The sequence below is a fragment of the Rhinoderma darwinii genome, chromosome 2 (assembly GCF_050947455.1).
Source record: "Rhinoderma darwinii isolate aRhiDar2 chromosome 2, aRhiDar2.hap1, whole genome shotgun sequence".
NCBI lineage: Eukaryota > Metazoa > Chordata > Amphibia > Anura > Rhinodermatidae > Rhinoderma > Rhinoderma darwinii.
The window spans coordinates 443,881,707-443,953,795 of NC_134688.1; positions in this window are offsets into that span (position 1 = coordinate 443,881,707).

Sequence of the window (72,089 nt, forward strand, 5' to 3'; positions counted from 1 at the left end):
AATAACCGTTCCAAACAGTGCCTAATTCTAAGTACCATACAGTGGCACATGTGTATCAAATAATAACTGTGCTATATCAGAGCTGCCACCACAACCATACACTGTTAAAAAAAAATAAAAAAAAATATATATATATATATACACACAGTGAAGGAAATAAGTATTTGATCCCTTGCTGATTTTGTAAGTTTGCCCACTGTCAAAGACGTGACCAGTCTAGAATTTTTAGGCTAGGTTAATTTTACCAGTGAGAGATAGATTATATAAAACAAAAAAAGAAAATCACATTGTCAAAATTATATATATTTATTTGCATTGTGCACAGAGAAATAAGTATTTGATCCCCTACCAACCATTAAGAGTTCAGCCTCCTCCAGACCAGTTACACGCTCCAAATCAACTTGGTGCCTGCATTAAAGACAGCTGTCTTACATGGTCACCTGTATAAAAGACTCCTGTCCACAGACTCAATTAATCAGTCTGACTCTAACCTCTACAACATGGGCAAGACCAAAGAGCTTTCTAAGGATGTCAGGGACAAGATCATAGACCTGCACAAGGCTGGAATGGGCTACAAAACCATAAGTAAGACGCTGGGTGAGAAGGAGACAACTGTTGGTGCAATAGTAAGAAAATGGAAGACATACAAAATGACTGTCAATCGACATCGATCTGGGGCTCCATGCAAAATCTCACCTCGTGGGGTATCCTTGATCCTGAGGAAGGTGAGAGCTCAGCCGAAAACTACACGGGGGGAACTTGTTAATGATCTCAAGGTAGCTGGGACCACAGTCACCAAGAAAACCATTGGTAACACATTACGCCGTAATGGATTAAAATCCTGCAGTGCCCGCAAGGTCCCCCTGCTCAAGAAGGCACATGTACAGGCCCATCTGAAGTTTGCAAATGAACATCTGGATGATTCTGAGAGTGATTGGGAGAAGGTGCTGTGGTCAGATGAGACTAAAATTGAGCTCTTTGGCATTAACTCAACTCGCCGTGTTTTGAGGAAGAGAAATGCTGCCTATGACCCAAAGAACACCGTCTCCATTGTCAAGCATGGAGGTGGAAACATTATGTTTTGGGGGTGTTTCTCTGCTAAGGGCACAGGACTACTTCACCGCATCAATGGGAGAATGGATGGAGCCATGTACCGTCAAATCCTGAGTGACAACCTCCTTCCCTCCACCAGGACATTAAAAAGTGCTCGTGGCTGGGTCTTCCAGCACGACAATGACCCGAAAAATACAGCCAGGGCAACAAAGGAGTGGCTCAAAAAGAAGCACATTAAGGTCATGGAGTGGCCTAGCCAGTCTCCAGACCTTAATCCCATTGAAAACTTATGGAGGGAGCTGAAGATCCGAGTTGCCAAGCGACAGCCTTGAAATCTTAATGATTTACAGATGATCTGCAAAGAGGAGTGGGCCAAAATTCCATCTAACATGTGTGCAAACCTCATCATCAACTACAAAAAAGGTCTGACTGCTGTGCTTGCCAACAAGGGTTTTGCTACCAAGTATTAATTCTTGTTTGCCAAAGGGATCAAATACTTATTTCTCTGTGCACAATGCAAGTAAATATATATAATTTTGACAATGTGATTTTCTGTTTTTTTTTTTTTTTATATAATCTGTCTCTCACTGGTAAAATTATCCTAGCCTAAAAATTCTGGACTGTTCATGTCTTTGACAGTGGGCAAACTTACAAAATCAGCAAGGGATCAAATACTTATTTCCTTCACTGTATATATATATACTGTACACTGTATAAGCAGCAGGGCCACACAATGCCTTAGTAAATACCACCATACAGTGCTCAAATAATACTACCATACAATCACCAAATAACAGCTCCATGTGTAATTTAACAGGTCTATGCAATTAATATTAAGATTTCTAGTGGTCACAAATGCCTCTGAGATACCCAAGAGGCGCTCCCTTCAGCAAGTTCTGGTGATGCGACCTATTCGACTACACAGATAGCACACCCATAAGGCTGGCCATGCTCACACCAGTGCTTGGTTGAGAGCATCACTGCTCAGTGATTTCATTGTAAAATCTTCTAATAAAATTGTGGGCTGGGGGACAGGGTGCAGTGCTCTTGGGTGGAGGAGATTGTCATAGCAGGTAGTGGGTGCTCTTATTGGAGCGAAGAAAAAACAAAAACTGATGGTTAAAAGAAGAAGGGTGCAGAGTGGGAAAACAGCTGAAAAATACATGGTAGGGGAAACATTTTGGGCAGAAATACTGTTATTACTGAAATACACATACAGTTGTATTTTTCTGATTATTCACCTGAAAAAGCACACATTAAAGTATTTTTCCCACGATTTAACTTTTATCAAATGTCAATCAAACAAGTCATCAAAGTCAAATTCGCGGTGATCCAGCGTAAATTTTATCTTCCATGATTTGTGGCTGAGCTGTTGTGAAAAACAAACGAAGAGGTTGGCAACACTGTCCTCACCTCATCAGCACAGAATACTAATCTAATTACTGGCGTACCATTGAATAGTTGAATAGCGCAACTTACTTTGGGCCTTTTTACATGGGGCAATTATCGGGCAACGATCAGACGATGAACGAGCAAACGCTTATTCATCGGCTGATCGTATAGTCTCGGCAGCCAAAATATTATCGTTGTCTGTAGAACATCTCCCTGTGTAAACAGGGAGATGTGCTGCCGACATTATAGAAATGTATGGGGACAAGTGATCGGAGTAACAAGCGCTCGTTCCCATACATATCTCCTTCTAAAAGGAGCAAACGAGCGCTGATCAACAAGTCTCGTTGATCAGCGCTCGGTGTTACGGCCAAAATTGGCCAGTGTAAAATGACCTTAATGCTAAGACAACTTTTGGGAGGGGGTCAGATTTGGTGTTACTATGTAAAGTGTGCCCGGGGCACCAAATGTGAATGTGACTGTACTTTTTTTTAATTTCATTTCTTAGCAGGTTCAAGATCAAGCATATCTCTGTAAATATGGTCACAGCAGCAGTTCTATGTAATTTTAGTACATTGCTGGCACCTTGTGGCTAAACGACAATATTATTTGATATTGTACTGTTATGTGTTATCTAAATAGGACCTGTTGTCACATGACCAGGATGTGCAGGTCCTTAAGTTAGTGTTATACTAAAGATGTTGTTGTTCATAGGCTAGGGTGGTGCTCCCTTGGCTGCAGGGAGATGTGAACCTGGACACCATTACTAAGTTGACAGATCCCTTTAACTTAACAGTTTGTTGAACATGAAGGTTCAGGTGGCCGGACCAACCAGAGTTTACAAAAATAAGTGCCTTTGATGCCAAATACTGTTGGGCTTATAACTCTGGTGGGGGGAATGTCCCTTTTAGTGTCTGGGTCGCATTTGTTAACGCAGTGAAGGCCAAGAGTGGACCAAGGACATTGTAACATGAATGGGGTCTAAGTGTCTGAGGCCACGGTAGTGTAAGGAGCACCACATGACTTAATATACAGACTGATGGAGGCTGAATGCTGCAATCCTGAGCGGGAGTCGCAAGGGGTAAGCTACAACTAATTGGGCAGGGCCAATGCAATTAAGAGAATGTCAGAGACCCGAGGAGATACCGTGCAGTATAAGCAAACCATCTTCTCCTTACTTAGGCAGTCTGTGCACTGACGATCTAATGCCAGAGACTGTAAGAGTGTCAAGCTTACATTGCCTCAGTACTGAGTAAAAATGCTGCGTTTAATCTTCGTGTCCGACTGCCAGTCTTTAGCACCATCAAAGTTCCTGCAGGTGGGGCGTTAAACCCCACATCCACGTTACAGCTACAACATTGCTGCCTCACTAGACTTGGGCTCATACTCCTTGTATATATCACATAAAGGTGCATTGCCTCACACCCACAGAGTAACTTCTTCCTTTGTATGAACAAGTTTCTGTTTGAAAAAATACATAAATAAATAAAATCCCTCATTGTTCACAGGATTGGACCATTGTATGTTTTCAGTTATAGTTACTCAAGCAGTTGCCTGATTATTAGTCCATATATAATGTAAAACTGCAATATTCTTCATTTTTTTAATGAATAATTTTCTTTTGTTACAATCAGGGATAAGGGAAAGTGTGGAGGAGTACCAATTAGCGAGTATCTATACAATTGCTACATTTTTGTATACTGTGTGGGCACATAGAAAAACAAGAACAGCAACAAAATTCCTTCTAAACGAAAAATAATATATATATATTTATTTAATGTGTCTTCTTTAGAGAATTTAACTTATGAATGGGTAGAACTGGATTCCCCTAGCCCTTGTTCTGCAATGTGAGGTGGCCAGTGGCTGCTGCATCCAAGCACAGAGTGAATACAGAGGTGGCCTTGCAAATGTGCGCAGCTCTCTTTATTGAATTCTAAAGGAATTTACGGTGGAGAGCAAAGAAAATGGTTCTCCTAATAGGTGGGGGACCCATAGGTAGGACACCCATGTACGGACGTAGCCATCTTTAAATTGACTCTGATAACTTGCTGCAGTGGGATATCACACAACAAAAGCCATTGAAAAGTCATTGAAAAAGTCAAGATAAGGGATTTAGCCACTGTTTATTTAATGCGTTAAAAGTCAAGGTAAAGACGGCTACATCGTTATTGAAATGTCTAAGGTGGGAAGATCCCTTAAATTATTGCTTCTGGGAAACCACTGCAACAACCTCCAAAGCCAAATACAGCTGTCAACAAAGTTCTCATCCAGCTTTCCTTGGAATCCGATTAGAGAAATTTGGCCAGTGATATGACAATGTAGCATTGCGGGAAGATTTCTCTTTACGGAAAGCTGGGAGGAAATTTGTGTGGGGGATCTGTGATGGTGATCATATTGGCTGCCAACCGAATTTCCCAGGCAACGATATAACTAAAGGATAGCTGAATAGAATTGCTCAATGATATATAAATAGAAACAACAACTCAATGACGTATAAATTGCTGCTGATTTTTTTTATGCTGAATTTGAGATTTTTCTAAACTTTTTTAGACATTTTATCTAATCTATGGGTTTAAGCTCTTCTGTAACTTCTGTTCCCATTTCAAGTTTACCTGTACAACTGCGTGTTTTTTGCTCCCTGTACATTACATAGGTTCCTTATAATAGTCTTCTTTGTTCATAGATTATAATTGGAATACAAGTGATTATGGTTCAAAGCCCAGTCCATGACTTTCTGCCAACAATTATCCAAAGCCCAAACAACACATGAAAGAAAACATACTGCATAAGTAAAATTAAAAAAAATTGTTTTCTCGATAGAATGGCAAGAGACCATTCCATTAGGGTCTGGCACAGCATTGTGTCTTCGAAACATTTCCTACTTTATTCTAATTGTTTCTCTATTGCCAGCGTTCTGATGATTGAGCAGTGGGAGAGAAACACATTAATCACTCATAAAACATTTAGATTAATCAGATACACTCATTAACTACAAAACCAATCACGAGGAAGATAATTTGTCTTTCTTCATGTGAAAAATACATTTATTTTTTTAAATGATGCAGGATACTTTATGATGTGTTAAGGATGATACCTATTGTGGAATATTATTTCATTATTGTATAGAACTTCAGACATATTTCCTTTGGGAGTCGTGATTTCTAACTAGTTTAAAAAAAAAAAAAGTAATAACGCCTCTTGTATTACATCGTTTATGTTCAGTTGGTTCAGCTTTTTATCCGAGTTCTAGAGCTCTACCTATCTTCAAAGTTTCACAAATCTGAATAGCATGGTGAATATATGATATTCAGATTTCCCATCATACTGCTGTGAATCATTCAGGAGACAAAGTCCGTCATGTAAACTGAAACATGTAGTCTGATGGGAATGCTTATTCACATCATCAGGCCCTTCATATTTACCCCCAAACAAAGCAGCTGAGCAATATATGATCTAGTGCACACAAAGTCTAAATGTGTAAAAACCCCAACATTTTCTTATTAAAATTAGTTGCATTAAATAAATAATTTATCTATCCCAAAGTGAAAACTTGATTTTGCTCCTGAATCCGTATCGGCTGTGTGTAGTCTGTCTCTTGTAAGCTCATCTTTTTGTGGTTCCGACTTCTCCTGGCTTCCGGTTTTGGAACAAGAAGTAGCTGTCTGATAGTACCATTTAGCTCTTATGATGGTGATTTCTTAGTCACCTGGTCACCCACAGGGTCCTCACTGTCTGTCTTTCCCTGGCAGTAAGGCTCTGTTACCATTGCATTTAAACCTTTCATCGGAGGTAAACGTCGGGAAGATTTTCCAACGTATATCTCCGACAGAAGGCTGTAACTTTATACCACTGTATAGGCATACAGCTGCCTGCAGTATGTTACCAATAAGCTCACATTGTAAAAAAACGTATAGTGTGCAGTATACTTTTTTTGCAGGATGCCTCTGAATAGGAAAGTGTAGTCGACTAAGCTAATCTACACAGTTGAAAAAATGGTATTCTGCCCTGATGAATGCCACAGTCTTCTCATGTGACAGAGAGGCCTTTGGGCCTACTCAGGCAATAGAGCCTAGAAGTGATTGCTACCTCTGCACCCCTATTTTATAACTAAAGATGAGAAAGTTTCTACTATATTTGTTTCTACTATGTATACTAAAACTCATGGGCATAGCTAAAGGGGGTTCATAGGTAGCAGTCATACTGGGGCCCTAGTGCCTGAGGGGGCCAAAAAGCCTCTCTGCCACATAAAAAGACACAAGTATTATAAATGGCACATGGCAGGTGGGGGGCCTGTTATAGATTTTGCAATGAGCGTAGGAGCTTCACAATACATCTCTGCTAATATAGAAAGGAAAACATGCCGGCACACTACTTTACACCCACAATACATCATGCTCTTATGTTTAGCTGTGCAAATCATACTTATAAACAGGATATTATGATTCCATTCAGCAGATGTGTAAAAAGTCACGGGAAAACAACCTTCACTGTCATATGTATTTGGTAAGTTCGAAATCTGTCAACTATAAGAGGTTTATAAATAAACACAAAGAAGAACATAAGGAAACTTTGCAGATCATATTTCAGTGAAATGTTGTTGATTTCAGGCTAATTGAGTAGAATGGTAAGCATATGTCACAGTGTAAGTGTAAGGCGGTGTAGTTAAGAGGTAAAGATAATTGATAGCATATTAATGCATCCTGTACTGTGTTTTCTTAGCGGTTGGGTTGGAGAGTCCTACCTTCACCCTATGAGGTTTACATGCGGCATCTGACAGCTTTATCTCTCTATTCGCAAAAGAGATTGACAATCCAATTAAATTACATCTGCTAGAGGTGAGTGAAGGGGTGCCCGTCATCCAGTCTGTGTTCTCATCACGTCGCTCCCTACAGTGCTTCACTGGCACTATTTCTCAATAACATGTAAGTAGACTCGGAAATGTTTACAATAGAAAAACATCGGACTGGATGATTATTTATTTTCATTACTATATGTGTTATGAAGTACATTTGTCACTAAACGTAAATATTCTGATGTGTGAAATATACTATAGCCGAAAGGGGCGCTATATTTTATTTCGCAATGTAGATGTAGCAGGCGGAATTTGTTATTTAACTCTTTGGAGCTGCCTTTGTTATAGGCAAACTGAAGCATAAATTAAGGGGTTAAAACCCTTTGTGTCCAGAGTTTGTGCTATGGATTTCAGGTTGTGTGTCTTCAAACTGTGATGGCAATCATGTGATATATTGTTCCCTCAACCCATTCATAATAACATTGAATTCACATCAGTGAAAGCAGGCAACGGAAAGCAGCGCTTCTCACATCACAGGACCCAGTTTTATTCGTAAAATAGCTGCACTATTAAGGGGGTGGGTGGCTTGCAGTGTTGTGAAGGCACTGTGGCTGGAAATGTTTTGGGAGCACTGTGGCTGGCACTGTTGTTGTGCCTTTTTTATGTGGGCACCGATTGTGTGTGTGTGTGTGTGTGTGTGTGTGTGTGTGTGTGTGCTTTCTTCCCTAAGGTCCTTAATGAAGGAAACAAGTCTAGCCTCAGTTCCGTGGCTGCTATAAAACTGCCTATAGACAGTAGGAGAGTTCAGTTGTTACAGTGCAGAAGGTCTTACCATGTGACCAAATTATCAAGTATTTGCATGGACATCTGTTTTTTACTGGTTTACTTTTCAAAGAATACCTGTCAGTAATGCTATTCCAATATTTTTTTGCTTTGTAGACATACAGAGGTGTCCACCCTTATCTTGGTTAAGGACTTACCTTATTTTTTTAAGGATTCCAATTTCTCATGAAACCATTTCAATACAATATCGCGACATGCTAGCAAAATCCTTGACAGGCCACAATCCATACCACAACGACTGGGTGGCTACACATAGACACATATATCATAGACATCTCGTGACAGAGTATCACGAGATCATAGTTTTTAAAAAGTTGGACATCTCAGGCTAAACATTTCAGGATATGTTGAGATAAGTGGAAAGGTAAGGAAGGACATATCTGTACCTTCCAAGAAAAGGGAAAGAGGGACAGCAATTTGTGGCAATCTTAATGTTGCCAGGTAAGGCCCATTTTAAAAATATGTTTCTATGAATATACTGCCATTGTGCTACACAGTTCCTATACTAATATTATTCATGCAATGCCCAAAAAATTCCATAAAGTACCAATTTACTGCATACAGTGCCCAGTTATTGCCAAACACTGCACATCAACACAGTACATATTACATTACTTAGAGCCGTGTACTTTGCTCATTACAGGCCAAAATGAGTAAACTACTAGTAGTGTCCCATTCAGATTATTAGTTTCTGATTCTTAAAAGTTCTCCCATCAGTTGGGGCCATTGGGATTCAGTTACAAAGGGCAGCTGTCACCTGGGACATTAGGATAACACCCAAAATTTGAGTGGCATTCTTTCTGGTTCCAGTACCCTTAGAAAACTTTTTATAATGCATTACATACAATACACAAAGCAAACCGAGCCACATTCTCCTGTTGAGCATCCATTATGTGCAGTCCTTTTAGGCAGAGCCAGGACAGGGTACAAACTTAAATAGGTAAAAAGTAGTAGTGGTAACATCTCAAAAATCCTCTGTTGTTAGATATTTAGACTCCCACAAGAGTTTTTGAAACCATTTGAATTATTCATGTAGTATGACTTAATTAAGTGTATTATATCCGTTTAATTCCTCTAGAGCAGGATGCATAATCTGCGATACCCAGCTATTTCTGGATCTCCCATATTTTGGGACTCCATTATTTTTAGAGAGGAAGAGATGAGCTGGAGAGGTGACTACTGCCACGATCTAGGGGTATGTGGACTCACTAGGCAGCTGCCCAAGTCAGTCTATGCAAAAGTCTATACGAGTTCGTAGCACAAGGGTACCTGAAATAGTCCAGATGGTGGCAGGGGCTCTGGCACGGATGGTATTAGGTGCAGCAGGTTGCGCCAGACATGGCGGATGACAGCAGGTGCAGTAGGTTGCGCACACGTGGCGAATGACAACGGGTGTACTAGGACACGACAACAATCACTAAACAGTCTCGGGAACAATAAGGATATGTTCACACGGCAGCGTCCGTAACGGCCGAAATTACGTGGCTGTTTCCAGGAGAAAACAGCCCCGTCATTTCAGCCGTAATGGCATGTGCAGGCGCTTGAACGCCGAGTCCATTACGGACGTAACTGTAGCTGGTTTTCCATGGAGTCCATGGAAAACGGCTCCATTTACGTCTGAAGAAGTGACATGACACTTCTTTGGCGCGGGCGTCTAATTACGCGCCGTCTTTTGACAGCGACGCGTAAATATACGCCTCGTGTGAACAGACAAACGTCAGCCCATTGCTTTCAATGGGCAGATGTTTGTCAACGCTTTCAAGCCGTAATTTCGGACGTAATTCGGGGGTTAAAACGCCCGAATTACGTCTGTAAATAGGCCGTGTCAACATACCCTAACACAGCACGGGATACAGGTAGCAGGGCACGGAACACTGGGAACGGGACAACACTAAGGAACCATTTGCAAGACTAACATGGGAATTACAAACAACTCTCAGACAAGAATCAGAAGGGCAGGACCCTTTTTAAAGTTCAGGGTGATCAGGGAATAATTAATTATTTTTTTACATATGCGCACGCTGACCCTTTAAGGCCGTGAACCAACACGCGCGCGCCCTCTAGTGAGCACTACGGGACAGAGCGGACGCATGTGCCGGCGTCTCCGGGGAGGGAGACGCCGGCCGGAAGAGGAAGACCTGCGGGAGGCAGGTAAGTGGAGGTCGCGGTCCATGACCGCGGCCGTAACAACTACATATGAATGCAGATATCTCCATCAAAGTTTATGGGAGTTATGATGGTGCTTATGCATGCACATTTTAACTTTTCCTCTGGAGTCCCAAACTGGAGAGCGGAGTACACCAATTCTAACAATAAGTGAAAGTCCCAGAAGTGGAACACCCACATATCAGAAATTAATGGCCCTCGGACCATAAAAGTTTGTGTACCCCTGCTGTGGAAAAAAATAATTTGATGCATATACTAATATATATATATATATATATATATATATATATATATATATATATATATGTATATATATATATATATATATATATATATATATATATACATACAGTGAAGGAAATAAGTATTTGATCCCTTGCTGATTTTGTAAGTTTGCCCACTGTCGAAGACATGAACAGTCTAGAATTTTTAGGCTAGGTTAATTTTACCAGTGAGAGATAGATTATATATAGAAAAAAAAAAAGAAAATCACATTGTCAAAATTATATATATTTATTTGCATTGTGCACAGAGAAATAAGTATTTGATCCCTTTGGCAAACAAGACTTAATACTTGATGGCAAAACCCTTGTTGGCAAGCACAGCAGTCAGACGTTTTTTGTAGTTGATGATGAGGTTTGCACACATGTTAGATGGAATTTTGGCCCACTCCTCTTTGCAGATCATCTGTAAATCATTAAGATTTCGAGGCTGTCGCTTGGCAACTCGGATCTTCAGCTCCCTCCATAAGTTTTCGATGGGATTAAGGTCTGGAGACTGGCTAGGCCACTCCATGACCTTAATGTGCTTCTTTTTGAGCCACTCCTTTGTTGCCTTGGCTGTATGTTTCGGGTCATTGTCGTGCTGGAAGACCCAGCCACGAGCCATTTTTAATGTCCTGGTGGAGGGAAGGAGGTTGTCACTCAGGATTTGACGGTACATGGCTCCATCCATTCTCCCATTGATGCGGTGAAGTAGTCCTGTGCCCTTAGCAGAGAAACACCCCCAAAACATAATGTTTCCACCTCCATGCTTGACAGTGGGGACGGTGTTCTTTGGGTCATAGGCAGCATTTCTCTTCCTCCAAACACGGCGAGTTGAGTTAATGCCAAAGAGCTCCATTTTAGTCTCATCTGACCACAGCACCTTCTCCCAATCACTCTCAGAATCATCCAGATGTTCATTTGCAATGTTCAGACGGGCCTGTACATGTGCCTTTTTGAGCAGGGGGACCTTGCGGGCACTACAGGATTTGAATCCATTACGGCGTAATGTGTTACCAATGGTTTTCTTGGTGACTGTGGTTCCAGCTGCCTTGAGATCATTAACAAGTTCCCCCCGTGTAGTTTTCGGCTGAGCTCTCACCTTCCTCAGGATCAAAAATACCCCACGAGGTGAGATTTTGCATAGAGCCCCAGATCGATGTCGATTGACAGTCATTTTGTATGTCTTCCATTTTCTTACTATTGCACCAACAGTTGTCTCCTTCTCACACAGCGTCTTACTTATGGTTTTGTAGCCCATTTCAGCCTTGTGCAGGTCTATGATCTTGTCCCTGACATCCTTAGAAAGCTCTTTGGTCTTGCCCATGTTGTAGAGGTTAGAGTCAAACTGATTAATTGAGTCTGTGGACAGGAGTCTTTTATACAGGTGACCATTTAAGACAGCTGTCTTTAATGCAGGCACCAAGTTGATTTGGAGCGTGTAACTGGTCTGGAGGAGGCTGAACTCTTAATGGTTGGTAGGGGATCAAATACTTATTTCTCTGTGCACAATGCAAATAAATATATATAATTTTGACTATGTGATTTTCAGTTTGTTTTTTTTATATAATCTATCTCTCACTGGTAAGATTAACCTAGCCTAAAAATTCTAGACTGTTCATGTCTTTAACAGTGGGCAAACTTACAAAATCAGCAAGGGATCAAATACTTATTTCCTTCACTGTATATATATATATATATATATATATATATATATATATATATATATATATATATATATATCCACAAAATAAAGAGCACAGATGCAGCACTCAGAACACAGTGAGGAATTTAATCACCCAGCAGATGCAACGTTTCACTTCCTCAATGGAAGCATTTTCAAGGAAGTGAGCAAAGTGAAATGTTGCATCTGCTGGGTGATTAAATTCCTCACTGTGTTCTGAGTGCTGCTTCTGTGCTCTTTATTTTGTGGATGTATATATATATGAAATCCCACAGCACACTGAAGTAATCAAAAGAGTGCTTTATTCAGCCAACACAGCCGCAATGTTGCTGTCCTACTATGGGACCTTGCTTGAAAACCACTCTTTTGATTACTTCGGTGTGCTGTGGGATTTCTACAATATATACGGTACTTATAATCCGTGGATCAGGATTACCCACTTGCACCCATTTACATGGTGGATTTTGTATATTGAGTGCTGCTCATTTGCGTTTGTGTATATATACATATATATATATATATATATATATATATATATATATATATATATATATATATATAGATATAGATATACTGTAGATTTAGAACAATAGGCAACCATAAAAATCTGAGCGACTTTTGAAAAGGTTAAATTGTGTTGGTGAGAAGCTTGAAAATGCTCCCATTGAGGATGTGAAACGTTGCATCTGCTGGGTGATTAAATTCCTCACTTTGTTCTGAGTGCTGTTTCTGTGCTCTTTATTTTGTGGATATTCATCATATAGGGACAAGTCACACCTTATTTTTGAAACATAGCTCCGAACAACTTAGTTTTTTGTCACGGTGCTACTCCTGCCTTGGTTAATATATATATATATATATATATATATATATATATATATATATATATATATATATATATATATATACATACACTACTGTTCAAAAGTCACTTAGAAATTTCCTTATTTTTGCAAGAAAAGCACAGTTTTTTTCAATAAAGATAACATTAAATTAATCAGAAATACACTCTTTACATTGTTAATGTGTTAAATGACTATTCTAGCTGCAAACATCTGGTTTTTAATGCAATATCTACATAGGTGTATAGAGGCCCATTTCCAGCAACCATCACTCCAGTGTTCTAATGGTACATTGTGTTTGCTAACTGTGTTAGAAGGCTAATGGATGATTAGAAAACACTTGAAAACCCATGTGCAATTATGTTAGCACCGCTGTAAACAGTTTTGCTGTTTAGAGGAGCTATAAAACTGACCTTCCTTTGAGCTAGTTGAGAATCCGGAGCATTACATTTGTTTGTTCGATTAAACTCTCAAAATGGCTAGAAAAAGAGAGCTTTCATGTGAAACTCGACAGTCTATTCTTGTCCTTAGAAATAAAGGCTATTCCATGCGAGAAATTGCCAAGAAACTGAAGATTTCCTACAACGGTGTGTACTACTCCCTTCAGAGGACAGCACACACAGACTCTAACCAGAGTAGAAAGAGAAGTGGGAGGCCCCGCTGCACAACTGAGCAACAAGACAAGTACATTAGAGTCTCTGGTTTGAGAAATAGACGCCTCACAGGTCCTCAACTGGCAGCTTCAGTAAATAGTACCCGCAAAACACTAGTGTCAACGTCTACAGTGAAGAGGCGACTCCGGGATGCTGGCCTTCAGGGCAGAGTGGCAAAGAAAAAGCCATATCTGAGATATCTGAGCTAATAAAAGGAAAAGATTAATATGGGCAAAAGCACACACACATTGGACAGAGGAAGATTGGAAAAAAGTGTTATGGACAGACGAATCGAAGTTTGAGGTGTTTGGATCACACAGAAGAACATTTGTGAGACGCAGAACAACTGAAAAGATACTGGAAGAGTGCCTGACGCCATCTGTCAAGCATGGTGGAGGTAATGTGATGGTCTGGGGTTGCTTTGGTGCTGGTAAAGTGGGAGATTTGTACAAGGTAAAAGGGATTTTGACTAAAGAAGGCTATCACTCCATTTTGCAACGCCATGCCATACCCTGTGGACAGCGCTTGATTGGAGCCAATTTCATCCTACAACAGGACAATGACCCAAAGCACACCTCCAAATTATGCAAGAACTATTTAGGGAAGAAGCAGGCAGCTGGTATTCTATCTGTAATGGAGTGGCCAGCGCAATGACCAGATCTCAAGCCCATAGAACTATTGTGGGAGCAGCTTGACCGTATGGTACGCAAGAAGTGCCCATCAAGCCAATCCAACTTTTGGGAGGGACTTCTGGAAACATGGGGTGAAATTTCTCCCGATTACGTCAGCAAATTAACAGCTAGAATGCCAAAGGTCTGCAATGCTGTAATTGCTGCAAATGGAGCATTCTTTGACGAAAGCAAAGTTTGAAGGAGAAAATTATTATTTCAAATAAAAATCATTATTTCTATCCTTGTTAATGTCTTGACTATATTTTCTAGTCATTTTGCAACTCATTTGATAAATATAAGTGTGAGTTTTCATGGAAAACACAAAATTGTCTGGGTGACCCCAAACTTTTGAACGGTAGTGTATATATATACACACACACACACACATACATATGCACACATATAAATACTTAGATCTCTAAGTCTATAAACAGTATGACCATTTTATGAATGTCAGAAGACAAGCTGAAGTTTGCATTCCTAATTGCCATCTATGTACAATACGTATCCTTATTTTACAGCGTGTGTTGTAATTCAGCTAAACTCCGGCTTTACGGTCTTGTGCAGTCTGTTGAGTCCTCTGAGATTCCCTTCACAGATAAGCAGTTGGTTAAATCTTTTACCTTGGTTACTGGTCTAATTCTTCCCAGATCAATAAAGTCTAAAATGAATTACTGTTGAAAGGATATTGCACCTGTGAAGCAAGTTAATAGTGGAATCACGCTGTGCCTCCCCCAGTGGATGTGAAGTCTCAGGAATCCATGGCTTGCTCATACTGTAATGTCTATTGACTTGGGCTTTATAGATTGGAAAATGGAAAGAAGAGCCTTTCAAAAGGATAAAAAAAGAAATACATGTGTTATTTTTGCAAAGTCAAGTTTAGTTTTTTAGGGCCAGTTTGTAAAGAAACCTTAAAATAGCCAAAATTAAAATGCATGGTTGTGCTAGAGGATACACATAATGCACACCTGATGGAGTTTGTAATATACAATATAGTACAATTAAATTAATAAACCGGGCATTTGACCCATTGTAAGTAAGTGAGGATGTAGATGCCCCAACTGAAGGACTGTTCATCTACACGGGTATTGGCAGGATGGCATAATCAGGCCCTGTTGATGCAATGCTGGCCAAAATATATTAGACTGAAGGTTTAGGGATGGGTGTGTCATCTGACACCGGTTCAATACACTTATCCTGATCCAAATCCATTAGTTACATCGATATATCGGAGAGAAGTAAGAGACACAGAGACAATGCTTTGTATACCCGAAAATATGCTTCTCTGATTTATTGATAAAAATGCAATTACAATAATATCTTTCAAAAGGGGAGTAGGCTTGAGGTCAGCCAATTACTTACAACGTGACGTTGGGTCTATCTCAGCCAATTACATACAATCGTGAGTTGTTCATGTTGAGCCAATCACCAGCATGAAATGCTTTTTACATGTAACACTACATTTTCCCATAACTTGCAACATCACGGACTGATGGGCAATAATAATCCCCACAGTTGCCATATCACCAGTCTATTCCCCATACCAACAATGGTAAACAAACTGTATTCCCAGTTGATATGAGGCGGCAGACTCGAAAGAACCGGTAAATATTTAACTATATTCTCCATAACAAGGAGATCATAACATTAGCGTGAAATAAAAACATATAATTATTCAGACAATCCCAAAATGAATTTGTTTTTTTAAAGAAACAGATGAAGAGAGGAAGAGGAGTAGACTGCTGGCTACAATTCACCTATGTGGTGCCCAATACAAGCACTAACAGCTCCTGCATTGGCAGGACAAATAACCACACCAACAATAAGTGGACATGACAATGAATATACAATATCTCTATTGACCTGGGAACCAGAATAGGACAATTGTTGCGTCTTTGGAGAAGGGGGTTAACGGAAGGTTTTCCTATGTTCCTTTAATGTAATGGCATGATGCCATCTATATCTAAATGAAATACGTTTGATGTTACATCCCTTTCTCCATTCCTCAATATTAAACATGATAGATCTACCACCACTATCATCATTACTTATGTCATTGCCACAGCTATTTCTAGCAACCTTTCTTATCATGCACTACTACCCACATTCTCCTCCCCATCTCTTCTAAGCAATGGTTGCTGGAAACCTTCCTAAGCATCACTTGTTTCCAGCTGTCGCATAAGAATCTAAAAAACGTTGAGACTGAGAGTCAGTGGTCTATGAATATTTTGGCAGTGTTGCAGAATATAACCTTCTTTTTTTTATCTCTGCCTGATTGGCTGGTAGCTTTAGAGGTAGTAGCGACTTTCTGGAATTTGCAGACAAGTGACGATGTATCAGAGATAATACATTTGTATATACTGATATGTAAATTACTTGGAAGCAGGGGTGGACTGACCATTCGTAGATTAGGTCATTGCCCGAAGGGGTTATGGTTTTGGTCAGTTAGTACACTTAAAGTTTAAGTGCAGAGCCTGGAAATGCACATAAGTGATCCTCAAATGCATTTATTAATCCAAATCAAGAGTATTGATTCGTAAGAGTAGTGGTGACTTTTAATAACTGGGGGTCCAGGTCACTCTCAATCAGCCCCTACTTTGAAGGGATGAGATGGTGCTCGGCTCTTAACACTGACTGCAATTTCTTCCTTTGAGAACCCAGAACCAATGATCCAAACCACTATTCCCAGGTCCTGCCCCCGAGTAAGAAAGCAACATACACACTTTAGCCCCTAGCCTGATCACTGATGTTGTTGCTTTTATCCCCTGCCTTAGGCCCCATGCACACGACCGTAAAAAAACGCTGTAATTGCAGACTGCAATACGGTCCGCAATTACGGACCTGCCCGGTTCTATTGGCCGCAGACACCTTTTCGTATCGCTACAGATAGGTGTCCGTGCCATAGAACCATGCCGGGAATTATGGAGCATGTCCTACTTTTTGGATTTTACTGGCCGTGCTCCCATACTTTGTATGGGAGCACGGCACGAAAATGCGGCTCACGGCCGTCGGCGGCCGGCCATGCCCGCAATCGCGGGCCATGATTATGGGCACGACCATGTACATGAGGCCTTAACAATGATCTCAGCGGCAATCTTATTTATTACAGCAGTGCACTTGAAGTGTCACAGATGGAAAAACTCTGTGCAAAAACAAGGCAGTTTTCAGAGGTATAGGCAGAAGGCTGAAGACAGACAAGGCTTCTGCCATCTGGGGGGATATACACAATTCACTGTGGGTAAATCTAAAAATGTTCTACTTTCACCAAAGTTCCCAAGCAGCAACAAACCTGGAAAAACCTTTCACTCATTTCAAGTAAATCCTGCCATATAAAATGCTGGATGATAAATTCAGTATTGTAAATGTAAATGGCCATAGCTATTGAATATATATGTGCATTGCTTTGTAGGGAACAAAATCTTTCAACCATGAGAAATCTCATGCCACCAGTTCACAGTAGAGATAGCCCTCAGCTGAGAGATTTCTTATTAAAATATGTTCAAATTGTGCACTAGATTATATTAGATGGCTTTCTAATGTTATGATAGGTCCTACTATTGATACTATTGTTTGGAGAAATATGACTAACTCAGTGCCTCTCTTGGTAATAAATTCCATTCTCACTGCTCTCACATTTAGAAAATCCCTCTCCATGCTGACGGTAAGGGGCTTAAATTTATAGATGATGGCTATGATTTAGCCTGTCAGGGGTCTCTTAGTGCTGCAAGCAATCAGCTAAGCCAGAAAATTGCAATATCCATGAAAATTCCTCAAGAAGGAAAGAGGGGTCATAACTCTACGGCAAATGGTGCCTTTCCTTCTTGTCATAGAATATCAAATATATACTGTAGCTGGTGTTCCCAGACCAATAGCAATAGAAATGTATGCTGCTAGAGAAAATATTGTTTTTCAAGTTCCATGGAATTCCTTCTGATGTATATCTTGTGAAATCCTAGGGAGAAGTGAAATTATTGGTAATCGTAAGACTAGGAGTCTGCACGACAAGCTCACAGGGAACATGTGGGCTGTCATGTGGACATTACAAATAGTATGTTTCAGGGAACTGCTTAAATATCAATCCTTTAATATTTTCCTGACATTTACTTATAACAGTAGCATCATAATACAGCAGGGCAGTCTAGGAATACAAATTTGCCCTTCAGCAAATTTCTGACGTCTGTGACTGAGTATATGCAATATCATGTAATCTACTTATGATGGATTCCTAGGACAATAGTGGCTAAGCAGGTTCCTATAAAGACACCCCTGCTGCTAAATTGAAGAATTCCAATAATAAGACTATATCATGGAATTAGTGCTTCTGAAACCTATGAATAAGTGTACTACTAAAACCTATGGACCTAAAGCTTAATGCTTGATGATAATAAGATGACTGCTGAGAAATTATCTCTACAGAAGAGCAAGTGTCATCAATCTATCGTGTGGCTCAATGGCCAGAGTGAAAACTGCAAGACTTTAGGATTATTTTTCAATATAAATAATGAAAATTAATTTAAAAAAAATCACCAAAAATTGTTAAAAAATATCTTTAACATAAATTTAAATAATTGATTATACTCTGATAGCACTTTTTATTATACAAGAAATAAAATTAATTTTCTAAAACTTGACAATCCCTTTAAAGGTCTTCAGTGAATATAAACAGGCCTTATCTTCACTTATTTTGTAATGATTCTGAGGACAGCCTTATTGCCTAAGTTTTGCTCTAAGCTTTTAGTACTCTAGTTGATGATCAATAAGGGGTTGTAGTTGTAAACAATGAGAATTCAATGATTCTAACTGTATTACACTTTTTTTTTTAAAGACACACTACAGCAATTTTTTTGCCTACTGTATATACCGTAGTGCAGCATAGGCTGCTATTAAAGAGTAAGAGAGGCTCCTGTGTATTCCTTGTGTATACCTGATTTAGTTGATGCGCCATTTATGGGCTGTCTGCCATATTTGTTCCCCTAATGCAGACTACATTTCCCAAAATGCTGATGGCTTTGCAGAGGCAGTGGGGGTGGAGTCTCATCACACTGCACTTGCTCTGAGTCCTATGTAAGTGCAGCAAATAATAGATCAGTGACATAGAACTTCTGTCCTCACACTGCAGAGTCTCACTGTAACCCTATGTAGCTCCAGCCTGTCTCCTCTGCACTCTTCTCCATGTACGATCTTGAAAGCAGGAGACAGTGAGGAGCAGCATCTCATAGACATACACTGGACTCTCTGCACACAGCACTCACAGATAGTATAGACAGGCAGTGTGAGTCTTGGGAGTTTTAAAACACTGCAGTTAATCGTTTTATGGATACACCTATCATATCACTGCATTCCTGGTGCATTAGGTAGGGCAGAAAATATACGCATGGGGAACATACAGAAGAGCAAGGAGGGTGGAGCTGGGTTGGGAGGGGATGGGTCCCACGGCTGCCAGGAGGGCTTTGATAGGTGATAATGTTCTTCTATAGTTCACAGGGGAGAGGGACCTCCTGTCTACACACGAGAACATGCTCTATTCTGGTGGTCAGACTGAGATCACAAGACACAGCTGCCTATAATGAAAGAGTTCAAAATGTATAGATGGAACTGAGCCGGGGGGAAGTAAATAACACTGCTAGAATATTACCGGTGAGTGAGCATTATATGTGTAGAAAAAAGCTAATTTGCTGGAGGGCTTCTTTAAGGACTTATTCAGACGAGCATATCCATTTGCATCTGCAAAAAAACAGATCGTCTTAATGCATTTCAGTTCCGTGTGGCATCAGTGGGGTTTCTGTGTTGTGTCAGTGTACTTTCTGTGTGGCATCAGTTTTTCTGATCAGTGATTCTCCTCTGTAAGCACTTACTGTTTTTTGTTCCTCAGCATTTCTTAAAGGGAATGTGTCGGTAGAATTTTTTTTTTTTTTCGGTTAAACAGTTATTATATAAATGATTAGACATTGTTTTAATTTTTTTAATTTTTTCACAAGTCAGGAAATATTATAAATTAGATTCTAATTTATAACATTTCCATGTGCTGGTCACTAGAGGGAGCAATTCCCAAAATTGCAGCATTGGCATGTGGTAAAGCAACCTCATTGCTTTATGCTGCAAATTTGGAGTAGACACACTCGCTCTAGTGTGCTCACACAATCCCCCCGCCTTTATCCTGGCTAGTGCCAGGAGAAAGGAGGGGGTTGAATGTTCAAACCTCCTACACTGTGTGCCGCCATTTTCTGAGCGAATGCACAGTGTAGGAGGATTAGATACAGTGGTAATCAGAAAATATAACACTAACATACACACACATCACATACACAAACATAACTTACCTGCTCCTACCGCCGCTGCCGCCTCCGCTCCTAGTCCTTGCGTCTGCGCTGCCTTCAACATATGGCCAGAAGCCGCGACCGGAAGTTGTCATCTTACTGTCCAGCCGCGGCTTCCGGTCCACATGAAAATGGCATCGGATGTCGCTCTACCAAAAAACCTTCCTTTTGGTCTGTGTGGGAGCAGCGCATGCGCCGTTCCCACACAGACGGCGTACGCTATAGTGAATGGAACGGCTCCCGTTCGCATTCTCTATGGGGATGTATGTGCCGTATTCCATCTCTGTTTGTGTCGTTAATCGGGCAGCCCCATGGCAGCCCCATAGAGAAGTAATAGAAAGAAAAAAGTAAAAAGTACAACACAAAAACACAAAATAAATAAAATTTATTTTAATGACATACTAAAAGCAATATTATATAAAAAAAATAATTTCCGTGACACCTTCCCTTTAAAGGGTAACTAAATGTTCAACAAACTTCTGACATGTCATAGTGACATGTCAGAAGTTTTGATTTGCTAATACGAAGCGACAGAGAAGCGCTCGTTGTGAGCGCTGAGCCGCTTCGTTTCTGTTCGGCTTTTTCTGGAAATTGATGTAGTGGTGTACGGGCTCAATAGAAAGTCAATGAGCCCGTACTCCGATACATCGGCTTTCCGGAAAAAGCCGAACAGAAACAAAGCGGCTGAGCTCTCACACGAGTTCTTCTGCCGCTTCGTTTTAGCGATTTGTGGGGGTCTCAGAGCTCGAACCCCCACCATTTAAAAATTCTGACATGTCACTATGACATGTCCGAAGTTTGTCGAATGTTTAGTTACCCTTTAAAGCTAAATTGTTTAAATGCGGTTTTAACTGGGGATAAATGATTGCAATATAAAGGCATCACCTTTCGTATATAAAGACTGGTCTCAGTTTGCTCCAAATAATAAACCTGGGCATCCACTACCTCCATATCACACAGCTAGGTATTTACAATACTTGTTCATTGTAAAAAAGGCAATTGCCCTTGTGCACCCTCTTACCAGTCCTCTCTGATTCTGTGATATTTTCTTGTTACAAGGACAACTGGAGCCATAAAACATAGTGTTAGAATAAAATATTTAATCTAACCCTGACACTTCTCTGCTTCTCCTGTGGAATGTCATATTTCTTTCATCGAAAGAGTAAAAATCCCATCCCGTGGCTCACAGTCAATTATCAAAGACCGCCAAAAATAATCTCCAGTTGTAAAACAGAGCCTGGTCCATCTCACTTGTATTTAATAATTTTCAGATCCCCCTTTGGTCTTGTGTGTGTTTATTCCTGACTAATCTATGAAGCTACAATGGTTTTATTTAGAATGTATACATGGATGTAGCCATTTTTATCTTGACTCTGATAATTGCTGCAGCATGATATCACATAACAAAAGCCATTGAAAAGTCATTTAAAAAGTCAAGTTCAAGTTTCTTGCCACTGTGTATGTAATGCGTTAAGTGTCAAGATAAAGATGGCTACATCTGTATATATGGCCCTATGCTCTGTTCACGCTGCGTTTTTATTGTAGGTAGGATGTATGCGTTTGTAAACCTCCCGTCATATACCTCCAACAAAAGGCTCTGACAGATGCCACTGTACAAGCATACTGTGGCATACGACGCCCATAAAAAAAATGTATATCGCGCGGTATACTTTTTTAGCGGAATGTCTTTGTATTGAATGGCGTAGTCGACTACATTATATAATACAGTTTTTTTTTATTTTAAACTATGCGAAAGGGTCATTCTTTTGGCATATGTTGGGTCAATGGGGCCCTATAGATACGTTCGGGGTAAGCGCTGGAAGCTCAGTAGTGTGAACTCAGCAATACACCCAAAATAATGCAAAAAGTAAAAACTTTATTGATTACAAACAAGTTAAAAACATCTAAAAAACACACAAAGAGGGCCTGTAATTTAATAAAGGATGTGCTACAGCAAAAAGGAAATCTCCATTAAGAGGTAACAATAAGCCTAGATCGCTCTACACTTTGTGAATACAATTTGATCTATGTTGCCCTAGACGGGACTGTAAGTTCTAGGCCAGAATATAATAGTGTAATGCTAGAGTCACATATAACTATATGTCCAATAAACATATATATGAAGTGGACCAATACTGTACTTTGTGATATAACACAAGAAACCTATAGGAACAACAATGTGACAATTAAAAAATCAGGAAAAAGGGAAAAGAATACCTAAAATAAAAGAGCAAGAAGGAAGAAATGTGTATACAGCACAAATCACCCAAAAATGTAATAATACATAGAAGTATATATGACCCAGAAAGGCTGTAGCATGAGTTCTGCTCCACGCGTATCGCTGCTTCTCATTGCAACTTCACTGCTGATGCCTATAGCTGCCCCTTATACAGTATAATGCCACATAGCTGTCCCCACACAGTATAATGCCCCCATAGCTGCCCCTATACAGTATAATGCCCCCATAGCTGCCCCCATACCCAGTATATTGCCCCCGTAGCGGTACCCACACCGTATAATGCCCTCATAGTGCCTAATAGAAAAAAATTCCCACCCATCGGAGTTCGACCGACGAGTGCCCAGCCTGCCTCCTGCTAGCTACGCCTCTTGATGGAAAGTGCAGAATTTGCAAGGATTACATTAATTAGCATTATTAGCCTTTGCAGTGAGTGTGACTACACTTGATGCATAAGTGACATTACGAATTTACAATACAGGAAAGGCATAATAACTATTACGTTATGGACTATTTGTTTTGGAAATATTTTAATTAACATTATGAAAATTTTACAGGAGTTTCATGCATTTCTTCTTTGTACTTCGATGTGCTCGGTATACAATAATACTTAACATTCACTGACAGGTAATGAGTATCAAAACATTAACAAGAACTATTAATCATGCATTATAGTAATAAAGGAAAAAATATGCCCAAGTTAATTGACTTTCCTGACAATAGGAAAATGCACAGTAATATTGACTTGTTGAATGAAGTACAAAAATGAACTTTCCTTGTAAACGAAACCTTCATAATCAAGATTAGGTACAAGAATATTGACATGATAAAAGAAAGGGTATCATTAATTTTTAAAGGTACATACAGGTTTTATTATGTACCTGCGTTTTTACATGCAGCATTTTTCACATTCCAACTTATGTGATTCAAAAATATAAAATATGTTATTTAAAGATTCCTCTTTGCAACCCCTGATTTATTCATTAAAAAAAAAAATCAAAATGAAAAAAAAAAACGCAACACACATTGACGCATGTGTTTTTTGGATCAGGTAAAATGAAAAAAACCTATGAAGGTCTACGGTAGAAATATGGCACTAACGCCTAAAAAAAAAAGCCAAACTAACCCTTTTGCTGCAATTGCCCAAAAACGCCACAGACCCAGAAAATGCAAGACAAAAGTGAAAAAAACTCCACAAAACAAACGCACTGTTTATAGTGCGTTCATCCTCTGTCTATTGACTTCCAGCTAACATCTGGCCGGAACGTTTTTTGCTGAAAAGAACGCGGCACAAAAAATTGGGTAATTTTCCTAAAAGTAGCACACAGTAACGTGAAACCAGTAGATTTGTAGGCACCACTCCCGTAATGATACGTTCAGAAAGTCACTCTGTTGGAGCAGCTCCCATACTATCAGACTTGCGCGTCCATGCACTACAGTATAAGGAGAACAACAGGTCATGCTACATTTCCCCTGCAGCGGCTTTCCCAGCGGTAACAGCAACAGAGGTTAAAGAGGCCAGACCGGCATAGATTAGCTGATCGCTGTGCTAGTTTCTTTATAAAAAAAAAAACCTGTTGTCTTTAATCCCTTTAATGTTGGAGTGAATTTTTGCCTTCTGGATTGAACATATTTGTTTTTGTTTTTTTTTTGCTTCATTTTAGTGCTCATGATGTTTCATTGTATATACATTACTTATACAATTTTTTTGGGTAACTAATTATACATGAGTTAGGCTCTATTCATATCTGTATCAGGACTTTCCGTTGCTCTGCTCTGTCATAGGAGCAGAAAAACTAAAAACCGGAGCCGCCGGGTCCGTCACATGACTTAAACCAATGGAACCCGATGGAACCCATTTGCTTTAATGGGTTCTGTCGAGTTTCCGTCAGAGTGTCTAGAAAAAATTATGGAATCTGCGACAGAGGCGTCTAAGGGGCCATTCACATATGTCCGGCGTCCGCTTCAGTGTACCTCCGGCGTGTTGAAGAAAATTCGGAAGTAAACTGATGCTAGAACGGATCACATACCTTTCTATGGGATCTGTTCTGGCACATGGGACATCAGTTTTGGCGCCGTACAGCGCCGGACCTCCCTGAGAGCCGGATCTAAAAACGTTACCTGCAGCGTTTTTGGTTCCGGCTTCCAGGGAGGTCCGGTGCCGTATCCTATCTATATTAATTGTGGCCGGATGAACGCTGGGTGCTGCCGCATCCACATTCCGGCAGTACCTGGCGGGAAGGTGGATGTGAGCTAGGAGCAGAATCCCCGGTCATAGCATTGCCGGGGATTCCGCTCCAGGCAGAGACCCTAACTACTACCCTCCCACCCAGGGCTGGCCTTAGGGGTGTGCGACATGTGCCATTGTACAGGGTGCATCACCCCAGCAGGTGGAAGGGGGTGCTGTGCTGGCTTCCTTCCCCTGCTTTTTTCACAAGCGCACGTGCCTGGCGACTCAGCAGCCGCCTTTCTGCCCGGCCGCTTCTTCACTCAGTGACGTCGCTACCACTGTAGCAGCCACAGCGGCTGCTAGTGGTTACACCGGGTTTGAGGGCACCCCCTGTTGCCTGTCGGGATGGGGGTCGGGACCCCCCATGGCCAGCGGCGCCGCTAGCAGCCGCTGCGGCTGCTACAGCGGTAGTGACGCCACTATAGCAGAGCAGAGAGGTATCTCCCTGCTCTGCTATCTACTAGCACCACTATAGCTCCCTGAAGGAGTGGAAACCCCGTGTTGCCGGGGATTCCGCTCCTGGACAGAGCACTTGATGTCTCTGTCCATATATGGACAGTGACAACAGGGGCAACTCCCGAAGCGGAATCTCTGTACACAACATTGCCGACTCTGTGACCGAGGATTCCACTCCAAGATAAGCCAGTGACGTCACTGCCCATAAATGGACACAGATGACAGGGGCTTCTAGTGGAGTGGAATCCCCGGACACAGCGTTTGCAATGCTGTGTACAGGGATTCCGCTTCGGTAGTTGTCCGTGATGTCACTGTTCATATATGAACAGAGACATCAAGCGCTCCGTCCAGGAGCGGATTCCACAGCCGAAGGGTGCTTTAGCTCCTTCAGGGAGCTACAGTGGCGCTATCTACAGGAAGGTGTGCTGCCACTGGCGTAGCTATAGGGGTCGCAGCGGTCGCAATTGCGACCGGGCCCCGAAGCCAGGGGGGCCCACGGCCCCCCGCACCACATCAATAAAAAGTTACTATAGTAACTCGGGCCGCGGGCCCCTGTTACTATAGTAACAGACTTTACTTACCTTCCTGGTTCCGGATCGCAGCGGAGGTCCTAACGTCAAGCGCTGTGCGCAGCGCATGACGTCACAGCGCTATGCGCCGCGCACAGCATCGAGGCGACAGAACTACCGCCGCGGCTGAAGAGGAAGGTAAGATTAGCCCTGACTGGCGGGGTCGACTCCCGGGACCCGCCAATTAGCTGTTTTGAAGGGGCCGCAGCACTCGTACGAGAGCTTCTCACCTTCATTCCGGTCACACTGTGAATCGGTGTCGGCGATTCACAGTGTGAGCGAGTAGTGAAATGAAGGGGAAGCAGCTCTCGTACGAGTGCTGCGGCCCCTTCAAAACAGCTGATTTCCGGGTCCCGGGAGACACATCAGCTATTGATGGCCTATCCTGTGGATAGGCCATCAATGTTTAGGGACTGCACAACCCCTAAGCCTACGATGTAGCAGGCTTAGGGGGCCCATGAGACAGGATCACAGATTGTGTTTTTTTTTTTTATTTCAATAAAATATGTTTTCTATGTCTCTGTTTTTTTTTAAACTATATTACTACCGCCTTAGTAATGGTCGCCAGCTGATTGTCAGCATCCATTGCTAAGGCGGGGCTTAGTGTTAGCCGATGCAGAGGCGAACACTAACCCCCTTTATTACCCCGGTACCCACCGCCACCAGGGGTGCTGGGAAGAGCCGGGTTCCATCCAGTACCTGACCATCTGTAGTTATGGTCGGCCACTGGGGCGGCCGCAGGCTGGTAGTATCAGGAGGGGAAAGGCCTGATACAGTGGCCCTTCCCACCCTGGTAATGCTAGCCTGCTGCTGCTTTATTGTATCTGGCTGGTTATGAAAAATGGGGGGGACCCCACGTCATTTAAAAAAATAATAAAAAAATAATAATTGGAAAGAACGATGTCGGGTCCCCCCCCCAATTTTCATAACCAGCCAGATACAACACAGCAGCAGCAGGCAGCATTACCAGGGTGGTAGGTGCCACTGATTTTGGCCTTCCCCAGCCTAATACTACCAGCCTGCGGCCGCCCTGGTGCCTCACCGTCACTGCAGATGGTCGGGTACTGGTTCATATCCTGCTCTTCCCAGTACCCCAGGTGGCGGTGGGTACCGGGGTAATAATGGGGGTTAGTGTTGGCCTTTGCACCTGCTAACATTAAGCCCCGCCTTAGTAATGGAGGTTGTCAATCAGCCAGCGGCCATTACTAAGGCGGTGATAAAAAAGTTTAAAAAGATACAAGCACATAGAAAAAAATATTTTATTGAAATAAAAAAACAAACGTCATGAACCTTTTTATTGAGATTAAAAAAAACGCCGTCATTGAAGTCCTCGTATCCGAAGTCCAACAACCGAACCTATAAAAAAACACAAACACACAAAAAAAATCAGTAACAGAAAGAAGCAAAATTATTATTCTTACCTTTCCTGGGTCCAGCGCTGGAGCCGCAGTGTCAGCGAGCTGAGCCCTGTATCTAATCCTATCACGTGTGATACTGTCTGCTGAGCCCTGTATCTAATCCTATCAGGTGTGATACTGTCTGCTGGGCCCTATATCTAATCCTATCATGTGTGATACTGTCTGCTGGGCCACTGTATCTAATCCTATCATGTGTGATACTGTCTGCTGAGCCACTGTATCTAATCCTATCATGTGTGATACTGTCTGCTGGGCCCTATCTCTAATCCTATCATGTGTGATACTGTCTGCTGAGCCGCTGTATCTAATCCTATCATGTGTGATACTGCCTTCCGAGCCACTGTATCTAATCCGATCATGTGTGATACTGTCTGCTGGGCCCTATATCTAATCCGATCATGTGTGATACTGTCTGCTGTGCCCTATATCTAATCCAATCATGTGTAATACTGTCTGCTGAGCCACTGTATCTAATCCTATCATGTGTGATACTGTCTGCTGGGCCCTATATCTAATCCAATCATGTGTGATACTGTCTGCTGGGCCCTGTCTCTAATCCTATCATGTGTGATACTGTCTGCTGGGCCCTATATCTAATCCAATCATGTGTGATACTGTCTGCTCAGCCACTGTATCTAATCCTATCATGTGTGATACTGTCTGCTGAGCCACTGTATCTAATCCTATCATGTGTGATACTGCCTTCTGAGCCACTGTATCTAATCCTATCATGTGTGGTACTGTCTGCTGAGTCACTGTATCTAATCCTATCATGTGTGATACTGTTTGCTGAGTCATTGTATCTAATCCTATCCATAGTTGATAGGGTCGTAGTGATATAGACACATGTATTGGGGCTATTTCCTCTGACATTTTAAGCCCTGAGGTTATGTTCACACGGCAGCGTCCGTTACGGCTGAAACTACGGTGCTGTTTTCAGGAGAAAACAGCACCGTAATTTCAGCCGTAAAGGCATGTGCAGGCGTCTTTCGCTGCGTCCTTTACGGACGTAATTGGAGCTGTTTTTCCATGGAGTCCATGGAAAACGGCTCCATTTATGTCTGAAGAAGTGACAGGCATTTCTTTGACGCGGACGTCTTTTTTACGCGCCGCCTTTTGACAGCGGCGCGTAAAAAAAATGACCGTCGGCACAGAACATCGTAAGACCCATTCAAATGAATGGGCAGATGTTTGCCAACGCTTTTGAGCCGCATTTTCGGACGTAATCCAATGCTAAAACGCCTAAATTACGTCCGTAAATAGGGTGTGTGAACCCAGCGTGCTAGTGCTGCATTGTTGGGTCACTTAAGAGACCCAGCGATACAGCTGAAAGCTGCGGACCGTCGGCCATGAGGAGTTTGCGGGGGGGGGGGAGGCCCAATAAGAACCTTTGCATCGGGGCCCATGAGCCTTTAGCTACGCCCCTGCGTGCTGCCTACAAGGGGGTTGTGTGGCGCTACCTACAAGGGAGCTGTGTGGCGCTATCTACAGGGGGGCTGTGTGACATCTACAGGGGGTACTGTGGCATTATATACAGAGGGAACTGCGGCATTATCTACAGGGGCATGTATGGCACTATATACTGGGGGGTGTGTGGCACTATATATGGGTGGTGTGGCACTATCTACAGAGGGCACTGCAGCATTATCCACAGGGGGTGTATGGCACTATATACAGGGGGGGGTGTGGCACTATCTACAGAGGGCACTGCGGTATTATCTACAGGGGGTGTGTGGCACTATATACTGGGGGTGGCACTATCTACAGAGGGAAATGTGGCATTATCTATAGGGGGTGTGTGGTACTATATACAGAGGGAACTGCAGCATTATCTACAGAGGGCACTGTTTCATTATTTACACATGAAATTCATCTGTTTTTAAAAATTTGCCAAAAACGGAAAACACGGAACGGGTACAAAACGGATGCAAAACGGCCGTCAAGAACGGACCTAGATGGCAAACGAACCCTGTTGTGTGAATCCCTGCATGGTATGGGTAGGAGATACAGAGTGGTATTGGGTAGCTGTAAAGGCGCCAAAAATTATCTACTCGCTGAAGTTATGGCTAGTGTTTGGCGTCTTTTCAGGCTCCCATGGCTGCTTCGAAGATTTGATCTGAGGTCAGTGGACAGCAGCTACCTTCTGGGCTCTCTCTCTTGGAGCCGGCCTTGGCGCTGCACTGAATATGGCACATGTGACATTACAATGTGTGTGACAGACTTCAGTGTAGCGCCAGGGCCGGAGCAGAGAAGGAGAGCCCTGACATGGTACACAATTATCTAATCTATCATGTATCCAATCTGTCACAAACTATCCACCACTCTTATAAAATTGGCACATTTTCAGAGCCTAGACCACCTTTTTGGTGGACCATTGTGGTAAAAACTGATGTTAAAAACGGATGGTAAAAACTGATGACAACTAACGACAACTGATGACAACTGATGGTTTTGTAGTAAAAATCTTAAAAAAGCCTGATGGCAACTGATACATTTTTGCATCAGTTTTTGCAATCACTTAAGAGACAAAAAAAACTGATGCTGATACAACTGATATATGTGAGTGCACCCTAACAGAGCCTTTCGATGCAGATGTGAACAGAGCCCTGCTTTGCTTACCCCATTAAATCACATGGAAAATGTAAAAAAAAATTTTTCCCATATTTTGATCGTACATTGCTCAAAAACACATGAACACATCTGTGACACAAATAATTTTCATTACATGTATTTCATAATTGTGGTAAATAACAAACTCATATTCCCCTTGGCACACTATGACGTACATGTACATCATGGCATTGCATGGGTACGGCTTCTGTGATTGACCACCGGTCCCATGTTAGGGCCTGACATATTAGCATCGGTTACAGGGAAATACAGCCTCCTGACATGCACTGCAGAATTATGGGGTGTCTGCTCGGCTCCTCACTCCGGCAGCTGCATGATTGCAGAAACGTCTATGCAGAGTTTTATGTGGACCAGCCTAACATCTAAACGCGATGGGCAAAATGTAAAAATTGTGTACTCCACAAATTTTATATGCAGGGGTTCCATGTACCACGATCGTGGAAATGGCACTGAATTTAGAACCAGAAATCTACATGATAAAAAGTGGAAACTTACTTTAAAGTTACTGAAATAAAGCTGGAGCTGCACTACGGAGAGAGTCTGATGACGACATGCCCTCTTTTGGATTCTGTCAGGTGCAACATTGTCATGGGGTCCTTGTGTGTATTCAATCCATGACAACATCTTGAAAAGTGTGTATATATATTTATTTATATCAGAAGACATTGTATGCACACAGTGGTGGAAATTTATTAAGACTGGCGTACGACCAGTCTTAAACTATAGAGAACTGAAGTAAGGGCTCATTCAGACAAGCATATAAATTGCCCGTGTGATGGCCGTTAAAACAACAGCCGTCACACAGACACGTATTTCAATGGGGCCGTTCACATGACCGTTGGTTCAATGGAGTGTGTAAAGGGTCAGTGAAAAAATAGGACATGTCCTATTTTCTTGTGTTTCACGCATCCCTCCATAAGCTCAAGTCTATGTGGTATCCGTGATAATGCGTCCCACACGGGTGAATCTCGGACGTGAAAAACTGCATTTTTTCACGTCTGAGGTAGCCCACGCTCGTCTGAATGTAGCCTAAGATGAACGTAAATTATTAAGAAGCTTATGTCTCCTAATAAATCAGGTGCAACTCCGGCCATCCGTGCACCAGAAAAGGAAATCTGTGCCAGATACGAGCTGGCATCGATTTCTGCTACAATTTACGCCAGTCGTTTGATTAAATTATAATGAATTTGTTGAGCTGTGGGTGGCCCCACTCCTTATGCTAAGCCCTACTCACTTTAAAAAAAATAAATTAAAAAGTAGTGGAGGTGGTGTAAAACAGCAAAAAGTTGCAAATTATTGCGCAAATATGGCGTGCCCCATCATTTCCGACAATACTGGGGTACAGCTGTTAATAAATTCTCTCCGGTGTCTTCTGACATAAATGTATGCACATTTCCAGATGTGGGTTTTCGAATGTATCCACACAATATCCCTATAGCCCAGTCCTAGAAAACATGTACATCCTTTTGCATGAAAGGGTTAATGCTATATATTTTTTTACAATTTATTGGGAAAATTAAGCAAGTATAGTTTAGTCTTTCCCCTACTTCGTTACTTTCTGGCTAATGTCCTATTTGGCACAGATATGTTACATCTTCTTTTATGGCAGACAATAGAATTGAGAAAATACTGCCAGTCAATAGTGCTAATGATAACATTTAGTAAGATGGCACAAAGCTTCCTGCAACTATAACTAGATTTGGCCTGACACCATTAACTCCATAAACAATTAGGGCCATTGTTAAATACAGTATTGAATGTAGGGGAAAGTTCATGGATTTATAAAGGAATAAAAATATATATCCATTCAACACGGGTGTAAATAAGGCAGATCAATATATACAGAAAACTCAGATTAAAGGAGGAACTCTGCCTTTATCAAAAACGCAGACACAGGGGCATAGCTATACGGGTATAAAGGTAGCAGTCGCAAGCCCTGGTGACTAAGGGGTTAAGAGGGCTCAAATGCCCCCCTGCCACTTAACGGGTAACTAAGCGTTTAACAATGTCCTGACATGTTATAGTGACATGTCAGAAGTTTTGATTGGTGGGGTCCGAGCACTTTGACCCCCACCAATCACTAAAACGAAGCAGCTGAAGAACTCGTGTGAGCGCTGAGCCGCTCTGTTTCTGTTCAGCTTTTTCCGGAAAGCCGATGTAGCGGTGTAAGGGCTCATAGACTTTTTGTTGAGTCCATACACCGCTACATAGATTTCCAGAAAAAGTTGAACAGAAACGAAGTGGCTCAGCGCTCACATGAGCACTTCTGCAGCTTCATTTTAGCAATTGTTGGCAGTCTCAGTGCTCGGACCCCCACCAATCAAAACTTCTGACATGCCAATATAACATGTCAGAAGTTTGTTGCATGCTTAGTTACCATTTAAAGGGAAAGTATCACCTACATACATTTTTTCATAATTAAAATGATCTAGTGAAACATAATGTTTTTTCTGATAAGTTTTTATTCTCTGATTGTAAATGTTTTTATTCTATTTTCTGTACATTATTATGGGGGCAGCCATCTTAACTGAGCCGCTGTTAAAAGCATTTAGAGATATTCTTTACAGAAGCCAAATGGACCATATAGACCTGTGAACAGGAGGGGACCCATTGACATATATGGGTGAGTTTTCTAGACATGCTCTGTGACTTGTGCAGAGGTCGCTGTGCAGGGAGGGGAGCTGTGTCCATCAACTATTATCAATTGTGGGTCCTTCCTATCTTTCATTGCAAGCTTGCCTATTATTATGAGATGACTTGTCAGAAGTGATCACTACAGAACAGGAAGTGTCAGTCTATTGTGAGGCTCAGTGCCCAGAGTAAAAAATGCAAGATTTTAGGATATTTTTTTAATATAGATAATGACAAAGATCATCAAAATCATCAAAAATTCTTAAAAAAATATGTTTAACATAAAAACTTGATTTAATTTTTTTTTTTTGATAACACATTCCTTTTAGGAACACACTATTATTTTAAGTAACACATTACAGTTGGGGAGCCCTGTTACAGATTTTGCATTAGAGCCAAGGCACAAGACAGTATATAGTGTATAAATGAATATATGTTTACCAGTATGTTGTATAGACCGTTTAATAATTTTATTCAAGATTTAGGCCTCATGCACACCGTAGCCATATGCACGGCCAAGATTTTCGGGTCGGCCAGCAGCGGACTGTCAGCCGCGAGCAGCCCGCAAATCGCCGGCCATGCACATGGCCGCGGCCATTATTTTCAATGAGCCCGGACAGCAGAACACGGCCGTAATAAGGCATGCCCATTCTTTCTCTGGTTCGGGCTCCTGGGCCATGCACAGATTGTGAAAACCACGGTCGTGTGCATGGCCCCATAGGAATTAATGGGGCCGCAACTCTCCCGTGGATTTTCGGGGGAATTGCGGCCACAAAAGCACGTTCGTGTGAATGGGGCCTTAGATAGATATCTGGTAAACATCATATTCTCAGAACAGGATTTCTCAAAATGACCCAAGATGACAACATTATTGTGGGTCATCCTTGTCAGGGGTGTAGCTGTAGCAGTCGCACTCGGGTTCTGGTACCTGAGGGGACTCACAGGCCCTTCTGCTACATGAGATGGCATCAGTATTATAAATGGCACATGGTAGGTGGGTGCTCTGTCACATTTATTGCATTGGGGCCCAGGAACTTCAAGTCACCCCTTTGATCCTCTGATCATTCCACCATCTTTTATAAATTATTCAAACTCGACTACGATCCTATAGATTTCTGAGAAATACGTCTTTGCAGAGCTCACAAGCTGCTATGTTGGGGCCATTTATGGTATATTACCAGCAAAATTTGCATATCTGGGTTCATTACTCCGAGCCTGGAGCTCGATGATATTTTCATGTCATTAGACCGCATCCGTCAAGACATTTATATCTTTCCTTTAGAAAACAACACAACACTCTCAAGGGTAAGTAAAAACACATGAACAATAGCCCTATAGTCATCATATAGACATTACAATCAGATTACCTTTTAATACTCATTATTTAAAGAACGACTACTTAAAATTAGAGTTGTAAATATGCAGAATAATTTACATATATCTAATTTACACTGGGTTTAGGAATAAGGCTTAATACACTTCTATTTGAAATCTAGAAGCACTTAATGTACAAATGAATCCTTTTAGTATTTTGGCTCCTGTGATAAATATGGAACATTTATTAATTCATCTCTGTATTCTCCTACACAAGGCATTTCAATTGCTCAATTCCGATTGATATATGGTAGCATTACCATATCATTTAGATTAGCGCTGGAGCTACACCACTCAGCAATTGCTTTTATTAATTGTATAACCAAATAAGGCATCAAATTTATCAAAGGCAGCAGTTAATGTATACAAAAAAGTGCAGGGGACTGAAGATCACAGAGGAAAATGAACTGTACAAGAATGTTTAGCATTTAGAAGCACCGTAAATGTACTGCAAATACCACACATGCATAATGCATCAATTACGGAGGATTGCAGTTACGGAATCCCATTATCCTAAATATAAAATATATTGGTAAATTCCAGCTTTTATAAGAACAAAATGCAGAACAGTAATACAAAGAACATAACCTTGAAGCTCATTTATCATAAGTGTCGTTTGTAGGACACCATCGTCTTTGTTGTGAAATTCCGGAAGCTGTAATGCGTTTTAACATGTCACTCTGTATTTTTATTTTTTTTGCACTTATATCAAAACTTTGGAAGAGGGCCCTTTTGTGCAATGATGACATTCAGCAGTGAGGGTGTTAAAAAAAATAATGGAAAAGTTATGATTATTATCGTCTCTTGCCCTCTTTCTTGTCCTTTCGATGCTTTACATTCTGTAATATATTGCTTTCTTCCCATCTTGTTCTTCTCGCCTCAGAGACCCCTGTGACAGTAATGTAGGGCCCTTGCTAGGAACATAAGGTGCTACCCATGTGGTTACGCCCATGACTGCTGGGTAAACGTGGTTTCTACTTGGTTTCTCACGAGTTTGATTGAAAATTAAAGCACTTTTATTCCTTTAACAATCTCTTCCAAGATGTCAAAAACCTGTTTCCTAATTATATTTCTTTCTTTCCTTTCTGTTTACCAAGGGTGACATCAAGAATTGGCATCCATTACTGTGCTTATCGGGATTGTCACTAATCTTTTCCAGAATCATGAAATGCCAATTATTTATTTTATAGCACCATTATCTTCCTGGGCCCTGTGCATATGAAATACAGAGGGGTTTAACGAGGACCTGTTACCTCCCCTGACATGTCTATTTTTGTAAATACTCGTATTCCCCATGAAATAACAATTTTGGAAAAAATTGTCTTCGAAATCTGCATTGTGTTGTTCCTCAATTATTCCTCCTAGAAATGTAAAAATAAATTGATAACTGGGTGTTACCAGTCTTCTTTATCAAAGGGGCATATCCCTACACAGGCTCACTCTGTCAGAACTGATTGGACATTGTTAGTGGTGTAGGGACAGACCCCAACTGGTATTACCAGCTGCTTCGGTCTTCCTGTAGCAATGACGTGCCCGTATGCTTACATGATCACTGCAGCCAATCACTGGCCTCAATGGGTATATGGCACAGTTATTGGCTGCAGTGATCCTGTGGGTATGCGGGTACATTGTCACAGCAGCCATGTGAATAAACAGTGGCAGGAAGGACTGGCGTAGCGCCGGGGGATCTGTCGAGTAAGTAATGGCTCTTTTTTTGTTTTATTGCACACCCCCATGGCCATAAGCCATACAGTAAATGCCTGATCAGTGGCGGTCCTACCTATCTTTTAGTGACTATAATGGTGAGTGACTGCAAATTTCTACCTATCTCTTTGTCAAGAATGGGAGACCAGAAACCCCATGTACAGTACTGGGGATTTGAGGGATTTTAAGTGGTCAGACCTACACAAAACATTTAGGATATATTAATTTAATGTGCCATTAATGTATTTTTATTAAAGTCGTAATTGACAGGTAACAGATTTAAAAACAACAAAACAACATAACAAGATACGTGTGAGACTTAATTCTACATTTTGGACTGTGCACCACTAAACAGATATACTGAATATTGCGTTCAGGGAGCATTATAAAAAAAATATATCCTCCGCACAGAAGCCAGGCCTGTACAGTTTTACCTGAATGAACAGACAAATGAAGAATAATATTCGCCTGCCTCTCCGGTTTGTTCCCTATGATTTCCTTTGTCATTTTTATTGGCTGCCACAGGATGACTGTATATAATGAATGCTAAATTCACTTTACTCCTTAGGGCATCCTAAAAATCAAATTATATTCTCTCCCTAACACCTATCAATGTCGAAGCTGCTATTGTAAATCTAATATTCTGCAGCAAACATTGAAGTTTGGACAATAGGTGTACACTAACATGACAACAATAAGGGGGACTCAGTTTTTTTTGGCCATGTGTCAGAGTTGCCGTATGTCACGAATATGTTAGAAATGTGTATTATATTACAGAATTGCATCATGAGCTATTTCCTAACATTATGTTATTATTGGTATTGTTTTCTCCCACAGCATGAATGATTCTAATAATTAACCAATAAGAAGGGCTGCAGGCAAGGGTGTACGTAAAACAGAGGCCACCTATGTGACTGCTATGGCCCCTGCAGAGAAAAGTCCAGGTTGGCTTTATCCTCATACCCTACAGGCCCTACAACATAAGCAAACAAGGATGTGGGGAATCCACCCATGGATAATGGAAAGAAGATGGGTGTACATACAAGCATATTGTCCTCCTCTTAAGGTGGTTGAGTGTGTGGTCAACCAATACTAGATGGGCGTTAATTTTACTATTTGCTATACCGCTTTTCCTCTATGTACACCCCTGGCTGTAAGGTAACCAAATTCTCGTCATGCTGCCAGGGATGTGGGGTGAGCAGAATACATGCATCATTTACGGCAACCTTTACTGAATGTATTGCATGCATCTGCTGAGAGACATCACCGTAGACCAAAGCACTCAGTGGGGTATTTAAGATCCTTTTTTTAAACTAAATATTGAATAGAATGAATGTGGATTAAAGGGAGTTTCCTAACAATATAGGCTATGGCATAAAACTTTCTTATACCTAGAAAAGAGGGGCCACAGCCCTTTGGCTTTTTCCCTGAGATTGTTGGTCTGAGTTGCAGTTTCTGCACATCGTCAGGTAGGTAGTGGCACTGTACAGAGAAAAAAAAAACAGAAAGTGTCTTAATAGCGTCAGGGCCTTTCGTCCTATAGATATAACTTAATAATTTGGGTTATCTGAGTTTTGTGTCATCTACATTCCTTGAAAAATGCATGCCTCATTACAAACATGTTATTGCTTTGAGATGTAATACCAAGGTATGGTACACTGGGAATGGATTCTGTGCCGGGCAGAAATCTACGCTTTATCATTTGCCTGAAGCATTAGTTGAGGGAAGATGTCATCTGTATGTGTCATGTGCTAATAGCACACTGCAGGCAATTCTCATATCCATTGTTTTGGTGAAATCATTTTTCCATGTCTGCATACACCTAACATCTTAGGAAGTTGATGTAGTGTATCTGTAAACAATTACACTTCTACTGCCAGGTGATCGATGGAGAGTAATGTCATGTATGCAGTGTATTACAACATTATTGTAGAAATACCAAAAAAATGCACCCGTGTTACACGAGCTTCTTGTGTGTGAACACCTGGTGCTTTTATCTCCATTTTGTTGGCTAGTTTTAATACACTTACCTTTAAGGCAGATACATTTTTTAGTTAATCTTGTTGAAAGGAAGAGGTAAAGTGTCTATATATGCGCCGTTCATAAAATTTACTATAGTAAAATATCCAGCATTATACATTATGTAGCTGCCAGATAGCAGTGAACATACTAAATGAGTATTGAAAGTATACGGCATTCTGTACAAGTTTAAGTAGTTATAGCCAGTTCCATACCTATCCTAGGGTCAGGGCATAGCAGTCCCATGAGCGCCAGCCAGAGGGGGTAATTTGATTTCTCTGTAGCTGCTTTTCCCTATTAGGGTAGGAACACACACAACGTATTCAGTACGGATACACTTCGTTAAGCTGCGCAGCGTGTCCGCCCTGAACACCAGAGGGAATGCTGTCTGAAAAATGGTACCACATTGTGATGCGTTTTTCCAGCGGAATTTCCACTGCGAAGCGGCGCCAGAAAAAAACAAAAAAAATGTCATACTTACCCCCTACCTCTTCTCGGTGCTTAGTCCGGCCTCCTGGGATGACGTTGCAGGCCATGTGGCGTTGCAGCCTGTGATTGGCTGCAGCGGTCACATGGCCAGCAACGTTATCCAGGGAGGCCGGATTGCGGAAGAAGCAGGGAACTCTGGATATGTATAACTTAATTTTTTTCTTACTTGCGATTTTTGCGGCGCATCGCTGTGATTCTGCCGCTAATATCGCAGCACACACTGCTTTGTTGCAGGTTTAAGCACCACATTGAATTCAATGGATAAGCCCACAACAGAAGAGTTGCGTATCCGCAGAATTAATTGACATGCTGTGGTTGAAGTAACCGCACCGCAGGTCAATTTATGTACGTTGTTTTTTCGGTGGATATTTTCCGCAATGTGGGGAAGAGATTTGTTGAAATCTCACCCACACTGCTGCTACTGTAAAATGCTAATGTTTACGCTTAGGGTAGGAACACACACAGTGTAAACACTGCAGATTTTCCGCAACAGATTAATTGTGGAAAATCCAGAGTGTTTTACAGTAGCAGCAGTGTGTGAGATTTCAACAAATCTCTTCCCCACACTGCGGTAAATCTACACCAAAAAACGCACATAAATTGACCTGCGGTGTGGTTACTTCAACCGCAGCATGTCAAATAATTCTGCAGATATACAACTCTTCTGTTTTGGGTTTACCCATTGAATTGAATGGGGTGCTTAAACCCGCAACAAAGCAGTGTGTTGCGATATTTGCGGCGGTATCCAGCGATGCACCGCAAAAATCGCAAGTAAGAAAAAAAAAAAGTTATACTTACCCAGAGTTCCCTGCTTCTTCTCCAGTCCGGCTTCCCCGTATGATAGTTATTTTACTAAACCCATCGATTTAATACATTACACTAATCAGTAGACTATTAGGCAGGAATTTCATACATCACATATAGATTAAAGAGGACCTGTCAGTCTCCTGATATGTCTGCTTTAGTAAATATTTGCATTCCTTAAAAAATAACAAATCTGAAGTACATTTTCTTAGAATTCTGCATTCTGTCATTCCTCTGTTGTTCCTCCTGGAAATGTAAAGTAAATTACAACTGGGAATTACCATTCTCCTTGTCAATAGGGTGTGTTTACACAGTGTGACACTGTCAGCACTAATTAGACTTTCTCTATGTAGGAACATCCCCCCAAATGGTAAAACCAGTTGTCAATTCATTCATACATTTCCGGAATGCTCCCTAATTATTTTATGGAGAATGCAAATACTTAAGCAATTAGGCTTTTCGGCTTGGATTGGCCAGTGCAAGGCAGCCCATTGTGCCCTGGTGTAGGCCAAAGTCTCTTCTAGCTCTATTATTCAGACTTTCGTGACCATGCTATCCTGCATCATTTTGCGGGTCTTGCTGGCCTGCATTATGGCCCTCTGTCAGGGAATCTGCATGGTGGTATTAATTTGTGAGTGTGTTCGAGAACTATTTTGGCAGTACATGGAGGCATTATTTTAAGACTGTACTCCATCATTTCCAGAAACCTTACCATGTATAATTTTCATTCCACACAAGACCTTCCTCTTTGCTCTCCCCTTGTCTGCTCCTCATGTCATTGTCTTTAAGATTTCTCCCGTGCATCCCTCATACTTTAAAACTCACTACCCCAACACATCAGATAATTTCCCACCATCCATATATGGACAGTGACGTCAGGGGTTACTCTTGAAGCAGAATCCCCGGCCAGAGCATTGCCAGCACTCTGGCCCGGGATTTTACTGTTAGAGGGAGCCCCTGACGTCACTGTCCATGTATGGACAGAGACGTCAGGGGCTCCCTCTAGGTGCGGAATCCCCGGCCACAGGAATTCCGCTCCTACAGGGAGCTGCAGTGGTGCTATCTACAGGGGAAAGGAGGTGCCATCTACAAGGGGGCTGTGTGGCACTATCTACAAGGGGGCTGTGTGGCACTATTTACAGAGGGCATCCATCAACATCTGCGATTGCTGTCCAAATATACTGTCCAAATAACCTCAGATTCGATGACTACAACGATGACGGCGTTTTTATTTCTAATAAATTGGTTAACGAGGGTTGTGTGGGGAGTTTTATTTCAATAAAATATTTTTTCTGTATGTCTGTTTTTTATAACTTTATTACTACTGCCTTAGTAATGGTGGCTGTCTGGTAGACAGCCTCCATTAGTAAGGCGGGGCTTAGTGTTAGCCGGTGAAAAGGCTAACACTAACCACTATTATTACGCCGGTACCCACTGCCACCAGAGGTGCCGGGAAGAGCCGAGTACAATCCAGTACCCGACCATCTGAAGTGATGGTCGGGCACTGGGGCGGCCGCAAGCTGGTGCTATTAGGCTGGGAAAGCCCATAAACTGTGGCCCTTCACACCATGGTAATGCTAGACTGCAGCTGCTTTATTGTATCTGGCTGATTCTGAAAAATAGGGGGGTACTCCACATCGTTTTTGATTTAAAGAAACAACAACATTGGGGTCCCCCTATTTTTCATAACCAGCCAGCTACATTAAAGCAGCTAAGTGGTCCTCAAATCCGACGTAGTCCAACAACATATTATATTTCCAGAAGTCCTAAATGTCTTGAAGCAATTGGCCAACCTTACCTACTTTATCATTGCGAGTTAATATTTATATTGTAATAATATTTGCTTCCAAGTCAATTGCACTGAGTAGTGCGAGTCGGTATATTGGTTTCATATAAACAAGTTATGTTAAATTATGATTTCATTTTAGAAAGCAGTTCGGGGATTCATAAATAAGTGATAAGTGCTTATAATATTTGTTCAGATTTTGATATTTTAGATTTGCATGTATGTATGAAGGAGACATTTTTCTTTATTTCAATGGGTATAAAATGGTCACTTATGGAAACACATCTTGAATTTATACTTTTATTAATCCATGAATGGATTAATATAACAAGAAAAAAAACATAAAAAACATGAAAATGTAAGATGATAATAGTCTTTTCCCTTTGATAAGTAATTGTGCTAATATTTTTCTATTTCCAATTTTCACTGTGAACAACCTGCTGTGTAGGGAGGTTTATCTCAACTAATTGGAAGCTAATGTAAGAAGAGAAGAGATGCCTCTTACTATGTTTTTTAAAGAATTTGTGCACTGTATTTTTCTTCTTTGTTATTGCTGTATTTCCTTTTTTGAGGTATTTTACATAAGCAGTTATTCTACAATATACATAGGGGTGCATAAGTAGGTATACAATTTAAATAATAGGTGAATATAATAATAGTAAAATATAATAATAGGTTTAAATTCAAATTGTATTTTATAGAATAACAAAACAATAAAGAACAATGTCTTATATGCTCGAATTGGTGGTCCTCATCATTTACACATTGCTGTAATCTAGTTTTTACACTCACGCTTTGGCACAAAGTTCTTTATTGCATTCATTTCCTGGCATCCTTCTTTTATAAACTGAATCATGTTATCAACCGTTCGTGGTTTTCTTCAATATACCTTATCTTTGATAACTCCCCAAAACTCCCCAAAAATGAAGTCATTCGGGGTAAGGTCTGGTGATCATGGTGGTCATTCAACCGGGCCTGGTGCTACCTATCCACCTATTGGGTAATTTTTCATCAAGAAAATGATGCACCACTAAAGCATAGTGAGAAGGGCTGCATCTTGCTGAAAGTAGAAGTCTTAATTTTCATGTTCCAACTGCAATTGTGGTATTACATTTTCTTGGAGCATGTTAAGGTACAGGCCTGACGTAAGCATTGTATTGTAGAATTTAAGTCCTGTTACCCCTTTACATGAAAGGGCCGTCCAAACTATAACCCCAGGTTGATTCAACTGTCCTCCAATTGTTGCAAGGGGGTTTTCTGTTGAGTAATAAACACAGTCGTGCCTATAAACATCACCGGAAAGTTTGCAGTTGGATTCATCGGACCAAGTTATAATGATATCTGCATGGATAAATAAAGTATTTTACAGCCTATTTTCAGAATATAGACTACTATTACAAGATTGCCGATGCAAAATCAGGGCAGGGAAATTTGCCTCGTGCAAACAGCCGTATTATGGTGTTAAGGTTCTGTGCAACCTCTGAGTTGTACGCAGCCGAAACAGGGCATCCAATGGCTTTTTCAGGATCCTACTTTTGCAATGTATGCCTTCAATTTCATGTAGGAAATCGAGCAAGTTTTTTGTTGTTGGATTCTATACAAATCTGACAGCCATGTTCCATTGTACATTATATTAAGTTGGTATTCTCCCCTATATATACAGTGCACCATATGGTGGCACACTGACTTCTTGCGGCTCTGTAACTGTGTGCATGAGATCTTTAATATTCCTCAAGTTGGGGAGTCCCTAATACAAATGTTGCATTGAAGCCTAGTGCCCCCAAGCTATCCCTCTGACTATTTTGATGGTCTTGGACTTATTAGTTATTCAATTAGTAAACTGAGCTGGAAAGGTAACACACAAGCCATAATAAAAATAAAAAAAGAAGTCATGATAAGATCCGTCAGGCAGAAAGTCCAATCTTTGACAATTTCTAAATATCAACAATTTCAATATTCCATAGAGTACAAAGCACCTGAAAAATAATTTTACTGTATGATATTGGTGAAGATGTACACCTCAGTACAAGGTCAAAAGTACTGTAAACTCCTGCGAAAAAAAATGATGTTTAACTGTACCCTAAGACCATGTTCACATGTTGGGATTTCTTGAAGATGTTGCTGCTGCAATATTTTACTACGGCAGCAAGAGATTTGCATTGGGTCCCAGGAGATTTACGTTATGCCTCTTACTAGCCTACTGACATTTTCAGATCTTCTCATGTTCTTCTGCATGTTCTTATATTGTATTGACTAGACATGCAATATGAAAGAACAATAGGAATCTTCTCTTTTACCTGTAAATATAAAGCTTTCCTGAGTTTCACTGAGATAAGTTATTCAGTTATTGAAACCAGACATTTTTTACAAATTGAGCTGAAGAAATAATACAAGTGTCGGTCAGATTAATCTAAGAGATCACGATTCAATGGTTTCCTGAGGAAAAAAATTGAAAAAAATCTTTATTTGATTACCCTCAAGATGTAGGAAATATCATTAGATAAAACGTCATTAATATGCAAATTGCAACATTCTGATTAGTACTTGGAGGCACCTTTTGTTAGGAAACGAAACGGAAGAAGCTAATCAGATTGAGAGCATTTGCATAATAAAAATTCAGTGGTGGTAATATAAGATTGTAGGTAACTGAGAAATATATTTGTTTACCTTTTTGAGGTTTAACCACTTTATGACTAGGGCTTATCTCCCTATAAAACCAAATTTCACTCTGATGCTGCATTCTTTAGTCTAAACAACCATTTTCCTCATTTTTTTGCATGCTATATTAGACATTTATTGGTCGCAAAACAGAGATTTTTTGCATACATAACTGCAGGGAAGACATATAGCCTGTCATCCCTGCATCGCCCCTCATTGTCCATATACAAGTTTCACGCCATTACAAGTTACAGGGGTTTCTGCACAAAAAAACCAAAAACAAGACATTGATCTGTTAAAAGCTTTGGTAATAACACTTATTATTACAGTTTCTAACACATAATTCATACCTCACATTTATAGCCTCTATTATTATCTGATAGGTTGTCACTATCTTGTGATTCGATCAGATCGATCAGATCCTATCCTGAGACAATGTTTATGACACTGATTTATTTGCTTCAGCCTAAATGTTCATGCACATGACTTTATTACATCTCTTTAAATAATTTAATCATTAGAAATCTTAGCCCAAATTATTTATCATATGATTTTAAAAATAACGCTAGGAACTTTTTCAAGGAGACCACACAGACGAATATTATGTTAGTGTTTCAAATTTTTGCTACAAAGCAATAATTGATTTATTTACTTTTATTTTTATATGTAAATAAATACAAAAATGAAATAAAAATTTTAATAAAATCATTAAAAAAGAAAAGATAGCTGCGACTGTCCCAATAAAGAATGGTGCAACTAATGTCACACACCCTTGCAGCATAAAAAAACGTACGTTTGTGTGATACTTTACTATATACATTAAAAAAATATCAAAAAGGTAATAATAACAGCATTGATTAACCCGTTAGTGACCGCCAATATGCATTTTCACGGCGGCCACTAATGGGCTTTATTCCGATGCATTCGCCTTTTCACAGCGCTCCATCGGAATAAATAAATAGAGCAGAGAGCTGTCAAATCTTCCTGCTTTGGAAACAGCCCTGCTGGAATGGGCGAGATCGATATCAGCATCGATCTCGCCAGTTTAACCCCTCAGATGCGGCGCTCAACAGCGAGCGCTGCATCTGAGTGGTTTTAGAGAGAGGGAGCTCCCTCTCTCATCCCACCACCATCCTGCGATATGATCGCAGGATGTCGGTGGTTTTTATGGCAGCCAGGGGGGCCTAATAAAGCCCGCCAGGTCTGGCACTAGTTATGCCTGCTAGCAGGGTCGGCCTTAGGGGTGGGCAAGATGTGCCTTTGCACATGGCACATCACGCTAGCAGGTGGAAGGGGGCGCTGCACTGGCTCCCTTCCCCTGCTTGTTTCAGAAGCGCCCAGGCCCGGCGACTCAGCAGTCACCTTTCCGCCCGGGCGCTTATTCAGTTAGTGCCATCACTACCTCTGTAGCAGCAATAGCGGCTGCTAGCGGCGACACCGTCCATGAGGGCGATGGCTCCGCTAGCAGCTGTTGCTACAGCGATAGCGACGGCACTATAGCTGAGCAGGGAGGTATCTCCCTGCTCTGCTATCTACTAGCGCCACAGTAGCTCCCTGAAGGAGTGGAATCCCTGTGTGGCCGGGGATTCCACTCTTGGATGTCTCTGTCCATATATGGATAATGACATCAGGGGAATCTCCTGCAGCTGCAGCGGAATCCCTGTCCACAGCGTTGCAGACAGCGTTGCAGACACAAACAACAGGAGCTTCTTCTGAGGTGGAATCTCCGGTCACAGCATCTGCAACGCTGTGGACGGGGATTCCGCTGCAGTTGCAGCAGTTTCCCCAGATATCACTGTCCATATATGGACAGAGACATTAAAGAGCGCTCCAGGAGCAGAATCCCCGGCCACACGGGGATTCTGCTCCTTCAGTGGCACTATCTACAGGAAGGGGGGGTTGCTACCTACAAGGGGGCTGTGGGCTGTGTGGCACTACCTACCATGGGGCTGTGGGCTGTGTGGCACTACCTACCAGGGGGCTGTGGGCTGTGTGACACTACAAACAAGGGGGCTGTGTGCACTACCAACCACGGGGCTGTGGGCTGTGTGGCACTACCAACCATGGGGCTGTGTGGCACTACCAATCAGGGGGCTGTGGGCTGTGTGGCACTACCAATCAGGGGGCTGTGTGGCACTACCAACCAGGGGGCTGTGGGCTGTGTGGCACTACGAACCAGGGGTCTGTGTGGCACTACCAAACAGGGGGCTGTGTGGCACTACCAACCAGGTGGCTGTGTGGCACTACCAACCAGGGGGGCTGTGTGGCACTACCAACCAGGGGGGCTGTGTGGCACTACCAACCTGTGGGCTGTGTGGCAATCCCAACAAGGGGACTGTGTGGCGCTCCCTACCAGGGGGCTGTGTGGCGCTCCCTACCAGGGGGCTGTGTGTTCCCATGACGAACTGAGCTGCTCCATGACAGGATCCTTGCGTAGGCTGGCGTGATCCTGTAGCCTGGTATAGAGTTTCCCAACCTTTTCAGGCTCGAGGCAGCACCACACAGCCCCCTGGTAGGGAGCGCCACACAGCCCCCTGGTAGGGAGCGCCACTAGGTGAGTACAATTTTTGTTTTTGTTTGGGGGCACTGTCTACAAGGGGGAGGTGGGAGACTGTATGGCACTGTCTACAAGGGGTAGGTGGGGGGCTGTATGGCACGATCTACAAGGAGGAGGTGGGGGATTATGGCACTGTCTACAGGGAGGCTGTATGACAAAATCTACAGGGGGCACTATACTGTGTGGGGGACACTAAGCGGATATTATACTGTGTAGGGGTACTACAGGGGGTATAATACTGTGGGCACAATTAGAGGACAAAATACTGTGTCCTCGAAGGGGTTGTAATATATTATATTATTAAATATTATTATTATACTGTATGGGGGCACTAAAAAGGCATTATAATTTTTTTATGGGGCATTTTTTTTTAATGATGGGGTGGGGCGCCGAAAGATCATTTCGCACAGGGCGCCATGTATCCTAATGCCGGCCCTGGATACAGTATCGCAACATACAAATAAAACGCTGGAGAGACTGAAATTCACATCACAACCACTAGGGGGCCACATATAGACACATACAGCATATACATCTCGTGACAGTATCGAAAAATCTTGTTTTTTATAAAGCAGGTCATCCCACGGCACACATCTCAGGATATATCCTAAGGCCTGTTAGGCCATGCCAGACTCATGGCCTAGGAGATGCCTGTCCGTTGGCACTAATACACTGTAATACAGAAGTATTGCAGTGTATTATAAAAAGAATCGGAGGATCACATAGTGAAGTCCCCTGGTGGGACTAGTAAAAAAGTAAAAATAAAGTTTAATAAAGTTAATAAAGAAAAAATAAGTGAAAAAAAATATGAAAAACACATTTTTCCCCTTACAAAATGCCTTATTATAAAAAAAAAAGTTACACATATTTGGTATCCCTGCTATGTAACGACCCCAAATATAGTTATTATATTATTGAACCCGCACGATGAACGCTGTAAAAAATCAAATAAAAAAAAAAAATGCAAAAATTGCTGTTTTCTATGAATCCTGCCTTAAAAAAAATGTGATAAAGAGTGATCAAAATGTCCCATCTACTCCGAAATGGTACCAATAAAAACTACAAGTCGTCCCACACAAAAAAGCCCTCATGCAACTGCATCGGTGGAAAAATAAAAAAGTTATGGCTCTTGAAATATGGAGACACAAAACAAATAATTTTGATAAAAAAGTGTTTTTACTGTGTAAAAGTAGTAAAATATACAAAATCGATATAAATTTGGTACCGTTGCAATCATAACACCCCGCTGTATAAAGTTTTGGTGTTATTTATACCACACGGTAAATGGCGTGAATTTAGGACGGAAAAAAGTGTGGCAAAATTGCAATTTATTTTCTATTCCCCGCCAAAAAAAAGTTCATAAAAGTTAATCAATAAATTCTATGTACTTCAAAATAGTGTTATTAAAAAATACAATTTGTCCCGCAAAAAAACAAGAGCTTTTACAGCTATGTCGACACAAAAATAAAAAAGTTATAGCTCTTTTAATGAGATGATGGAAAAACTTAAAGAATTGCTTGGTCATTAAAGAGGCTCTGTCACCAGATTTTGCAACCCCTATCTGCTAGTGCAGCAGATAGGCGCTGCAATGTAGATTACAGTAACGTTTTTATTTTAAAAAAACAAGCATTTTTGGCCAAGTTATGACCATTTTTGTAGTTATGCAAATGAGGCTTGCAAAAGTCCAAGTGGGTGTGTTTAAAAGTAAAAGTCCAAGTGGGCGTGTATTATGTGCGTACATTGGGGCGTTTTTACTACTTTTACTAGCTGGGCGTTCTGACGAGAAGTATCATCCACTTCTCTTCAGAACGCCCAGCTTCTGCCAGATCACGCTGTGACGTCACTCACAGGTCCTGCATTGTGTCAGACGAGCGAGGACACATCGGCACCAGAGGCTACAGTTGATTCTGCAGCAGCATCAGCGTTTGCAGGTAAGTAGCTACATCGATTTACCTGCAAACGCCGATGCTGCAGAATCATCTGTAGCCTCTGGTGCCGATGTGTCCCCGCTCTTCTGACACGATGCAGGACCTGTGAGTGACGTCACAGCGTGATCTCTCGAGAACACGGCTGTGTCTGCACTGCCAGAAGCTGGGCGTTCTGAAGAGAAGTGGATGATACTTCTCATCAGAACGCCCAGCTAGTAAAAGTAGTACAAACGCCCCGATGTACGCACATAATACACGCCCACTTGGACTTTTGCAAGCCTCATTTGCATAACTACAAAAATGGTCATAACTTGGCCAAAAATGCTCGTTTTTTAAAAATAAAAACGTTACTGTAATCTACATTGCAGCGCCTATCTGCTGCAATAGCAGATAGGGGCTGCAAAATCTGGTGACAGAGCCTCTTTAAGGCCTAATATAGGCTGGTCACTAAGGGGCTAAAGTCAATATATACCATGTCGCTGCAGAATTTAGTATGTCCGTTAACGTTGGACATTATCTGCATTTGTCTATGAGCTCCAAATTAATGAATGCTCTCTCAATGGTGGATCTGAGAGAGGCCGGCCGGAGAGACCATGACACGCAGCGTCAGTGTTCAAACGATCTCTGCCCTAGGGGGCGGATCCATCTTTATTTATAGGAAAATCAGAGTAGGTGGTGACCTCATACTTGCAAACATAAACATTCTATATATGGTAATATCCCAAAACTCCACATATGGTATAATGACAGGAAAGGTGTAGGCTTTGGTTTCAGCCAATCATCTACAATATGATAATGACTGTGATTCAGCCAATAAGAATTATTTCAATGCATTATAATAATTCTTCACCCTCCAAGCCCCAGGTGGCCTGAACCTTGTCCCATGGGAAGCACACACATTTCAGATACACAAGTTAATTTGTCTCTACTTCTTATCTCACTAGAGAATGGAGACTGCAGATAAGTTTAAATTAATTAAACAGAGCGCTTCTTCCAGGGCTGAATCCCCTCCCTCTGGTAAACAATGTCATTGTCCATTCGGCCAAGGCTATTTGATCTGCTCCTTACAAGAGTAATAAAACATTCAATTCAAGAACACATAACATAGAATTGCTTCAAGACATCTGCTGACATTTACTTTATACTTATTAATCTCAAGATGGCTCCTTCAGGCCAAAAGATAGATTCCAATGATCCAAAATGGACGCCTACCATACAAGATGGAGTCCATGCAAAATGTTATCTTTTAAACATATTCTAATCACTTTCACAAAAGCAATATATGTTCACACATATAAAGATAATTAAAATATTTTAGACAATTCCCTTCTTTTGAACATAAATTTGCTTCACCATGTATTAGAATATTCATCCGAGATTACATTCTGGTCAGCTCCCCTGAACCAGGGCATCCCATGCCATTCACTGCGAGATGAATACTCAGTATACGTGTCTAGCAATAGGTGCGCGTACAGCGTTACATACTGAACACACCTGAAGATTTAGGGAATTACAGGTTTCACAATTCGGGCAATACCATCTATCTTGGTGGTTTTCTACGGCTTGACAGATGACTTTATCAGGTATGGAAGTATTTAGTGTCACATAAACAGGTGGCTCTGAGTGTTTCCTCCCACCTCGGTTCTTAGGGTGGTCTGGACCTCATGCACTTTTATATCCTGTGCAATTTTCTTAACTGCTGATACTTTTGCAATCAAACATGTTACAAGTTTAAACATAATATATCTCTATCTAAGTAACTGGTTGTATCCTTGCTAAGGTACATACTCCTGGTCTCCTGGGTGGCAACCACTTATATGCTTTAAACCCACATACATGACATATATGTTTGGTTGAAGCACATCCCTGGAGTGATTTAACACTCCTGCAATTCAGTAGAACGAGATCATGTCCCATCCGGTGGCATTCATCGATGCCACCCCCTTAATTAGTTAAATTACCTTGTGTTACACCCTCTAGACCAGGGGTCTCAATCACGCGGCCCGCGGGCCGCATGCGGCCCCTGGGGCTGTCATCTGCGGCCCGCGGGACACAGAGCCGCTAGTATCGGCTCTGCTCCGAGACTCTGGAATTCCCTGACATCGCTGTCCACATATGGACAGTGTGTCAGGGTCTTTCCCAGAGCGGAGCAGAGCGCTGGTGTCGGCTCTGCTCCTGTACTCTGTGGAATTCCCTGACATCGCTGTCCACACATGAACAGCGATGTCTGGGGCTTCCCCAGAGCTGGAGTCCCGAGCAGAGCGCTGGTGTCGGCTCTGCTCCGGGACTCTGTGGAATTCCCTGACATCGCTGCCCATATATGGACAGTGTGTCAGGGTCTTGCCCAGAGCGGAGCAGAGCGCTGGTGTCGGCTCTGCTCCTGGACTCTGTGGAATTCCCTGACATCGCTGTCCACAAATGAACAGCAATGTCTGGGGCTTCTCCAGAGCCGGAGTCCCGAGCAGAGCGCTGGTGTCGGCTCTGCTCCTGGACTCTGTGGAATTCCCTGACATCGCTGTCCACATATGAACAGCGATGTCTGGGGCTTCCCCAGAGCCGGAGTCCCGAGCAGAGCGCTGGTGTCGGCTCTGCTCCTGGACTCTGTGGAATTCCCTGACATCGCTGCCCATATATGGACAGTGTGTCAGGGTCTTCCCCAGAGCGGAGCAGAGCGCTGGTGTCGGCTCTGCTCCTGGACTCTGTGGAATTCCCTGACATCGCTGTCCACATATGAACAGCGATGTCTGGGGCTTCCCCAGAGCCGGAGTCCCGAGCAGAGCGCTGGTGTCGGCTCTGCTCCTGGACTCTGTGGAATTCCCTGACATCGCTGCCCATATATGGACAGTGTGTCAGGGTCTTCCCCAGAGCGGAGCAGAGCGCTGGTGTTGGCTCTGCTCCTGGACTCTGTGGAATTCCCTGACATCGCTATCCACATATGAACAGCGATGTCTGGGGCTTCCCCAGAGCCGGAGTCCCAAACAGAGCGCTGGTGTCGGCTCTGCTCCGGGACTCTGTGGAATTCCCTGACATCGCTGTCCACATATGAACAGCGATGTCTGGGGCTTCCCCAGAGCCGGAGTCCCGAGCAGAGCGCTGGTGTCGGCTCTGCTCCGGGACTCTGTGGAATTCCCTGACATCGCTGCCCATATATGGACAGTGTGTCAGGGTCTTCCCCAGAGCGGAGCAGAGCGCTGGTGTCGGCTCTGCTCCTGGACTCTGTGGAATTCCCTGACATCGCTGTCCACATATGAACAGCGATGTCTGGGGCTTCCCCAGAGCCGGAGTCCCGAGCAGAGCGCTGGTGTCGGCTCTGCTCCGGGACTCTGTGGAATTCCCTGACATCGCTGCCCATATATGGACAGTGTGTCAGGGTCTTCCCCAGAGCGGAGTCCCGGGCAGAGCGCTATTATCGGCTCTGCTCCGGGACTCTGGGGAAGCCTCTGACATCGCTGTCCATACATCGACAATGATGTCAGGGGCTTCCCCAGAGCAGGAGTCCCAGTGATGTCAGGAGCACAGCTGGAGTCCCAGGAAGAGCCTACTAGCGCTCTGCCTGGGACTCCAGCTCTGGGCAAGCCCCTGACATCACTGGGGCAGCCTCTACAGAGGGCACTGGGGCAGCCTCTACAGAGGGCACTGTGGCAGCCTCTACAGAGGGCACTGTGGCAGCCTCTACAGAGGGCACTGTGGCAGCCTCTACAGAGGGCACTGTGGCAGCCTCTACAGAGGGAACTGTGGCAGCCTCTACAGAGGGCACTGTGGCGTTATCTACAAGCGGGTGTGTGACAGTATCTGAAGAGGACACTGGCATTATCTAGGGGTGTGTTGCATTATCTACAGAGGGCACTGTGGCCTTATCTACAGAGGGCACTGTGGCCTTATCTACAGAGGGCACTGTGGCCTTATCTACAGAGGGCACTGTGGCCTTATCTACAGAGGGCACTGTGGCCTTATCTACAGAGGGCACTGTGGCCTTATCTACAGAGGGCACTGTGGCCTTATCTACAGAGGGCACTGTGGCCTTATCTACAGAGGGCACTGTGGCCTTATCTAGGGGTGTGTTGCATTATCCACAGAGGGCACTGCGGCAGCATCCACAGAGGGCACTGCGGCAGCATCCACAGAGGGCACCGCGGCAGCATCCACAGAGGGCACTGCGGCACTATCTAAAAAGGGGCTGCCCAATCTTGACATGTGTGCTAACTGAGCCGCCGGACTGCATTTAGCGACACTTAGGCTATGTTCACACGGGGTATTTTGCCGAGATTTTTGACGCGGAAACCGCATCGCTAAACTCGGCAAAAACGGCCCGAAAATGCCTCCCATTGATTTCAATGGGAGGCGTCGGCGTCTTTTTCCCGTGAGCAGTAAAACTGCCTCGCGGGAAAAAGAAGCGACATGCCCTATCTTCGGGCGCTTCCGCCTCTGACCTATCATTGACTTCAATGGGAGGCAGAGAAAGCATATTTCGCGCTGTTTTATGCCCGCGGCGCTCAATGGCCGCGGGCGAAAAACAGTGCGAAAAACTCTGCGAAAATCGGCGTGCAGGGAGAGGAATATCTGCCTCAAACTTCCAAACTGAATTTTGAGGCAAATAATCCTCCTGCAAAATACCCCGTGTGAACATAGCCTTAAACTGGAAAGCTGGATTGTTGAAATAAGCACGTGGAGAAATATCTCAAATTTTAAACCTAGCGGTATTATTATAGTAATGTAATGTAGTGTTATAGTAGTTCAAATAACTAATTGATTAACAATAATTTTGTATTGTATCAAATTTGAAAGTAATGCGGCCCGTCAACTTCCCATTTTTTCTATATGCGGCCCACTTACCCGGCCGAGTTTGAGACCCCTCCTCTAGACCCTGTGTCATCCATTTTCTAGCTGTCTCTGAGCACTGGGAGCTGCCAGTTGCTTTTACCCCCACACAAGATACATATTTTGTGTCTCTTCCCTCACAACCGGTGAGGTTTACAGCATCAAACAACATGACATTCTTATTAACCTGACCCATGTTTACACATCACACACTGTCATTGGGGTAACATCTAATCATGGACAGCAGTATTCCTGGCCTGAGATCTATTTTCTACAGCGCTTTCCTCTGAATATCTTACACGGTTAAACAGCCAGGGAACCAATGCCCCCGCTGCTATTACAAGAGGGACAACTCCAGGAGAGTAAGGGTTAAGCGCTAGAGAAAAGAGATGGGACTGCAAGGCCAAGGCAATAACTTCATCTATGTTCAGATATGGCATCGTTTTTGAAGAAAGAGGGGAGTGGAGACATATACAACAGTCCAGTAATTTAGTCAATGCTGATATCACTTGATGTTTGATAATCTTGTCATTAAACACTTCTTCTAGCTCATCATTTAGACAATAGGTAATGTAGAGATGACAGAGAAGATGAAGGTCATCTGGAGCTTGACGAGACCCATAGTTCAGCATCGTGATTGAGGACCTTTCAGCAGTGACTGGCGTGTGTCCAAGTTCTTTCCTTCCAATGTAACGGATGTGGAAGTTGTGAGTTGGACTTGGTACGGCCTGTCACAGCGCAGCTCTAGTGCTTTACGGTGTCTTTTTAAACACGCCCAGTCCCCGGCTGTATACAATGTCCTCCTATCACTTAGGATCTGGAATGGAATTATAAACATATTTATACATCTGCGTGAGCTGTTTTTACAGAGCTCCCACATAACGGGTGAGGTCAGAGGGCAATAGGCAGGCACTCAGTCCATGGTTTATGGGTTTCAGCCATGACCTTCTGGATTTTTAACTTCAAGGTCCCATTCAACCTTTCTACCTTCCCACTGCTCTGGGGATACGGGGTGTGAAAAGCTGCTCTATACCCAGGGCCTGCAAGATTTCTTGTAGTACCTCTCCAGTAAAGTGAGTTCCTCTATCACTTTCTATTGTCTAAGGGACCCCATATCTACATACCACTTCTGAGAGCCATCTTTTACTTTTGCTGTGGCCCACGTTACTGGCCACCTCGAGAACAGATCTACACAGACCGCTACATGTCATACTGTCCCACCTTTGGTAACTGAGTCAATCTGCAGTCGCTGATATGGGTGGTCTGCCTTTTTGCAACCTGCATAGTTTTGCCTATGTTATGGCAGACACATATCCTGCACCTCTGGACAAATCTGGCAGCATCACTTGCTGAACCCCGGGGGTACCCACCATTTGGTCACCATTGCACTCATTCCTTCTCTTGCCACATGCGTTGGTCCGTGCAGTAGTTGGGTTATCATGGGGAAGAGGACTCTGGGTAGGCACAACCTGTTATCCACCTTCCATATTCCATCCTCCCCTTCACTGGCACCTTTTGTCTGCCACAGTCCTTTTTCCTCTTTTGTGGCTAGACTTTGTAGTCTACTTAATATTATCATTAGTTGGGCCAGATACTATGCTGGTCAGGAATACTACGTCCTCCTCTATGAGGGACATGAGAGCCGCAGCTTTTGTAGCCTTGTCTACTAGTCTATTTCCCCTCGCTTCGGGGGCAGCTTGAATTTTAGTAAGAGCTGGCACTTTGAGTATACCTACATGCTTTGGCAGTGTCAGAGCCTCAAACAGTTCTCTCACTCTCTCAACATTATGGGTCTACCCGTGGATCCAGCAAAATCTCTGCTCCTCCAGATTAGGCCATAACCATGTGCAATACCAAAAGCATATCTAGAGTCAGTATATATAAATTTGCCTTCAGTCAGCCTACACACCTCAGCGAGTACCTTCACCTCCACCTCCTGTGCTGACACGGAGGATGGGAGTGGTTGTTTCTTTATTACCTCTGTTTCGGTAGTGACAGTATATACCTAGTCTTGTAGCATCCTTCATGGTGGTACCTGGAACCATCTACAAAAGAAACTCAAAAGCTGGATTAGATATTGGATCCCCTGTTACATTTTCTAATGTTTTCATCTCTATTTTCATTAATTCAATACAATTATGTTGGTGACCTGTGTACTGGGGAATCAAATGTGCTGGGAAACCAACTTCCCACCAGGCTGGAAATTCATGGTCTGCTGTTTCCTGTGACTTATCCCATTCCCTCTCAAGTCTCCCATTGACCATAAACCTATCCATGTAACCCATCCATTTCTTCCTCCTCTGTTGAACCCTGCGGAAGCAATGTAGTAGGGTTTAACACTGTAGCACTGTACATCAATGTATGGTTCGGTTAGATGGGGTGATGAAACTGGTCTTATACTTTGTAGACATATACTTAGTGTGTGCTTGATGAAGAATCTCACTAACAGCATGGGGCACCCTGAGAACTAGAGGCTAATCTTAGCATGGTCTGTTGTTTTGTCTTTGAGTAGAGCAGCTGCTGCTACTACACAGATACAAGACGGAAGGTACAAAGTTGTTGGTTTTTTTTTCTTAGGGAGAGGGGCTTATTATAAGGACATACACATTCCTTCAGTACCCCTGCCTCCAAATATTGTCTTATCTGGTTATCAATACTTTTCAACTGTGGGAGGCTCGGAGGGCACTGCTTCAACTGGGGTTTGGGGCTGTTTGCAAACAATTTTAACAGTCACAGGGGCCACAAACATGCGTCCTACATCTGTTTACCCTGTGCCCAGAAGGAGGATAGGACGCCCTCAATAATGCCTGAGGTGTGAGGTCCTCCTCTCAGTGCAATCCCCATAGAGTGCAGCACACATAAAATTCTGCATATCATCAGTAACTTCAATCTGTCCATCAGACTTATATCTAATGACAACCTGAATTGCTGCAAGGATGTCAGAAACTATAAGATTAACTGGACAGGAATCTGACACCATAAACGTGACAACAGCTCCTGTGAATGCTGTAATCTTATTTGCATTTTCATTTCATAAAATATATTCCTAGTATGTGTGTGTGTGTGTGTGCGCGCGTGTGTGTGTGTGTGTGTGTGTGTGTGTGTGTGTGTGTGTGTGTGTGCCATGTGTATATACCATCATTAAACAGAAAGGATACTCTTATAAATTAATAAGAGGTTTGCAAAATATTTGGTTCCTTAATTAGTATATGTCAATTATTAAATAAACCAATCTATTAAGACAAATGATGAAACTAATCGTGCACTATATGTGTCATCATATGCCAATAGAAGCTTGTTAATATCAAATAATAATAAACTAAAATGTAACAATGACATATAAAAATCTTTTTTATCAAATCACTTATCATGTGGTGATTTCAAAGAAACCATTTCACTTTAAAAATAGTTCAGCACACACCAGTCACTCACAATACCAGCTGTTACCAGACACTCTCTGACTGAGAATCCGATCTCACACCTGTATACCTTATGTGTGTACCTTTGGTAAAACAAGTATATAGCTAGAGTGACTGTGTATAAACTCCTATTCTTGGATTATTCATCCAATGAACTATAATCTTCATTTAGTAAACTGCATCATATTAAATTTAAATATGAATGAAGTTTTTCATTGTGGTCGACACATAAAACACATATAACGTAACATATAACATATAAACATAAAACATATAATACTCAATCCTGTGTTCTTATTAGGCTTTTTTTTCCCTCTTAATCTTTAAATTACAGTTCTTATTTTGCACTAAATGTGCAGTTTCTGCAGACACAGCTATACCACAGATAACAGAGAATGTAGCATTAACCCCTTACTAGCTAAAACTTATGAGCTACAAGGTCAAAATGTCACTATGTGCTCCTGTCAATCAATGACCAAACATCCTCACGTTAACACATGTTATTCTCTTATCATTAGTTCTATTAGTCTAACACGGTTACTATAGATTAACAATATCTTGTTAGACATTCCATGCAATTATTAAAATGACTGTGAAATAAACCAAAAAGGAAAAAGATTTACAGTAAAGTTTAAAACGTCTTGGAAAACTCCTATAACGAGAGGAAATTTCATTAGTGACAATTTAGGACAGATGATATACAGTATATTCCAACAACCAGATTTGGATAGAAATACATAAGAATCTTCACTTTATCAATCTCACTTCTTCTACAATCCGTGGTCATTACACTTAAAATTATCCTATTGGCTTTATTTCTATTTCTAGCCAATTCCTAATCCACGTCTATCTCTCTATCAATAATCTCTGAACATTTCACCCAATCTTCCCTTTTTAGGAAGTGAAGAGTTAATTGATTCCTTTATGATTCAGATGACGCCTTTCTCTCAATGTATGGCTAATAACTGATCGCATGTCACCCCTGGAAACCTCTTGTTTCTGTAAACCTTTGGTTTATAAAGCTGTACATAGAAGAGTTATATGTTGGCACATTATTTTCTACTGGAATGTCACTATCTATAGGATTAAACGCTGGTTAATTCTTACTGACAACTGTTTTTTTTTTGTTTTGTTTATTTCTGGTGCATTCAATCACTTCTATCTGTTCTCTGCAGCTCTGTCTATTAATCCGGGGCCCATCATCTCTCATGAAATCATCCCATCTGGTATAACTGAGGATTCCCCCACTTGGGCTTTCTCGATTTCTACGTTATTTTCTCTATTATTTTTTTTCCCTCACTACACCTTTCCCCGCATAGTTTCCTAACAATATCTGCTGCTGTTTTTCCACACCCTGTACCTTGGGTGTTATGCCCCTATTCCCGGCTGTCCAGCACTTTACCTTGGGCATACTTTGAATCAGAAGTCCCCATGCACTCTGCTAGACTCTCGTTTTTTTTATTTTTAGTCTGTCAATGAGGATTCCCTAGGCACTCTGCTAACTCCTATGTTTTTTAGTCTGTCCGTAGGGCTCCTCGAAGCACTCTGCTAAATCCTGGGCCTATTTCTAGTCTGTCATGGTGGTTTCCCCCTACGCGCTCTGCTAAATATTTTAGACTGTCGTTGGGCAACCACGTCTCTGATCCTGCCTCCTAAATAGCAGCCAAATAACTATTGTCAACAAGATCACAATTATTGCAAGTCCCTTGGTGCAGTCTAAGTTAACCTACTTTATGTTGTATTTAAAAGGAATGGGTGTGATTTATAACTCACTGTCTCAGGGGCCCATGGATATTCTATAAACTTTCTAGTTACAGAGATGTTACTTAATAATCAGCAACTCATTCAGATTGGGCCTCCGAGGATTAGTCCACATACATACTCTTACTTCCGGCCAGGTGCGCCTCCTATGGGTCATAGTCTGGATACACGAAAGTCCTAACAATCACTTGGGCGGGGATGGTTACCCGTCACTTCTGCAAGGATCAATTTGCAACCTGATTTTAATACACACTGAACCCAGGGGCCGGAGGGAACACTTCGGACAGGCCGTTTAGTGTTATCTCAGTATTTGGTTGTTTCTGTATGTTTTGGGATCAGAAAACAAACGCTCCCTTATCTCAGCCGCTCACAGATTAATTTCTACTCACACGCCTATTCCTATAATTCATACATACAACTCATAGACAAATGGTGTTCATGGTTCCCAAATAGTCAAAGAGACAATACCTGGACAGCAGCTAAAACAAGAGAGAAGTGCACAGTAAGAATAGCATTTCTTACTCACCGGTTTTGTGTGCAGTTCTCCGTTATCTTAGCCGTCATCCACCTTCGATTGTCGCCTTCGATCTGTGTTGAGAATCCCGGACAAGAGCCCCCAAGTAATGTCGCTGCAGAATTTAGTATGTCCGTTAACGTTGGACATTATCTGCATTTTTCTATGAGCTCCAAATTAATGAATGCTCTCTCAATGGTGGATCTGAGAGAGGCCGGCCGGAGAGACCATGACACGCAGTGTCAGTGTTCAAACGATCTCTGCCCTAGGGGGCGGATCCATATTTATTTATAAGAAAATCAGAGAAGGTGGTAACCTCATACTTGCAAACATAAACATTCTATATATGGTAATATCCCAAAACTCCACATATGGTATAATGACAGGAAACGTGTAGGCTTTGGTTTCAGCCAATCATCTACAATATGATAATGACTGTGATTCAGCCAATAAGAATTATTTCAATGCATTATAATAATTCTTCACCCTCCAAGCCCCAGGTGGCCTGAACCTTGTCCCATGGGAAGTGTCACGAATGGTTCATGGACCCACTGGGCTGTACCGTCTTGGCGGTATGGCAGCTGGCCAACAGGACGCAGGTAAATGTCTATAGTTCGTATAGGGTACCTGTGGCAGCTCAGATAGTAGCGAGGCAGGCTACGCAGGAACTTGGCAGCAGGTGGGCGTCAGGTGTGGAGAGGCAGGTCAGGCGTAGAATACAGCACAGCACGGCTACAGCAAGCACGACACTAGATTCAGGATACAGGAACAGGAAACAGGAAAACACTGGGAGCAGGAAACACTAGGGGGCCATTTGCAAGACAGACTAGGGATACAACAACAAGGCTCAGGCGTGGGAGGAAGGGGCTGGGACATTCTTATAGCCCAGGGTGCTCTGGAGCAATTAGCTCAAATCACCAACATGCTTCTTAAGTCTGGACTGAGCTTGTGAGCGCACCCTGTTGGTCACGGTGGAGCAGGACGGCCGTATGTGCAGACATCTCTTGAGAGGGGCGTGGCTTGGCGGTCGATCCGAATGGCCGCGTGAGTACTGAGCTCCTGCACCAGAACCTACAAAAAAGCTACTAAAGCCCTAGAACCAGCACAACTTCTGGCCGAAATCAGCTCCCCACACAGACCGGAGCACTAACCCGACATGCCGAGACGTCGGAGGCCCGTTCCGAGACCTACCAAGCTCACGGACTTCTTCCCGCCACGGCAGGCAGAAGAAATCCAAGATGGAGGAGACTCGTGCTCCTTGGCGGGCTCCCTTACCTCCGAACCACCTTCACACTCTCCGCATTGCCTCCATAAGGCCACAGCTACTCAGAGGAGAAGTGCCTCGGTCCCGATGACAGCTCCTCCACTCACTGCAGCAAAGACGAGGAAAAAGATACAGGGTTTCCCAGCTTCAGCCCTCGCTCATTCAGGAAGACGGGGGCGCCATCTCCAATCGTCTGCACTTACCTCTGCATCTCCGTCGCCGCCATTGCCGAGCTCTAGGAGTTCGTCTCAAGAGAGGCAGAAACGATTCTCTCCGGCACCTCTAGCGACTCAGGTAGGAGATTATATAACCCCTGGGGGCCCTTTGTCAGAGGGAAACAACTTAGATGATATGCCCTCCTCAGCTAATTTGGTCACAGAGCTTGCAATGAAGACCATGCTTCAGGCTCTTAGCACCTCTCTGCAAGCAGGATTTGCTAAAATGTTACATCCCTTGTCATCAGCAATACAAGATGTAGAACTGAGAGTTCAACATGCTGAATCCAAACTAAGTGATTTTGTTGTGTCTCATAATGAGGTGATTGATGCACACTACGACCTAGAAACAGAAGTTACTCAGTTAAAAGCAAAAATGGCTGACCTAGAGGACAGATCCCGTAGAAACAATATTAAGATCAGAGGGATCCCTGAAGAGGTCGCTGCGCCAGATCTGCTTAAATTTGCACAAGAATTTATTAAAACCATGCTTCCTGGATGTTCCCCAAGGGATATTATTATAGACCGAATTCATAGACTTCCAAAACCAAAACATCTTGCGGACGAAATACCACGTGATGTAATAGCCCGTATTCATTTCTATCATATCAAGGAACAATTGATGTCATCGCTCAAGAAAAAAGAGGCTACGCCAGCACAATATAGTATGATATCCATTTTTACAGATCTCTCAGCGGCGACGATGCAGTTACGAAAATGTTTGGCCCCTATAACAAATGCCCTAAGGGTCAACAAGATCTTATACCGCTGGGGATTCCCGGTCCGCCTAATTATTCATCGGAATAATTCTTTACACGTGATCCGAAGCATCTCGGAGGGAGTGGAATTGCTGAAAGCTTGGGACATAACGATACAGATACAAGAACAACCATCTAACCACCCCCCCCAAAGAATAAGAGATGAATGGCAGATGGTGGATCATCGTAAGCAACGCAAAAGATGAAAGAATTGATATGTGTCTTCTTCTCTCCCCTACCTCGGCTGGTCGAAGACGTGACGGAATATTCTTCATCGAAGGCTTAACCGAAGCTTAGCTAATATTGGTGTAGTTGCGGTCATGTTGGCCCGACATCAAGCTGACTGTCTTTGCCCCTTTTCTGATGAACAGTTTTATCTGTTCATGGTTCGTGCTAGATTTATATAGAATCTATTGTTCTTTGTTTATTTCTTTTTTATGTTCTTGTGCTAGCAGCAGAGAAACCTATTGTGAATATGATCGGCAGGAAATTAATGAGCTGAACACACTACACACAGGTAAGGGGGAAACAAAACTATTACCTCCTCAGATAAGACAACACACAGCTTCTCTTTATAGGTACAATGGTTATTAAATTAGCCTCACTTAACGTTAACGGTCTTAACAGCCCGCATAAAAGAGCACATATGTGGCAAGAAGCAAAATCTATAGTATGTGATATTCTATGTGCCCAAGAAACACATTTATTACAAACAGATGCGAATCGCATCAATCACCATTTATTTCCTCATACATTCCAAGCACATTACACGGCCAAGTCCAGGGGAGTTTTAATAGCTATAAAAAACTCGGTAGCTTTCCAAAAGATTCAGGCCCATATTGACCCAAATGGTAGATACATTATATTAATCTGCATGATTAACAACGTAACTTATACAATTGTAAACGTTTATGCTCCCAATCGTCACCAAATTCGTTTCCTTCATAAAATATTCCGAATAGTGAACAAATTTCGCCAGGGAAGGGTGGTAATCTGTGGAGACTTTAACGCTATAGCTGATGTCTCTCTGGATACCACGAATCCCACGCGGCAATCTCAGGCTCAACTTGGACCTTTGGTATTAAAACAAGAACTATATGATGTTTGGCGGGCTCAACATAGCACAGAGAAGGATTACTCTTTCTACTCCACAACCCATAATAGCTACTCCCGCATAGATATGTTTCTAGTGGACAAGGAATTGCTCTTTTCTACTACAAAATCATCTATAGAGACCATTAAATGGTCGGACCATGCGGTAATAACCTTGACAATTGAGGAAAGTAATATAGCTAACTCTACCTACCTCTGGAGATGTAACCCTTTTTTACTGTCCCATTCGGAACATAAACAAACTATTGCTAGTGACCTTCGGGAATACTTCCAACAAAACGACAATTCCCAGATTAATGATTTTACCCTATGGAATGCCCACAAAGCCTTTATTAGAGGTACTCTCATTCGCTTGGGACATATAGTTAAAAAACAGAAAATGGCCTTAATCTCTTCCCTTACAGCAGAAATTCACCACATGGAAACCCAAAATAAAATTAGGCAGACGCCACAAAACGCTGAAAAGCTTTTCACTCTCCGACAACGCCTTAGATGCAGTTTACTCTCAGATTACGAGAAGAACCTCAAAAAAACCAAAGCGAGATATTACTCACAGAACAATAAGGCCGGCAAGCTGCTGGCAGCTAGACTGAAGGCGCAATACCAAAAAGCCAAGATCCCATATCTGACAGATCCCCTCACCCAAATGAAAATAACACACCCCACAGACATTGCTAATCAATTTCAAGCTTTTTATGCTTCTTTATATAATTTGGGAAAAGACCCTTTCTCCCCACATCCGTCGGAAGCAGACATCCAAGCCTTCTTGCAAAAAATAAATCTACCTCATCTTTCTGAGACCCAATTGGCTAGTTTAAATGCACCGTTCTTAGAAAAGGAAATTTCTGATGTTCTTAAACTAATGCCCAACGGCAAATCCCCTGGCCCAGATGGACTTACCAATATGTACTATAAATCACTACAGGAAACATTATTGCCGTATATGTGTAGATTTTTTCAGAAAGCAATGGACTCGGGATCTTTGCCAGCCGAAAACCAAGCTGCCTTAATCGTCACCATTCCGAAACCAGGGAAAACTATAGATGCCCCTCAAAACTTTCGTCCTATCTCACTATTGAATGTAGACGTTAAAATATACGCAAAAATACTGGCTATGAGATTGGCCCCCCTACTGCCCACACTGATCAAGGAAGATCAAGCAGGATTCATAAAGGGTAGACAGGCCTCAGACAATACTCGTAGAGTGCTAGGGATCCTACACACTATAGAACAATCAGAGATACCTTCGGTAATGCTAGCCCTAGACGCTGAAAAAGCGTTTGATCGTATCCATTGGGGATATGCCTTTTCTACGTTGGGAAAGATGGGGTTCAAAGGATGTATAATCGATGCGATCAAAGCTCTATATTCGTGCCCGTCAGCCCAAGTATATACTAACGGAGTGCTGTCTGACACTTTCCAAATTACAAACGGTACTAGACAAGGTTGCCCTCTATCCCCCCTTGTGTTTATACTATCTATGGAACCCCTAGCCCACATTCTACGAACACACACAAATATTCATGGTATATGTATTGACAACCAAATTCATACAATCTCCTTATATGCAGATGACATTATACTTTCCTTAGCCTCCCCAGAGGATTCCTTAGAAGCCACCTTAGATTGCATTCAGAAATTTGGACAAGTCTCACTATACAAATTAAATACCCAGAAGTCTCAAATATTACCACTAAACATTTCTCCCTCTGTACTTCATTTCCTTAAGTATAGATATCCATTTGACTGGAGAGATAAAGGTATCACATACCTGGGTATAACTCTAACAAAATCCCACAAGTCGTTATACAGATCAAACTATGAGCCCCTTTTACAAACAATCCAGGTTGAAATGGCTAGATTGCATAAATTTGAAGTGTCTTGGATAGGCAGGATTGCAGCCTTTAAAATGTTATTATTACCTAAACTGTTATACTTGTTTAGAACGGTCCCAATAGCCGTTCCAAAATCCTTCTTTAAATGTATCCAACAAGCTATCATGAAATTTATTTGGTCTTTTCGCAAGCCACGTGTTGCAACACATATTTTGACCAGAGATAGAAGATCAGGGGGATTGGGTATACCAGATATTTATGCCTATTATGCTTCCACTTTGGTAGCACTTTTCAGTCCGGGTTGGGCGGCTAATCTCTCAGTGCCTTGGGTTCAAATAGAAACATCATATGTATATCCTGCTAGCTTGAAAGCCCTCATGTTTCTCGAGTTTTGGAACATAGCCACGCCTTCACAAGTATCCCCATTCACTAAAGCAGCCCTAGGGTGTTGGTCCTATATACAACAACACTCCACTAATCGTACGCCTCTTACCAACTCGCAAATTCCTTTAGAAGTATTGGAATTGGCCATTCCTCATTTAAATTTAAACAAATGGAAGTTGGGGGGAATCACCCAAATATCGCAGTTGTACTGTAATGATGTATTGAGCTCCTTTGAATATTTAAAGCTCTCATACTCCCTTCCAAGAAGCGATTTTTATAAATACCTACAGGTCAGACACTTTATATCAACCTTAAAAAATCTACATCCTATCTGTAATGTAAAACTTTTCAGCTTTCTGGCCAAACATACTAAGATACTTAAAGGGGTTTATGACATACTGTCAGGGCACACTGACTTTCGTAAAACTCACAATGTTTTATTATGGGAGCGGATGTTGGGTAAAACATTTGGAGAGGAAGAATGGAGGAAAGCATATAACCAAATCCATAGGTCGTTGCAATGCAGCTCCCAGGTAGAAGCAGCTTTGAAAACCCATCTACAATGGTACTACACCCCGGATAAATTACATATCATGTTCCCAGATGTTTCAGAAACATGTTGGAGGAGTTGTGGCAATAGAGGCACGCTATTACACATATTATGGGAATGTCCAGTAATACTAAGCTATTGGAAAGAGGTATTTGCTTTACTAGAGTCCTTGTTTGGAACACGGATTCCTGTATCCCCTCACTTAGCCCTACTGTTCTTAAATATGGAAGACATCCCTCCGAAAGATAGAATACTGTCATGTAAAATATTGGCTATGGCGAAGCTAGTTGTAACTAGGCATTGGAAGAGTGCTGATACACCCACTCAGGCGGAATTGTTGTTACTAATCAATTCTTCTTATGCTTATGAAAGAATAATTGCATATGGCAATCTTAGTTTCCCTAAATTTTCCAACGTCTGGAATTGCTGGATAACCAGCCCTCTTTGCCACCAAATATAGCTCTTACACAAGCAACTAATACCATATTATTATTATCATTCTTCTTCATAAGAGACCTTTTGAAGATATACAAGCTGCTAGCGATGTTGTTGTTTTGTTATATTGTTGTATTGTTATACTATTTTACCGACACAAAGCTGTCACGATGAATAAGATGCTGTAATTTTGCTATATATATTTAACATGCTGCGACATGTAAATGATGCATCTACTCTTTCTGAAAAAATTAATAAAAATGATTGAACAGACATCTCTTGAGAGAAGGGCGTCGACTGGATGGAAGGAGTTTGTGGTCAGCGACCACGGACGTTACAGGAAGGACACACATTTCAGATACACAAGTTAATTTGTCTCTACTTCTTATCTCACTAGAGAATGGAGACTTCAGATAAGTTTAAATTAATTAAACAGAGCGCTTCTTCCAAGGCTGAATCCCCTCCCTCTGGTAAACAATGTCATTGTCCATTCGGCCAAGGCTATTTGATCTGCTCCTTACAAGAGTAATAAAACATTCAATTCAAGAACACATAACATAGAATTGCTGTAATGATGGGGGTAGGGAAACGGACAAGTGAGCCCTAATCTACCCGCCACTCTGTCCCTGCCTGCTTGCAACGACCCGCCCTAGGCGACGGGATACAACTGGGCGGCGGTCCCTACGCTCAGTAAGTGCACGAGACAAACAGACAAGGGAACACAAAGCAAAGGAAAAGGGGCAGTTGCCCACGGAAACCCCGTGAGCAACAAGAGTGGTGAACGAGCCGAGTAAAACCAGGAGTGCACGAGGTACCAAACGCAGAGCAGGAGAGTAGTCAGTAAGCCAGGGTCAGTATGGAGCAGGATCAAATAGTTAGAAGCTGTAGCTGGGCCAGGAAACCACACGAGAAGAATCACAAGCAAAGGAGGAACAGAAAAGGCAGGAATAAATAGACAGAGGGCGGGAGCTAGCTCCGTCTGGCCAGGCTGCGATAGGTTCTCCCACTCCTAAGCCTGCCATCCTGAGTGGTGGAAGATGGAGTCAATCTCAGAGCCATAGACTCAGGTGCAGACTGATTACCTATGGGCGTATACACAGAAGTTGTGCCTGGCAGATCCTTTACAATTGCTTCAAGACATCTGCTTTACTTTTTACTTATTAATCTCAAGATGGCTCCTTCAGGCCAAAAGATAGATTCCAATGATCCAAAATGGACGCCTACCATACAAGATGGAGTCCATGCAAAATGTTATCTTTTAAACATATTCTAATCACTTTCACAAAAGCAATATATGTTCACACATATAAAGATAATTAAAATATTTTTGACAACCAGAACGGTGCACATAAATCATGCCATATGGCAATAGGCTTGTCCATCTCTCCAGCTCCTATTCTCAACTTAAAAAAGAACAAAGAAATAAAAAATCCCCAGTGACTCCTATTTATACCATGCTCTGTATGTAAAAAAACTTTAATCCAGGGCAACCATTTGTCTCTACTTTGTCCCTTAATAACCTACAATTTGTTCTCAAGCATAATATTAATAACTCTACTCTCTATGTTATTATTGGTGTGTAGCATTTTTAAGGTTTTCTTTTCCATCCATCCATAATCCTCAATTTTAATAAAACCTGCAATAAAAACGGCAACTTCTTGTGTGACCTGTGTTGCAATTTGTTGCAGAATTGTTTTATGACCTTCAACCATATATAAGATTTGTTGCAAGAATTTAAGTCATATTGAGGCAAAGACCATCCTGTCAAACCAAATCATCTGGTATCCCCATGGTTTGTTACTTATTGACATTACATGGCTTTACATTGACATTACATTGCTTTACATTGACATTACATTGACATCACATTGCTGCCTGTCCATATACAATGGACAGGCAGCATCCTAGAATATACCTAGTAGGAATTAGTACTGGACAGCCCTTTGGTCTATCAGTGTTCATTGTTCAAAGGGTGACCCCTCCCTTTGACCACACTGCAATCGATAGTGATTGCCGTGCTGAAGGGTTTAAATGTTTGAGATCTGGGATCCCATCTGTTGCTACAGCAGAGTGTTTTTCGATCACAGCTACTCTATGATGGCTGAGCACCTGGGCACATCTTCTATGCTCGCCAGCCCATTGTCACGCAAATGTACATGAGTATATTACCACATCTCCCGAAATATATGTACTGTAAATGATTTTGCAGTAAGAGTTTATGATATTTCAGCACTATGGAAAACCACAAATAATTTATTATGTCATCAAAGACATATTGAACACTGCTACATCTGTAAATGTTGTACATATAAACCAAGTATATAAAATGAGAAGACAGTAAAAACATGTTAATATTTATTGGTGAATACAAATATCTATTGCAATTCTTCATTTCTCTCTAAAGTTATTATGCACCAGTGAAATTAAATAAGGTAAATATCGGTCCTCTTATTGCTCTGACAATGCTAAATCCCACCAATATTAATTTTAACACCTACAGGCATTAGATATTTCAAGTTCAGTCTTTCTGTCTATGGGACAAGACCCTAAGTGAGTGGGGGAGGGTTAGCATTGTTATGACATAATCGTTATTGTTTTGGGGTCCTGTACAATTTATCAGCTTGCTTCCCATAAACACCAGCTCTGATGGTTGACATCCTACATGGCATAACCCCTGTACTAAATGAAAACTAGACTGATCTTGGTTGGGTGACTGATTATAAACATACAGTAAGCGTATAGGGTATAGGTCTATGTATTTTTTTTGGAACTAACATTGCAATAAGAAGAACTGGTATGATTTAGTATTTTGCAAGAATTCCCAAGCCGTAGCCTAGGTGACATTCCTTCATTAATAACGTTCAGTAAATGGTTAATGAAATAACAGAATGACTGAGCAGTTTTCTATTAGATGAATTTATCAATGTCTGGTACATCCCCCCATAGAGTACATCTATTTATGGCTTAGTAATACTAATCCAACTGCTTGGCTGCCTTGGGGAGACGTACTTTCCATATGGACAGGGCATATTTGTGCTTTAGCTCTGTAGCAGTAGCATTTGTTAATAAAATTCAGATAAAACCAAAAAAGTATAGTACTACTGGGTAGAATTATGGTGTTATGACATGAGTTTGTATGTATTGGCTTCTCGGAGAAGTTTGTGGATTTGGCCATTTATTTCCATAGAGAAGTGTATTTTTCTGCTTCATTGAGATGGTGGGTGGTAGTCTAGCCTGCATGCTGGTTTGGTGGTCAGGGTGTCCTTGCTTCTGATGTAATGGAGGATTTGGTTGAGAAACCACAATCCATGCTTTGAAGCCAAGAAAATCTTCCCAGCTCATATGCTTGTAATAAGTTATTATGTTAACCAAATCAATTTGGTTTTAACAGGGGGGGGGGGGGCACTGACAGATACACATCAGAAGGATCTCCGTTCATAATTTTCTTCGATTTGTAATTCCTACAGTTCTTTTTCATTGACACTCCAGAAAGAAAGTGACGTCAGTCATTCTCCATCCAACAAACTTCAAATTTTACACAAGACCCTTTCTGAGTGTCCACGAGGCCCACATAACAAAGATGACCACAGTGCCCAAAATAGCTCAGTCCGCAAAAAATAACAGGGCCAGCATTATATTATTTTTTTTGTCCATACCCCCACGCTGTGATGTGCTGATGCCTGATGTTCAGAGGTAAAGATGGCTCAAAGATGGCTTGGTTTAATAAAGTGGTAAAAGTGGTACCACTGAATTTTTAGAGGTATAAAGCAAATCAAAATAAGTACTGTACCTCCAAAATAGAGAAATCGGGCATCAAGTGTTTAATTCTGCTGCAGCGCTACCACAGGGAAAATGAAGCATTACACAGTTCCTATGGAAATCAATGGGCTGTTCATGTAATGCGTGGATCATAGGATTCGTGAAGCACGGATGAATATCGGACGATCAAATATAATTTCTTATTTCCGATCATACATTTTAAAAAAGAAGCAATAAAAATAATGCACATTTATGTTTTTTGTAAACAAATAAAAAACTAATTAAAAATGATTTCTCTTTCAGACAAAACATTTAATATAAGTACCTGACTAGAATACTTGTTTCAGCATGTTTCCAGTGGGTCTCAAATAGATCTGCAGAAATACTGCTGATTTACATGTTAATTACAAGGGATAAAAGCATTGACCTTGTTAAGGTAGTAGTTTGTTTTAATTTGAGCTTTCATTAGCAAGGCTCTTAAGTGCAAATTACAAATTATATCCAGAAGTTCAATCTCGTCTACAGAAAGACTTCCATACAGAGCTGCTTCTTTGTTCCACTGAATTTTAAAAAGCAATGCGGTCTTTTACTTTCTGAAAGAGAAGCTGTCAACTATGTACAAAGAGATTTAAAAGTTTCTGTTCTGTACATAGGAATACTTATTCCCTATGTGTGGAAGATCAACCTTTATAATCTACGAATTACGATCCTGAAACCTTAAAAGTATTCTTTGCTCAAAGTTTTAGTCTTAAATCATTAATTTATTGCAGTAGCAGCATACACATAGGGGCAAATTTACCATATGCCAGACTAAGTCGGAAGCCCGCAGGAGTAGAGATGAACTAATCAATTCTACAGAAATCGGATTCGGACAGAATTTCCCAAACGTTTTGCATCCGGCGAAATCTGAAACTTTTCGGGTTTGCGGCAAAATGTTGACCACCATTTTACAGATTGAGAAAGCATCAGATCACCTCAGACAGGCTTCATCATAATGCCTTGCAGGCAGCCTTCTTAAATGCATAGTCAATCATGAAGGGTATAGAGGGATCACATTACTATTGCTGTCTTGGTATAAAAGAGCTTGAAAGGGGTTGGATACAGTTCTAGAACACATCAGACAGTCAGATGCAAGTTTTCAGGGATATTGGGGCACTTGCAATATGCTGCAAATTTATTTGGATTGAATCGGACGCCCGATTCGACCAAATCGGAACCTAAACTTCTTTTAGTAAATTCGCACATCACTATGCAGAAGTAAGATGGGACAAATTTATAGAGAGGTGCACAATTTGTTGCATCTTATGCTGTTCATGTGTCACAAAGTGAAATTTCCGCCAGTTACAAGCTGCCTTAGATTTCTGCTATAACTTACAACAATTTCTGGCATTAATTATAGTAAGTTTGATGACCCTTCCATCTAAGCCCTGACAACTTTTCTGAAAAGTGATCTGAGCAGTGTAAAAGAGAAAAGGAAGTTCAAATTTTTTAGCAAATTGCGACTTTTTTTACGCCAAAAACATCAGTGGTTAGGACTGTTGTCCTGCAGCTCTGGTGTCCTGGGTTTGAATTTGACTAAAGACAACATCTGCATGGATTTTTGTATGTTCTTTACCAGGTACTCTGGTTTCCTACCATACTCTAAAAACATACTGGTAGGTTAACTAGCTTCATGAAATTAGCTTTTGTGTGTGTGTGGGTGACATAAGGGAAAATCACATTGTGATCCCCGTTAGGGACAGGAACTGATGTAAATTATGACAATCTCTGTACAGGTTTCTAAAATATGGCGCTATATAAGCAACACAACATGAAAAATACATTTTCTTAAAGAGTAACTGTAATTTCATAAAACTTCTGATGTGTCATAATGACATGTCAGAAGTTTTGATGGGTGGGGGTCCGGGTGCTGAGACACCCCACCAATCGCTGAAACGTAGGTGCCTCTTCAGTTGTGATAGTATTAGTTCAGCTCACCTCGGCTCTACTCGGAGACGTGGGGTTAGCTGAAGATGGGCTCATAGAAGTCTATAAGTCCATCTATAGTTAACTCCGTCTTACCGAGAAGAGTCAAAAAGAGCCAAAGTTTTACCATTACAGCTGAAGGGGAACTGCTTCTCCCTCTTTGTTTCAGTGCCCGAATATATGCCTATAAATTTATCATAAGCTGCTTTAGAATTACTGTGAACAGAGCCCCTTGGTTGCTTGTAATCTGCATTAGGGTGACGTTAATTAATGTGGTCATACACCTAAGATTAATTTTGGCCGTGGTTGGCCATTTTGCCTGGTATAGCCAACAGACTAATGCGTATGTAGGAAGTCCAGTTGGATATCAATATGCTAGATCCTCTCTTCACTCAGTAGATAATCTGCTGCCAGAGGGGAGTGTGCATGTTTATGTGGGGGGGGGGGGGCAGATGAATGTACTTTCATCCAACAGCCATCTAATGTTTTTGGCCATCTTATGAGATAGGGTGAGGATAGGGGTTTAGAATACTTGTGCTGCATACATACTTTTTGCATTGTGGAAACTTTTTTTTACCCACCTTCTACCTCCCACAATCTGTTGCAGATGCTTCAGAATGCAAGAAACCATTACTGGTAGGTACCAACTTGTATTAGTCTGGCACAGGCTGGAAACAAAGTAATTACAATAGATTAAAGAAGACCTGACAACTGGGTGTTACCATTCCCTTATCAATGGGGCATGTCCCTATATAGTTTCACTCTGGGAGCAATGATTGGACATTGGTAGTTTGTGTAGAGACACACCCAAAACTGTTGTCAAATTTATTGAAAAATTTCTAGGAGGAATAACAGAGGAACGGCAGAATGAAGTGTTCCAAGATAATATGCTTATTCCAAAACGAACAGGTCGCCAATATCCAATAACAGAAGAGATCTGTATCCTCATCCAAACTCAAATAATCACAATATTAGTTAAAAAACAATTACTGTAAGATACAACTTTGTATTTATTTCCAAGATAAAAAATGAAAGCAACGTTTTTCTTTAAAATACCGCTTATTTATTTACACAGAGCCACATTGCCTGGGATATAATTCTCGATTTATTACTGGCAACTGACTTTATCTTGTTAC